This window comes from Carcharhinus amblyrhynchos, chromosome 7, assembly GCF_965287045.1.
Source record: "Carcharhinus amblyrhynchos chromosome 7, sCarAmb.v2.hapA, whole genome shotgun sequence".
Classification (NCBI taxonomy): Eukaryota; Metazoa; Chordata; class Chondrichthyes; order Carcharhiniformes; family Carcharhinidae; genus Carcharhinus; species Carcharhinus amblyrhynchos.
The window spans coordinates 74610132-74682220 of NC_137330.1; the positions used below are offsets into that span (position 1 = coordinate 74610132).

A 72089-nucleotide genomic window follows, 5' to 3' on the forward strand; every position below is an offset into this window, starting at 1 on the left:
TTGAACTGACCTGTAATGGCTTTTCCTTCCCAGGCTTGGAAATTGCCCCTCTGCGTATCTTGGGCCTGTTGAGCTAGCATGCCATTGATGACTGGAATATTCTAATGATGGGACTGTCACCAAAGCTGAGAGCCCATCACTTGATGGTCACCATTCTGTAAACCAACGTACTTTCCATTTCAAATAGAAATGGATTGGCCTTTTTTTGAAAATTAATACATTAATATAGGAGGAAGAAAAATCTTGAAAAATGATTTAAATTAAAGGGATCGTTCTAAATAAGGATCAAGAGCCTCAGGACATTCCTGGCAATCAATAGATTCCTATGGGCCGTCCAACATATTTTATGGCTCACTTGTCTCACGTTTGAGCTTCTGGGGATCTTCCGTGAATGTCTGTATAAGCTGTGTATGTTTATTGATGTCTTTTTTTTACATCCACGGGTGATTCAGTCTGCCTTGTTGTCCAACAAGGGGCATACATGCAGTGGATCGTGCGAGGGCTGATCTTGGATGTTGCTTCGAGAGTTGCCTAGTGCTTCACGTCGTTAGTGTACGCTTAAACTGGACCAGCTGATGGGCAACATGATGGCTCGGTGACTATCACTGTTTGCTGTGCATATACTTGGATTTGGGCCGGTGTCTGTGGGAGTTTGCACATTCTCCCCGTGCTTGCCGGTTTTCTCCGGGTGCTCTGGTTTCCTCCCACACCCCAAAAACCTGCTCTTTGGCTGATTGGTGTTAACAAAGTGTCCCTAAATTAAGCATCCCTCAATCTGTTTTTAGTTTCTCTAAATTTGCACACCTTTATTGTGGAGTCCAATAGGGGTAGACAAAGGTCATAGGTAGAAGAGGGATTGGAATGAGGCACTCACTGAATGATAAAATGGCAGCGCGGGCTTGTAGGGCCGAAGGGCCTGTTCCCTGTGCTGTGTTGTTCTTTGTTCTTTGACTCGGAAATGATCTGTCAAATGAAACAGAAAATATTAGGCAATTATCAATAACAGGAGACTTATATTGATATAGTTTATTGTTATATAGCACAGCTTAACAGTATATAATAAAATCCAACATTCCTGCAACTCCCAACATGCTTTGGCGAGGCATAGCTAGACTTTGTGAAGGAATTTATTTTAATTGGTTACAGATTGGTACCTTAAGGCTCTGATTCAGCGAGTCTCCTGGGATTCATCATCTGGTCCACATTCCACACACTGCTTCTTTGATGTTTAACACATCATTACCAGCATATAGAAAACAAGGATCTTTTTGCATATTATTCTATTTTTAAAAAAATGAATGAATTGGTTCAGACAGCCTAATAAAAAAACCTCAGCAAGAAAGCATCCTAACTCATAACTTCAAAAATTTTGATGTAGCTAATCAGATAGCCCTTTGAAAGTGTCAGCCAAGGCACAATGGGCTGAGCTGTACTGTCTGAGTCTATGACAATACTTTTTTTGTTAGCTTCAGTAATTAATTAAAGAACATGGTTTAGAACAATTAGTTACTTTCTGAAGTCAGCAATTATAGCTAACATAATGAGGTAATAGGTAAAGGCATTAGAGATTTTTGCATGGTTATTGTAAAACATCTAGTTTTCCAAATGCACCTCCTACAGCTGGATTTGTAGTTGGTGTCAATGAACATCAGACAATCACAGGTGCAATCTTGCTGATTTTCCATCCATTGCTTTTAATCCTTTGTTCTTGCTTTTAAAATTATTATCTTTGTTTTCCAATCCCTCCATAGGCTCACCTGTCTCTATCTTGTATTCACATAGCCCCACAACCCTCTGAGGTATCTGTACTTTTCTAATTCTGCCCTTTGTGTATCTCCAATGCTAATGGCTGTGCCAATGGCGCCCATATCTTCAATGGCCTAGGTGTCAAGCTCTTGCATTCCCTTCCAAAACCTCTCTGTCTCTCCACCTCACTTTCCTTCTTTAAGGCCCTCTTTAATTCCTCCCTCATCAACCAGGTTTTCTGCACTAACATTTTGTGGTATTGCTCAGTGCCAAATTTTACTTCAAAGTTCCCCTTTTAACCACCTCGGGATGTTGTATTGCATTTAAAGATATATAAAAATAAAAGTTGTTGTAATCACAGAGATTGCACCCAAAAAATAAGAGAAATAGGAGCAGGCGTGAGCCACATGCTCTTTGAATCTGTTTCACCATTCAATGTGATCATGGCTCATTGACCTCCATGCTTCTCGGCCTTTTGGCTAAGATCAAGCGTCAGATCAAGCCCAAGATGGGGGGAAATGCCACATCTTGTCATCTTGGATCTTGTCTGTCCGTTTTATGGTGACCTTGAATTGGATTTAATTGGATTATGTACTCAGTTTTTGGAGCAAGCAAGGAATGGATTTGAGTTTGCCCAGTCCATTCTGAGCATTGTAATTTTAAGAATGGAGTAAACCATTAAAAAAAATACTCCTTTATCCTGCCTGTTCCACTCATTGTTTCCTGGTAAAGGCCACCATTAGGTGTGAATATCATAAAATTTACCTTTGCTTTATCTTTTTAGCATTTTAGACTCTAGCAAAGCAGGTTTGACTGAAATAGCTATTGACGACCTTAGGGTGGGTGGAGCAACCAGTGATTCAGAAAACATGGGCTTACAAGGAAATTGAGTATAGCAATATAAACACGAATTCAAACTCATACCTGACGCTGCTTTTGGCAATGGTTCAATAAATCAAATCCTGTTTTCATTTACACACAATGCCTGAAGTTATTTTTGGAGATAACATTCCAGTATAAAAGCTTAGTCATTTATTAGTCACAAGTAGGCTTACATTAACACTGCAATGAAGTTACTGTGAAAATCCCCTAGTCTCCACACTCTGGCATCTGTTTGGGTACACTGAGGGAAAATTTAGCATGGCCAATGTACCTAATCAGCACGTCTTTTGGACTGTGGGAGGAAACTGAAGCACCTGGGGGAAACTCATGCAAACACAGGCAGAACGTGCAGACTCTGCACAGATAGTGACCTATGCTGGGAATTGAACCCGGGTCCTTGGCACTGCGAGGCAGCAGTGCTAACCACCGTGCCACCAATAGGGATTCTACGATTCTATGAAGTTCTGGTGTAAAAATATAAAAGGGAATTTTAACACCGGGGTGGGATGATTGGTGAGTATTCAAGGCTGGCCTGCCATCTTTGGGCCTGCACAGATGAGCCAGGAGTCAGGTAAGTCATGTGGAAAGGGGGAAGGTTGGTTGAACCTTGTGGGTTGGGAAGGTATGTGAAAGGACTCCAATTTGAACATATAGTTATGAGGTTGCCGTCTGAGTCAGGTGAGCATCTCAGTCACCCACATAAAGGGTAGCAGTGGAATAGCCACAAGACGGGAAATGAGCAGTAAGTGCATCATTTGGATTTTATTCCCATTCTGACCAATTTCTGGGAATCAAAATTCACCCTGTACAATATTCTGGAGTAATTTTCAAATAGAGTCCAAATTGTCAATTTTTTTTTTGTTAAGGTTTCAAAATCCTTTAAAATACCACCCACCTAAGTGACACAGAAATGTAATAAGAAACTTGATGGTAATTGCTGCAGTGAGCAGTGTCAATGAAACAGCCGTAACTAATAGAGAGGAGCTCTGCTGAAACCTAAATGAAGCAACCCAAGAAATGATTTAAAAAATGTGTGGGAGTGTATTCAACGTTGATCTGTGTGTGACAAACTCTGGTATCATACAAGATCCCCTTAAATTCAGGAGTGGCGCCAGAGAACTGGAAAACCTCAAATGTTGTGCCTCTGTCAGAAAGGAAAGAAGGATAAACCCAGCAACTCCAAGACTTAATTTCAGTGCTGGGGAAGCTATTAGAGACAATAATCTAGAATAAAATTAGCTGGCACTTAACTGGGAAATATGGGTTAATAACTGCAAGCCAGCATGAATTTGTTAAAGGAAATTGTGCTCGACTTGCTTTTGCAAATTTTCAAGGCTGGACACAACCGAGCATTTCTTGCCAAGTCTTCTGAGTCCAACATTGACAGAAACTCGCACTACATCATCCCTTGGAGAACTCCACTGGATCGTGGGAGAGTTGACGGAAGACAGGACACACGCACTTCTTATGACGCTAGCTGCTGTATGGTAGGTTTAAATGTGTAGTTTGGATGTTAGTGAACGGATGAGTGGATAGCTGAGTGGGTGAGTAAATGAATGCATAGGTGAATGAAAGGGGGAGGAGGGTAAGGGCGAGGTGGCCATGGTGGTTAGGTGGGTCAGAGGAGGTGGTGAGTATTTGGATGAAGTGGGTAAGTTGGGTGAGTTGGAAAAGTGGATAGGTGGGGGAGGAGGGTACTGGGTAGGGTGAGGTGGGTATGTGAGTAGGAGGCATTTGGATGAGGTAGGTAGGTGGATGAAGTGGGTGAGGTGGCGTGAAGGTAGGTGAACAGGAGAGGTCATTAGATGGGTAAGTGAATATGAGGGTAATAAAAACAGAAAACGCTGGATAAACTTAGCAGGTCTGGCAGCATCTGTGGAGAGAGAAGCAGAGTTAACATTTTGAGTCCATATGACTCTTCTTCAGAGCTGAAGAAGGATATAAATTTGATAAATTGTATTGTTTGAGAGGTGGTTGGAGAAGGTGGAGCAGAATAGAAGGCTGGGATTGTTTGGAGCTAAGGAGAGACTGACAAAGATGTCATGGGATACAAGATGAAGGGAAATGTTAATTGTAACATTTTGAGGGTAAAAGGGCATGATAGTGGCATCAGAGTAAGATAGCAGAATGTGTTAATAGGAGAACAAAGGTCAATGCTCGGGCCTTGTGTCAATGACATTTTTGTCAATCTCCCCTGAGCTCCGAACAATCCCTGGCCTCTACTCTGCTCCAGCTTCTCCACCCCCTCTCCAATTGTACAATCCATCACATTTCTATTCCTCTGGCTCTGAAGAAGAGTCATACAGACTGGGAACACTCTGTTTCTCTCTCCATGAATGCTGCCAATCCAACATTTTCTGTTCTTATTTCAGATTTCCACTATCTGCAGTATTATGCTTTTATTTTAGTGAGTGTGGGGTACTTGGGTGAGGTGGGTAGGTGGGTAATTGGCTAAGTGGCTGAGGTGAGAAATTGGTTAGTGGGTAAGGTGATTGGTGGGTGAGCTGAGTATGTGGGTAGGAGGGTGAGGTGGGTACTTGGTTTGATGGGTGGATGGGTGAGATGGGTAATTGGACAGGTGGTGAGGTGGGTAAGTGGGTGAAGAGGATAGGTGGATAAGTGAAGACTTTTGCTGCTCGAGCTGGTGGCAGGGGTGTCCGAGTGACACTGCTTGGACCAGATTGCTGCTGGCCATTTGATTGGCTGGCAGCTCTCAGAGACAGGATCACTCAAGTGGAGGCCAAAGGCTTAGCTCAAGCCAATTAGCAGCCTGATGGCTGTTCAATCCTATCTTCAGCATCAAATTTCAACCTATATTTCATTAAATATTGTGGCATGAATCACCTCACTTTGAAACTAATAAACAGAACTTCAGTGTAATAAGTTAGAGCAGGACAATTTAAAAGCAGAATAATATCATAGAATCCTACAGTGCAGAAGGAGGCCTTTTGGCCCCTTGAGTCTGCACCAACCACAATTCCACCCATGACCTGTAACTCCATGCATTTATCCTAGCTAGTCCTCCTGACAGTAATGGGCAATTTAGCATGGCCAGTACACCTAACCTGCACCTCTTCCAGACTGTGGGAGGAAAGCAGAGCACTCAGAGGAAATCCAAGCAGATATGGGGAGAACGTGCAAACTCCACACAGACAGTGACCCAAGCTGGGAATCGAACCTGGGTCCCTGGTGCTATAAGACAACAATGCTAACCACTGTGCCACTGTGCCACCCATAGTTGAATTTCAATTACTGAAAATTTATGCCCATAAAGATCCTTTTTTTTGGGAGTGGTCTCTTTTGCCACCGTTTACTGTCAATGACATGTAATTTTTTAAAAAAGCAACATATAGCACTGGATTTGCAACTCATCTCATTTTACTTCCTTTACAGTGACATTGCAGATTTTTTCATGTCAAAAGAATCGTACAAGGAAAGTTGTCCTAGGTCTGGAGAATTTGGTGGATTGGCACATCTGCCCATTTCCCTTCATTAATAGAAAAGCAGGAAAATCTGGCAAGTTCCTTTATCTGGGGACAGGAAACTACCTTAACTGATTTGAGAGGTGTTTTCAATATGAGATATAGTGAGCCACAGCCTCAGCTGTCCTACCCAAAATCAAATGGGGAGGTGGTGGAAGATAAAGGGAGGTTGGATAGGAAGGATTACTATTGCAATCCTGCCTTGTCCTCTGTTTCATCCCCCTAGTCCAAATCTGCCTCTTTGCTGCTTTATGAAGGTGACATTGGCAGACACTGGCTGATTTCCCTGTGAAGCACTTTAACATATGCAAATCCAGTCACTGTCAGAATAGCATTGGTAACAGTTTGTGGTGTATCAGTGGCTAGATGCAAGGTGAGGGACCACCTTGAGGTTATGACCTCCTCTCCCCACATGCCCAAACAATGACAGTTAGATTATTCTTAGGTCTAAAAAATTGATTCCTTAATTTTTGGGGCTGTTTGGTTGATTAAAATTGGTTCTACCTTTTTAATTATAGCAGCACTGCTAGAATTTTCCATCCTTGCAGTGTCAGATTGCTATGATGGCAAGGATCTGAATAGGAACCCCTGCTACACACTTGATGCCTGCTTCAGGAAAATATGACGGAGTTAGCCTAGTGGGAAAAGTCCCACCTGTAATACCAGCAACTGCATGAAAAATCGCTCCCAGATTCAATGCAGGAATTAATTTCAGTTGAATAATGAAAGATTTGTTAACTAACAATGGATATCAAACCCAGTATCCTGTCAAAATATCTTTAAAGTCGTAAGATAATTAAAAAAAAATACAAGGCACAGCCAAGTTTGGATAAGCAAACACTTTCTGACTGTGAGATTTGGAACCTTGTAGCCCTACTGAAACCCAAACTGAGCATCAGTGAGCAGGTGCAGGAGCTGGGGATGGATTGGGTGTGGGGGTGGGGGAGTTGGCATAATCTCCACTGTTTGGAGCCGCACCTAGCACAAAGAAAGATGGCTGTAGTTCACAAGGCAGCCCTAGGTCAAGTTATATGTACTCCACACAGATGCAGGACAATGACCATGTTGAAAAGGAGAGGCACTAATCATCTCTTCTTGAAATTCAATGGCATTACCATTACTGGATTCTGTGTTATTAACAGCCTGCCGATGAGAAAATTCACTGGCCTAGCCATAATTATACTGTGCTCTAAGTGCAGCTCAGGTCACAGTCTGTGCTGTCTTGACATTGAAATCATTGAAATGAACAAACAGGAAAAGATTGGCGTGCTGCACAATGATGGCATCTGTTAATTGTGCATTGGGATCCCACATTTACATTTTAAGGCCTATTGACCTTTGCCCCCAACATCTTTAAGAATTGGTTAGATTTTCTGTTTTCTACTTATTGAAACACAACAGAGAGGGCTCTTGCCATGTTTATTCATGACACCCAGTTCTGAAATTCTGAAATGTAAGCACAATACCACAAGGATGAATTGTTCAATTATTATTACTCTAAAGAGAGTCCCCACCCTGCCACAAAGTTTGTCATGGAGCCAATATATGATTGGGGAAAAAAAGGAGTGTCACGCAAATCATACAATTGATATTTGTGTTACTAGCTTGAAGCTGTTCAGATGCTGTGAAATATATCAATTAGTATGTTAAACAGCTTCTGACCAGCCAAAGTTCTGCAAGCCTGAAGCACAAAACAAGGCAAACTTAGATGATGAATTTACAGGAAACACTTTGTTTTTAAAGCTATATGATCAGGATCAGAGCTTTGCTGGCTAGGCCAGCATTTATTGTTTGCCCCTAACTGCCTTCCATTTCAGAGGGCATTTGACAGTCAACCGTATTGCTTTGGCTGTGGAGTCATGTGTAGGCTGGGTAGGATGACAAATTTCCTTCTCTATAGGATATTAGTGAACCAGATGAGTTTTTACAACAATTGACCTTGATTTCATGGTCATCATTAGATTTCTAATTACAGATTTTTATTGAGTTTAAATGTCACCATCTGCCGTGCTGGGATATGAACCCGAGTCCTGCTCTGGGTCTCTAGTCCAGTGACTTTCCCACTACGACACTGCCTCTCCCATAAGTGCAGGTGTTAACATGTAAATTAGGATTTATTCCAATGCATGCTAAATTTAACAGTGCAGCAAAATTCCAGTGTACAGCTTGGTTTCATCTTATTCATTTACAGGATGTTGAAATTGTGCGCTTGAGAAGGAGACAGCGAGACACCTTCTTGAATCACTGCAATCCATGTGCTGGAAATGCCTCCACAGTGCTGTTCGCAAGGGTGTCCCAGAATTCTGATCCAGTGATGACAAAGGAATGGTGATATCCAAGGTGTGTGACTTGGAGTGGAACTTACTTATGGTGGTTTTCCCATGTGTCTGATGCTCTTCTAGATATAAATCAGTCACAAGTAGGCTTACATTTGCAATACAGTGAAGTTACTGTGAAATTCCCCTAGTCACCACACTCAGGACCTGTTGGGGTACAATGAGGGAGAATTTAGCATGGCCAGTGCACTTACCCTGCACTTTGGGCTGTGGGAGGAAACTGGGGCACCCGGAGGAAACGCACACAGACACAGGGAGAACATGCAAACTCCACACAGACAGTGACCCAAGCCAGGAATTGAACCCAGATCCCTGGCGTTGTGAGGCAGCAGTGCTAACCATTGTGCGGCCATCCCAGTCTCAGTGGTAGACAGCAGCAAAGAGTTTCACGATATGATGGACTCAATGCCTTCTGAATGCAGAAAAAAACCCTCCATGTTCTCAATCCTGAGAATAAACAAAGAATGTATAGGATGACAGAGATATATAAATAGATGTGAATGAAGCAAGTGGCAGAGATGATAGAGGAAAAGAGAGAGTCAGAGATGAAGGAATGGAAATGTAGACATGGAGGAAGAAAAAATTAATGACTGTAGGAAATGTAAAATATATTGGAAGTTGCATGATTTCCTTGACACTAAAACAATTAAGTCACAAGTGGGATAATCATTAATAGTGATGCATAAGCCCTGTCAATCTTTCCAGTGTATTATACACCGTGTTCTAATTTATTTACTCTCGAGTTAAGTTGATATTGAGGTGGCTGCATTCAAAATCCACACAGGAGGCGATTTTCCCATCTCACTATGCTGACCTTTTAGTGCAGTGGGCTGGGGGACTTAAATGAGGCTGGGTTACCATGATCCGTACAGGGCATCTGGCCCCGAACGCATCTCATGGCACTGGATTACTGGCGCCATCAGCTCCATGCCAGAAATAGGTGCGGAGCTGCATTAAGTATGCACGTGTTAATTTACATATATTTTAAATGCTACTAGCAGGTCCAGAGTGAAGCCTCCAGCCAACTACCCTTCCCCGTCCGCCATGAGTATTTCACTCCAGTGGGGTTTAGTATAGCTCTTCTCTTGTGGGGAACTTGCGGCCTGACCCCACTGGAGTGAAGGGGTGCAATCAAAGCCCCCAAAGGGCTGGGCGCTGGGAGGTGGGATGTCCTCTGAACATTGTCACCTTTGCATTGTCAGCCTGGGCCCTTGGCACTGCCCAAGGGGCAAAGTGCCAATGTCCAGGAGGCATCTTGGCAATTCCCACCAGGTATGGGGCAGTGCCAATGGGTGGGGCCTAATGGGGTGGGACCCGATGAGGCGAGGCCTCTGGAAATGACCAGTGAGGATGGGGGATCCCGCTACCATTCTGCAGTCGGGATCAGTGAGGAAGGAAGAGAGGGAGGCCAGCGACTGGGGCCGGCCATCAGGGTGGGGTGGGATTGTTGATTGGGAGATTGGGGCTGCGGGGTGGGGGGGCGGGTAGTGATCGAGGTGGGTTGGGGGCCAGAGGTGTCAGGGCTGGGCCCGGCATGCTTGGGGATCCAGCGATTGGGCTGTGAGGGGACTGAGAGCCGGCATTGTGGGCCCGTGGGGCTGGCCAGCAACCGGGAGACAGGCAGTGAGGGGACACTGTGCATGCCCGATCTCAGCGCTGACAGATAGGCACACGTGCAATGGCCCACTCAGCAGTACGCTGCCGGCCTGTCCAGCCAAATGGCCTCTTTCTGCTCTGTAAGGATTCTTTGGTTCTACGTTATGGCTGATCTTCTATACCAACATCCTATTCCCGCTCTCTCATTATTTCCCTTGACACTTTCAGTGTCTTATGATCTATTTCCTTCTTAAATATATTGCATTACTTTGTCTCCACAGCCTTCTGTGGCAGAGAATTCCATAGCTTCACTGCAGTCTGAGTGAAGAAATTTCTCTTCATTTTAGTCCTAAATGGCCCTCCCGGTATCCTGAGACTATGACCACTTGTTCCAGAACCCACAGCCAGGGGGAACATACACCCAGTCTGTCCAGCACTGTCCTAATTTTATATGTTTCAATAAGATCCCCCTTATTCTTCTAAACTCCAATGGATATAGACCCAATTTCTCCTCATCTGACAATCCTGCCATCCCAGGAATCAATCTAGTGACATTTTGCTGCACTCCCTGCCCAAAAGGAGAGAACAGTAAAACTGGGAAATAAAATTATTTTTCCTTTTTGGTATTGCAAATTATTATTTCTTAGGCAAGGAGACAAGAACTGAACACATTATCCCAGGCCCAGCACAGCTCCTGTACTCAAGCCCCCTTGCAATGAAGATCAACATGTCATTTGGCTTCCCTGCTGCTTGCTTTCCATGACTGCCGTACACGGACATCCTGGTCCCTTTGTTCATCAATATTTCCCAATCTAACACCATTTAAATAATACTCTGCTTTTTTTTTCCTGCCAAAACTAATAACTTCACACTTAGCCACATTATGCTGCTTCTGCCATGTATTTGCCCATTCATTCAATTTGTCTAAATTGCTTTGAACAAGGCCTTATCCAGGCAGAGATTGAGTAATACCCAAATGTCTAAGACACAAAGAGACTTAGGCCGGAATTTTACTGGCATGCCCACCATGGGAATTGGAATGGGCAAGGGGTGGAGCATGAGAAAGGTCCATTGAACTTGGGGGGATAAGAACATAAGAACATAAGAAATAGGAGCAGGAGTAGGCCATCTGGCCCTTCGAGCCTGCCCCGCCATTCAATAAGATCATGGCTGATCTGTCGTGGCTCAGTTCCACTTTCCCGCCCTCTCCCCATAACCCTTAATCCCCTCTCTTATCAAAAACCCATCAACCCGCTTCTTAAAAATATTTAGCGAGGATGGAGGATGGAGGATGGAGAGGATTGTATGGTTTCGGGATGAGTGAGGCCATAAAATTCCACCCATATGCTCTCAAGAGCCACATGATCTCTCAGTGTGAGATGCTGTCAAGGGTGGTCATCCACAAAGGTCACTATAGCACTATTCTCTTTGCTGCTGAATTCTTTTAGACAGCCTGTGGTGGAGACTTCAGTGGATTAATGCACCCTGCAGTCTAGCAGTGCATTAAGGACTTTCCCGATGCAATGTTGCAAAAAGCAAGTCAGCACATTGCATTTTCCATGGACTTCCACAGTCAACTTGAGCAAATCAGAGATTCTATGGCATTGGCTGTTTTCCGCAGGGTTCAGAGAGTGATAGACTTTACATGTATTACCTCCAGAGAGCAGGAACTCTCTGTACATTTAACAGGAAGGGCTAATACTCCTTACATGTCCAGTCTGAATGTGACCACACTAGAATCATGCAGGTCGGTTCCAGGTACCCTGGCAGCAGCCATGACTCCCACATTCTCAGGAACTCTCAGGTGCCAAACATGTTGAATGTATCTGATGCCCTAGATGGTTGGTTGCTGAGTGACAACAAGTGGTGTTTGAAGAAGTAGTGTATGATGCCAGTGAAGGTCCTTAGAATTATCGCGGAAAGGTGCTACAATAACAATCATGCACAACCAGTGTCTTCTAAAGATGAGGTTCTGATAGTTGAAGAGATCAGAAGGAATACAGTACACTGCATTCAGAGAGTCGTTGATGGTCATTGCGTGCTGCGCTCTGCAGAGTTTTGTGCTTCAGGGAGGGCATGCCCTCATGGAAGAAGAGCCACAAGAAAGCAGTCATCCTCTGATAAAGATGCTGATGTAAGGGAACAGTCTGGTGGGGAAATGCAAGAACCTGTATGCTTGAACCAGACTGCACTGAAGAAAGAGAACCCTCACTCCCAGCTGCACTGAAGAAAGACTGCTGCTCTGTTTGCCCCCTTGCCCTGGATGACTTTGCATGCGTGTGGCTGAGACCTTATGGGCACAACAATGTTAGAAATCTCCTACAGAGTGGCAGCAGATCCTTCTGTCACCATGGCAATTGAGGTTGACTGGGACAGTGGCAGAGTGGGGGTGTGGGGAGGGGCTGGAGATTCTGCCCCTATCAGAATTGTCTTGTGAGATGCTTCCAGATGGTAGTAGCTGTTGCTCAGCCTCCACTAAGGGGATCAGTTGGACCTCCCTGACCTACTGAGAAGTGAAGAACCCTGCTTCAGCCACCATGAAACAGGCTTGCAATATATTGACAGCAAGTCTTTATTCACAGCTCATCATTATGTACATATTTACAGTAGAGGACTGAGTCTAAGTTGTGACTCATTTTGATCCATCTCCAGGCTAACCCTGACTCTGGGTCAGGTGCCTTCTTATAACATTGTGTGGGTGGTCAGGTACTCAGTCCCATATTAACCCTTTTTATCCTAAACCTTAGCATTACATCTCTCCCCAAGTCTTTATTCCATGATTAGAGAGTTACCTTAGTTTATTTCCAAGACTTACATTGTTATAAGTCTTACATATTAATCTTATTATAATCCTTAATGGTATTCTAACATTTTTGCTAGCACAATATTGACATTACCAACATTCTTACATTCACACTACCCCTTCAGCTCCCTCCAAGTCCTTGAAGTTAGAGGTTCAGGTGGTTTGGAGGCTGTATAAGCCATGGACCTCTCATTTACTATTCTGTCGGGAGAGTGGTAGGCTCTGGTGTTGCTTGTTCATGTTGTTGGTTTGGATGCCGGAATGGGCATCTTCAATAGTCCTCCATCATGCAATGGAGGGCCCTGTTCCAGGAGAGGGCAGACCCTCCACTGTCATATCTGATGGTGCTCTCTGGTGTGCCAATCTGGTAGGAGAAAGGTTGACCTCTTTCTGGCACAGAGTTGCCCCATGTGTCCAGAAGTCTGGAATCTAAACCCTGTCACTCTGTGCAGCTGTAGCAAGTCTCTAGTCAGTGGGCAGAAGTTTTGCTTCGGTCTGTAGAACCCTTTTTTGCTTGTACAGCCTGGTGGTCTTTGGTTTCCAACCCCAGTAGGTGTTTCATCAGCAGAATCGGGGGTTGTGTATATAGTTTCCTGGCCATGTGAAACCCCATTGGGAGAGAAAGTTTGTCAATTTAAACATGTTGTTACCTCATTACATCACACAAACCAGTCCCCATCCATTGACACTGTTTACACTTCCTGCTGCCGTGGAAAAGTAGCCAGCATAATCTTGGACCCCCACATACCACGGACATTCTTTCTTTCAGGATCTCATCACTGAAAACGAGACAATTGATTGGGCTGAAGTAATGACAGACAAAATCATCCCCAGAAGTACTGAGACTCACAACTACTTCCCTGTCTTAGTGAAAGGCTTTTGTTTGCAGTAAGCATTTATAACATGGTTCAACAGGCTAATAATCAGCACAGGGATATAAGCTTAAAAAAAAAGTACTTGAACTGCGAGTGTGATTTCACCACCTTGGAGATAATTTCTATTACTGTGAAGGTTATCTTCACCACTTCAGAGAATTTACGAAGCAAATCTCCACTTTCCATCACCAGCAGTAGGAGGATCAGCAGCAGAGAGAGCAGCAGGAGGGGGATCAGCAGCAGGGGGTCAGCAGCAGGGGGATCAGCAGCAGTGAGACCAGCAGTAGAGAGACCAGCAGCAAGGGGATCAGCAGCAGGGGGATCAGCAGCAGGGGGACCAGATACAGACCTCTCCAAACAAGGATTATGGCTTAGTGCCATTCTCCTGCCTTTTCCCTGTACCCCTGTTGTGGGGATAATGACATCAACATGGTCGCTGCTTGGTGGTAAATGAGCAATCAAATAACTGAGAAGTGGGGTTTTGTCCCACATTTGTTTTAAAGCTCCGAGACCAACCTACTGATTAAGTAAATATTACATTGTCAAAGCATCCTCTGTATGTCAATGATGGTGTAAATTGCACTTACCCTTTTATGTATTTCTAAAGCTCAGTTGGGGAACCTTTGACTTTTCACGAGCCATTCACACATAGACAGAATCAGTCATGGACCATGCCCACATAAAAAACAATCTAATTCAGTTATTTTAGAGAGAACACAGAAATGTTCAACTCACCTAGTATTTGAATACGATGGCTGAGTTTGTTTTTCCTTAATGAGTTGTGTTTTGCCTGCTGGTACAGGTGATGTTGGTATGTGTAACTGGTTTAACAAATTCACATCTTTTAATCTGGCATGCGGATCGCTCCTTGTGAGAGAAAGTTCTGAGAAAATCTCCTCATGCAAGTATGTCGCTCCAAACAGCTTTGCCATTCTCACCACGTGTCTCCTCAAATTTGGAAAGCCGTCAGTGTCTTATATATAGGATTCCAACAGATGCAGGTTATTGGCCAGAATTCTCCAGGCATTCATGTCAGTGGGATTCTCTGGTTCCACTGGCAGTGCACTACCCGCCTGCAAATTTCACAGTGGCATGGGGCAGCTTCAATGGGAAATCCCATTGACAGTGGCAGGACCAGAGAAGTTGCCAATAAATAGTATGCTACTGAGAAACACATGGTTGGGAGGCTGGAGAATACTGCCCATTGTATCGAACTATAAGTTCAATGTTGCTTTACAATTCTATAATTTAGTGTTCAAGGTTTTCGATTGCTTCAATATTGAATGATGAGACAAAAATGTTTGATTCCGCTTCCTTCACTTTGAGGTCTTGAAATCACTCACAAAATACCTGAAGGAAATTTGCATACTCACTGGCTGGCATACTCGACTGCTGCATTGGACTTTTCTCTCTGAAGGGTAGGAAGAGGCACTGTGTTGCCCTCTTCCAGTTGCAGTTGCCCCAGCTGTAATTTGGCTTCAAATTATTTCACATTTGAAAGAAAGTGGGTAAGAAGCTGGTTTGACTTTGAGCTCAGACAGATACAGCGTGATATCAACCATGAAAACCAAGTCACACAGCCACTTGTCATTCAGCTCCGCCACAAGTTTTTCCCTTCTCTCCATGAAGTTTCTCTTTGTTTCTCAGTTGATAAACCCACAGCAGCATATTCCCCTGGCTGAGCTCTCACACTTCACAATAGTAAAGTAAATCACCGGACACTGATTCGAGGCCTTTCAATAACTCTTTAAACTGACAGCCGTTTAACCATTTACTTTTAATAAAGTTAATACTCGATACTACTGTTGACACTACATTGCTGAGTTGCACGGACCGCGCGCATTGGCTGTCCTGATAAATGACACAGTAACATACAACCAACCTACTGGCAGTGGCGGATTAACCATTAGGCTGAGTTGGCTTAAGCCTAGGGGCCCGGAGGGGACAGGAGGCCTGAGAGCAAAAAATAATTGGTTTAACCCTTTTAAAGATGAATACATTTTCATAACTTTATCCCATGGGTGAATTAATATAACAAAAGGAAGCGAATATACAATAAACAATAGATAAGGGTCATGGGTGGAGGGGGGTACTGGTAATGTTAAAATGGCGGCGTGGGCTCGTTGGGCCGAAGGGCCTGTTTCCCAGGCTGTTTTTGTTCTTTGTTATCTTTGTTCTTTATATCCTCATACAAGTTTATCCGAACGACTTTGACTTGGCCTTTGTGAAAGAGCTTGTCCACTTTCGGAAGTACATTCAAGGATAATCCAATGATAATGTCACTGTCACTGGGATGTATTGAGCTCTGGCAAAAGATCGACTGCACGAGGTGTATCCAAATACATACATCTGCTTTAGAATTTATCTGACCATAATGATCACTAACTATTCAGATGAGTGTTCATTTTCGGCACTGAAGAGGATCAAAATCTATTTGCGCTCAACAATGAGCAATGAGAAACTTAGTCATCTGGCACTCATGCACACTGAATCAGACATGCTTCGATCTGTTTATTTACACGCTGTTATCGACACTTTTGTAAACTAAAAAACACAGTAGCTTTTTAAAGACAAATGTAAAGAAAATGAAAATTAAATGAATAAAAGGGCTGTAATTGATTCATATAACTTTATGATATTACACATACCATAATGTACATGTAGTACATCATACAAAGAACAATGACATAAGTTATCTAACTTCACTTAATGTCACTTTATTCTATTCAACGAAGGGTGGGGCAGGGGGCAGGTGGCAGGAGGCCTTACTAAAGCTCAGCCTAGGGGTTCGGATGGTAGTTAATTTGCCACTGCCTACTTGGATCAAGGTTGAGATGATTCATTTCTTTCTTGATTAAGCAGCTAATCACCTTTAAGACCCAGCCATAGCTGGAGTGCAGAGGAGGTTTACTAGGCTGATACCGGAGTTGAGGGGATTGAGCTATGAGGAGAGGCTGAATAAACTAGGCTTGTACTCGTTAGAGTTTAGAAGAATGAGGGGAGATCTCATTGAGACGTATAAGATGATGAATGGGATGGATAGGATAGAGGTGGAGAGACTCTTCCCGCTCAAAAAAGACAGTAGGACTAGGGGGCACAGCCTCAAGATAAAGGGGAGGCGGTTTAGAACGGAGTTGAGGAGGAACTTCTTCACTCAAAGGGTGGTGAATCTCTGGAATTCTCTGCCCGTTGAAGTGGTGGAGGCTGCCTCGCTAAATATTTTTAAGAAGCGGGTTGATGGGTTCTTGATAAGAGAGGGGATTAAGGGTTATGGGGAGAGGGCGGGAAAGTGGAACTGAGCCACAACAGATCAGCCATGATCTTATTGAATGGCGGGGCAGGCTCGAAGGGCTAGATGGCCTACTCCTGCTCCTATTTCTTATGTTCTTATGTTCTTATGTTCTTATGATTATAAGTCCGCTTAATTTTTCAAATGATAACTGAAGCCAATGCACTGCCATTGTAATTCTGTCCAACATATCCTCACTTCTGGTGGTGTCATGCATTGCTACTAAAATAAGAAGGTTCTCTGGAAGGAAAACTCAAAGTAGGACAAAATAAAGGCTTTATATCTGAATGCTTGTAGCATGTGGAATAAAATTGAGTTAACTGTGCAAATGGAAACAATGAGGTTTGATTTGGTGGTGATTACTGAGACATGGTTACAAGGAAACCAGGTCTGGGAGTTGAATATCCTAGGGAATTCAGTGTTTCAGAAAGATAGACAGGAAGGAAAAGGAGGTAGTGTAGCTTTGCTAATGAATGAAGGGATCAGGTCGATGGAATTTAACATGGCTAAGCGTGAGACTATCCATTTTAGTCAGAGGATTAAACAGACAACTTATTATCTAAATGGAGAGAAACATCAAAATGCTTCAGTGCATAGGGATCTCGTGCACAAATCACAGAATGTTAGTCTGTGGGCCTAACAGGTAATAAGGAAAGCACATGGAATGTTGGCATTCATTGCTAATTGAATAGAGTGGAAAAGTAGGAAAGTGCTGTTGCAGCTGTATAGGGCATTAGTGAGACTGTATCTGGAGTACTGTGCACAGCTTTGGTCCCCTTACTTGAGGAAGGATATAAATGAATTAGAGGCTGTTCAGAGAACATTCAACAGATTGTTTCCAGTGATGAATGATTTGTCTTCTGAAGAGAGATTAAGCAGTTTAAGCCTATACTTGATGGAGCTTAGAAGAATCAGAGGAGATCTAATCAAGGTATATAAGATGCTAAAAAGGATTAAAGAGTAGATGTAGAGCGGATGTTTCCCCTTGTTGGATGCTCTAGAATCAGAGGCTGTAGTTTTAGGCTAAAGGGTGGCAAATTTAAAACAGAAATGAGGACGAATTACTTCAATCAAACTGCTGTAAATCTGTGGAATTCCAGAGTGGATGCTGGAGCACTAAACAGATGTAAGGAGTGGATAGATAGGTTTTTAATTAGTGGCGGGATGAAGGGTTATGGGGAGCAGACAGATAGGTGGAGATGAGGCCAAGATCAACCATGTTCATATTGAATGGCGGAGCAGGCTCGAGGGGCTGAATTGTCTATTCCAGTTCCTAGTTCTTATATTCCTACTATGTTCTTCAAATGTGCTGCAGTTCCACGCAGAAAAATCAATAGTTGGCTTGTGCTTGTTACACCCATTATCTGATCAATAGCCAGAGAGTAAAACTCGAAATCAGCTGCAGAATCATTCAGAAAATTTTCAATGTCTTGAATCAGATCATTAATTAAATCTGACATGGTCCTGTGAGGTAAAGTTACATTCTCAAATAATTTAATTTTCTCTGGAGCCAGTAAAACTGCGGTTGCAACGATGCTCTCCTTTTGTGTTTTGCATTAGTGAGACCACATCTAGAGTACTGAGTACAGCATTTTTGTATTTTGTCACTCGGGGAGTGGTGAATCTTTGGGATTCTGTCTGCCAGAAGGTTGTGGAGGCTCAGGCATTAGGTATATTCAAGATAGGGATCAATAGATTTCTAATTATTAAAGATTTCAAGGGATATGGTGATAGTGAAGGAAAATGGCATTCAGGCAGAAAATCAGTGATGATTTATTAGAATGACGAGTCAGGCTTGTGGGGCTGAATGGCCTCCTGCTGTGTATGCTTGGAGAAATCTCATGCCCTGGATCTCATTCCCAAAATGGCCATCAATCTCCCACGTAAACCCAGCAGGATGCCAGAGCTGGCCAATGGACTGGAAGGTGATCTCAGGTAGCTATCAGAAACCCAAGGGAATTGCCTCAGTGTCCTAATTGTGTTATGGGACCTTTGCTTGGACATATTAATAAACACCCTGCCTTTAAGGCACCTTTCTTGGGTCTAAAAACTGCACAATTAAAATGGCTGCAGGGTAAATCCAAGGTGACCATATGCCACTTTAACCACTTGCTCACTTCATTCCTGCAAGCTTAAAATCATATGTCCCATTATTATCCTTTAGCAATGACACAGGAGGAAACAAGTAATGATGGATATGTAGGCAGTAAGGTATACCTTTGTATTCCATAATAATGCAGAGTACATGTCTTTATTTTTGTTAGAATGTGTTAGATTTGTTTCAGCTGTTACCAAGTACCTTGTAAATATGCTCAAGGCTGGAAGTCCACAAAATTCCAACAGTTTGTATGGCCAGGAAATTACACTGTGCAATCCGATCCTGCATATGTTATTACAATTTTTCTGTTTACAGGGTTGTTAAGTTGTTTAGTATGAAAGGTTTAATGCCGCTGCTCTAGAATGAGATTGAGTAACGAGATCCAATTGTGCTTGGGGTTCAATTTGTAATACTCTGCAGAATCATTTTCAGGTTTCTGATTTCATTGGCTTCAAGTTTCAGTAATATTTCAGATATCAAAAATTGACATTTTGGTGTCATTGTCGCTCAATGACCTACATTGGGTCGCAGTGAAGAAATGTCTGATTTTAAAATTCTCATCACTGTTTTTATACAGCTGCACCCCTCTCTGTAACCTCCTCTCTGTAACCGCCTCTCTGTTACCTCCTCTCTGTAACCTCCTCTCTGTAACCTCCCCTCTGTAACCGTCTCTCTGTAACCGCCTCTCTGTAACCTCCTCTCTGTAACCTCCCCTCTGTAACCTCCTCTCTGTAACCGTCTCTCTGTAACCGCCTCTCTGTAACCTCCTCTCTGTAACCTCCTCTCTGTAACCGTCTCTCTGTAACCGCCTCTCTGTAACCTCCTCTCTGTAACCTCCCCTCTGTAACCTCCTCTCTGTAACCGTCTCTCTGTAACTGCCTCTCTGTAACCTCCTCACTGTAACCGCCTCTCTGTAACCTCCTCTCTGTAACCGTCTCTCTGTAACCCCATCTCTGTAACCGCCTCTCTGTAACCCCCTCTCTGTAACCCCGTCTCTGAAAGCTCCAGTACCACAAATCTGCAGGATATCTGCACTCTTCTAATTATGGCCTGCTGAATATCTCTGACCTTAATCACTCCATTATTGGTTGCCTCACCTTCAACTACCTAAGTCCGGGTTTGCCTCAGCACAGCTCAGTCTCTCTACCTCACCTAGTCCTTAAAGTCACTACTTCAAACCGACCACCTTGACCAAACTTTTGGTCATCTGATGAGCCTCAGTATCTTATTTTGTACTGTAATGCTCCTATGACTTACCATGGGATGTTTGATTATATTAACAATGCGATCTAAATATTAGTTGTCCTTATAGTTATTCTTGTTCATACATTTACTAACATGTCTGTTCAGCTTCACTAGCTTTCTATTTTCTATTGTAGTTCTGTTGGGCGGAATTTTCTGTTTTTGAAAGGAAGGGTGGAACTTCCTGTGAAAATGACAAAGAGGGGTATTTAGTGTGTCCATTAGGCATGAGCACAGATCCTGACACAGCCACAGAATATCATGAGAGGCCAATACTGGAACCTATGCTGACGAGATACCCAATAATGATCTTCCCTCTCCCCTAGTACCTGGGTGTTCAAGGGGACAGAGACCGCTAACCAGCTCCATGCTCAAGGTATTAGAACATAGAACATTACAGCGCAGTACAGGCCCTTTGGCCCTCGATGTTGCGCCGACCAGTGGAACCAATCTAATGACCCTCTAACCTAAACTATTCCAATGTTATCCATATGCCTATCCACTGACCATTTGAACACCCTTAAAGTTGGCGAGTCCACAACTGCTGCAGGCAGGGCATTCCACGCCCTTACTACCCTCTGAGTAAAGAACCTACCTCTGACATCCGTCCTATAACTACCAACCCGTAATTTAGAGCTATGTCCCCTCCAGGGATATTCACCAGGACGTTGCCTGGTGTGAGCTATGAAGCAAGGCTGGATAGGCTTGGGTCATTTTCTCTTGAGATGGCTGAAGAGGCAAGTGATTGAACTGCATAAGAGTTGAATAAGAAGCAGCTGCTCCCCTTGGTTGAGGGGTCAATAATGAAGGGTCATAATTTTAAGGAGATGGTTTAGAGGAGACTTGATAAATAGTTTTTCATCCAGAGGCTGGTGGGAGCCTGGAATGCACAGCCTGGGAGGGCAATAGAGTTGGGAAACCTCATAACCTTTGAAAAGTACATGAACAAGCACATGAAATGTTATAACATTCAAGAGTATGGGCCAAGGCTGGAAAGTCGGATTAGTGTAGATTTAGTGTAGTTTTGTTGGTGCAGACTCAATGGCTCAAAGGGCCTCTTCATGGCTTACTGTATGAATCTATGGCTCTATCTTCTCAGATGAGTAGGAAGACCAGAAGGAAGTGGAGGAAGAGAACAGAGAGAAGCCAGAGAATGAAGGACAGACAGGGGCGAGGGTTGAATTGGATACAGGGACCAGAGCTGCTCTCTTCACTTCCTGCTTCACACAAAAGGAACAACATGTTGTCCGATAACTCAAGAAACAAGTCCCCCAGCCCCACCACCCCATCCCCAGTGTGTGCTAACCCCTCTAAGGCCACGGAAGGAGTGTCGCAGTAAACCTTAGTCATTGGGTACTGGGCCTGAGGAAACCTTTTTCTCGGCATAGAATAGTGATGACAACTCGTAGTGAGGGGAGCTTTGATGCTCCTAAGCTTTCGTTTATGTCTGACTCCTATCTGTGTGTTGCCACCACGCTGACTCCCTGGCTCATGTATGAGTGAGTCTTAGCCCTAGATCCCTTTGCCATATGGCACCAGACGTGGATTAGGGGTGAAGGTCTAGAGCTCACTGACTAAGAACATAAGAAATAGGAGCAGGAGTAGGCCAACTAGCCCCTTGAGCCTGCCCCGCCACCCAATAAGATCATGGCTGATCCATCATGGCTCAGTTCCACATTCCCGCCCTCTCCCCATAACCCTTAATCCCTTCTCTTATCAAAAACCCATCAACCCGCGTCTTAAAAATATTTAGCAAGGTAGCCTCCACCACTTCAACGGGCAGAGAATTCCAGAGATTCACCACCCTTTGAGTGAAGAAGTTCCTCCTCAACTCCGTTCTAAACCGCCCCCCCCTTTATCTTGAGGCTGTGCCCCCTAGTCCTACTATCCTTTCTGAGCGGGAAGAGTCTCTCCACCTCTATCCTATCCATCCCATTCATCATCTTATACGTCTCAATGAGATCTCCCCTCATTCTTCTAAACTCTAACGAGTACAAGCCTAATTTATTCAGCCTCTCCTCATAGCTCAACCCCCTCAACTCTGGCATCAGCCTAGTAAACCTCCTCTGCACTCCCTCCAAGGCCAAAATATCCTTGCGTAAGTACGGCGCCCAAAACTGCACACAGTACTCCAGCTGCGGCCTCACCAATGCCCTATACAGCTGCAGCAAGACCTCCCTACTTTTATATTCAATCCCCCTCGCGATGAAGGCCAGCATCCCATTCGCCTTCCTGACCACCTGCTGCACCTGCAAGCTGGGTTTTTGCGACTCATGCACAAGGACCCCGAGGTCCCTCTGCACCGTCGCCTGCTGCAGTTTTTCTCCACGTAAGTAATAATCCTTCCTACCATTATTCCTACCAAAGTGGACCACCTCGCACTTGCCAACATTAAATTCCATTTGCCATTTCCTGGCCCATTCGCCCAGCCTATCTAGATCCTTCTGTAGACTCTCACCACCCTCCCCACAATTTGCCTTTCCACCAATTTTGGTGTCATCAGCAAATTTCGACACCCTATACTCGGTGCCCTCCTCCAGATCATCTATATAAATGGTAAAAAGCTGAGGCCCCAGCACCGACCCCGGGGCACTCCACTAGTCACCATCCGCCAATCCGAATAGCACCCATTGACCCCCACTCTCTGCCTCCTATTTGACAACCAGTCCTCTATCCCAGCCCTCTAATGCCCAAATTCTTTTAGGAATAATGTTATTTTCAATTTAAGTGGGCCTGGCTGTTTGCCTGATTTTGAGGATCTGTAAGAAGACTTGTGTCCAGGTGGGGAGTAGTGCTATCACACTGGGAGGGTGGTTAATAACAGTGAGACCTTAATGTTGTAAATGTTATTGTAATGGCATGCGCACTTGTGACATTTGATAAAGACCCCCTCCCCGCCCCAGCTACCCCTACCTACTTTGACTCATGCCCACTCTGTGCCCCTACTACTTCTGACTCTTGCAGACCCCCTCAACTATATCTGGGTGTATTTCCAGGATGCACATCAGATGCCTTCCATGTCCTGTTGCCTGAGATGCCCTTGGCGTGCATCCTCTGGAGGACCTGGAGGGTCTTCAGCAGCCCACTGAGTACTCCTCAAACTTATCAGGATGAGGATCTCTGCCGTCCCTCCCCATGCCTGGGATCACTCATGTGTGTAAGTTAAGCCCATTTGGCAATAAAAGAAAGAAACGTGATCAGAGGAGATGGGGGCAGAGATTGGATGAAATGCATGTCCCCTGTGCATCCTATCCTGAAGATACAGAAAATGGAGTTCAAGCAAAAAGACATGGTTCTTGGTGTTTTGAAAGTCTTGTTGATAGTGTGAGTGTTCCTATGTGTTACCCGTGACTGAATGTGTGAGATTGTGACGGGAGTACATGATACCATGCTAAACATTTGCTAGTGGAAGAAGCTAAGAGAGGATTCATCCTGGTGGAGTGGATGAGTTTGTTCATCCATTTCCCGCTCTGGATAGCACTTCCCAGATGGGTGACAGCTATGATGATCTCTTAGGTAATGGCCTACCAGGCTGTAGCGGTGAGATTCATCAGCTTCTTTGAGCAATCCCTGGGCCTGCACTCTCCAAATAAGGGCCTCGAGGACCCTGACAATGAAAGCAGGTGCTGCCTTTTTCTTTAGGCTGCTAGACACTTTCTTCTAGGTTCCGGACATGTTGGAGGATCCATTGAAGACAGGAGGGCTGGGGGGAGTGGTATGAATGTGCGGTGTATAAGTATGGCATTGAGGGTAGATGGATAAATCAGCTGCTGGCCCTCAAGGGAGAGTTGGAGGGGAAGCTGTCTGTATAATTTATGAGGTTCCAAGTGCCGAATCTGATGCAGGATCCTGCCATTCTGGTCGGCCAGACAGGCACCACTGTACTTTAAGAAGGAATTTTCCCATCTCACCCACCACAGGAATGTAGACCTTCCAAAAGCCCATTGACCTCCGGCAGGATTTTCTGGTTTTGGGGTGAGTATGACCGGAAAGTCCCACAGAGAATTTGCCCATTAATTTTGATTTGATAGTTTCAAACTTTATTTTGAATTGCGTTTGTAGGGCATTTTCCGGTCTAAAGAAGTTAGTATGTGTTTTGCACTTTTCTTATGTCCCAATTTGTTTTAAGTGTTTTCTGTTCTTACACAAATTCCCAGCAGCAAGATTGGTATGGGAAATAGGTGAAATTTTCCATGTGGATGCAATCCAAGAAATCCCAAACCATATGCATTTTTATAGAATAATTCCACACTATAATCCAGCATAAGGATGTCGCAGACAATCAAAATATGTAATTCGATCTTTGGTTTCTTTAAATAAGTAACTTGTAATGCATTCAAAAAATAATGTTATATATTGCATATTTTTCTGACATATTTGTATATTCTCTGATATCTTTAGGAATTAAAATGTATAATAAAAACATAGCATAAAACACAGTGCTGTGGTATGTAATAATTTATCACTAAAAATTCATACATCTCTGAGAGAATACACATTGGGAGTATATTAATACGGAGAATAAAATTTATGCTGAATTAAAATGCTATGATTTGTAATTGCACAAACATAAATTTCAAAATCAAAATATTCAACATACATTATATACATTACCAAAAATGGAATTCATATTAATTTAAAGGTAGTTTTGATTGATGTCTGAACGGATGAGTAATTTGCCCCATCTCTTCCCTATTGTTAATTGACTGACCCACTTAGCCCAATGTGTTTTTGTCACATTATCATACATGAACCATTTTAAATGTTACATTGAGAGGATTCACTCCGTGTAGTGTAAACCATAAGTTTATACCCAAACCATAAGTTGTGAGTCAGTCTGGTGATACAGTTTGATGATGTACTTTGAGATCACCTGCAAGATTTCCTTACACGATCATTTTATCATCTGGCACTTGGTGAGAGAGTAGTCAACATGGAGAATCAGCAGCTGATTCACTCTCTGCTGCTCACCAGAAGCTCTTCAGAAATGGGCACAGTGCAGCACTGGGAGAGGTCTGACAGCAAACCATTGGCCAACTCCCAAGTCATGGAATAAGAGGATCTAAATGTGAGATAATACCTTACTCTTTATTCTTGACTTTTGGCAAATGGCAGCATATCCTGAAAGAGTCCTGGTGAGCCTTATTGTGTTGCTGCAGGTCGTTTGGTGATAATGTTTGTGCAATGGTGTAGGAAAGCGAAAATGAAGAATGTGAAAAATTAATATTAGAAAACTATATCTTCTATCATTTTCCTGACAGTTAATATCTTGGAAGTTATTGTTTGAAGTTGGGAAAAATATAAAATGAAGGTATCAGGAAATGTGCACTATCACATTGCGTGGAATCATAGAATGATAGAATCCTGCAGTGCAGAAGGAGGCCATTTGGCCCATCGAATCTACACTGACCCCAATCCCACCAGGCTCTATCTCCATAACCCCATGCATTTACCCTAGCTGGTATAATTTCTTTGCTATCCAGTGATGACTCAAAATTCAGGAATTTTGCCATTAAATAAGTTTGATAAACTTTTAATATGTTGGTGCAAAAAGATAGGAAAGATCAAATGGCATCATAGTCGCTCCATCTTCCACCTTGATCATTAATTCTATTAATTACCTTCTCATCAGGGTGGCACGGTGGCACAGTGGTTAGCACTGCTGCCTCACAGCGCCAAGGACCTGGGTTCAATTCTGGCCTTGGGTCACTGTTTGTGTGGAGTCTGCATGTTCTCCATGTGTCTGCATGGGTTTCCTTCCACAGCCCAAAGATATGCGAGTTGATTGACCCTAGTGTCAGGGGGCTTAGCAGCATAAATATGTGAGGTTATGGGAATAGGGTCTTGGTGGGATTGTGTTCGGTGCAGACCTGATGGGCCAAATGACCTCCTTCTGCACTGTGTGTGTAATCAATAACTTTGTGCTTCTGTCAATGAGCATGGCCTTTCAACTTGAACTGATGTCTTATATTTGAGGTGTGGAGAGATCAGTTGCTGACTTACCACAAAAGTGCAATCTTTTGTTACCCTGTGTCATCTCATTTGGCGACCAAGGGCAAAAAGAAATTACAAATGCATTCATGTTACACTGGATCATAATGTAGATTCAAACCTAAAATAGCTTCAATATGAAGTTACTATTCTGAATGCAAATCACTTTTATCAATTAAACATTTACCAACTAGAGCATCTCTTCCTTGAAGCATTGGTGATTATGCTGCTTTGTACAGGAGAATTAGGAGTGATGTTTAATGAGTTTTGACTGCTGTTATTTTTGATGGACTTGCATCTTACTGAACGGTTTAGAGAAAATTGACTGTTTGTTTTAATATTTGTGCTCTTCAGTGAATAGTCATACAGATTTTTCAAAAATGAGGTGGTAGTGTTACATTCTTTCTTAAACAGAATAATGTAACACTTTGGGAAAAACTGGCAGCACAATATCCCATAAGTTGAAGATAAAATTGTAACTACTTCCACTGCTGGGAGGTACTTGCCGTGGGTGGTTACATAGACAGGTACAAATGTAATCCATGAAATGAAGTAAATCAACATGCTAAATGTAATAAACTTAGCCTCATTGTAGTTTTCTGGCAGCTTCCTACCCTTAAAGGCAAATGTAAAACAAATCAGTGCAAGCGATGCTATATACCCCAACATGACAGCAAATGCTACATAAGAACCCTCATTACATTCCAACAAAATTTCCTTTTGCAATCTCTTGGCATCCTTGTGAACTTTTGGGCCATTAAAAACCAACCACATTGTGCAAATAACAACCTGAAGTCCAGTACAGAAACTTGTGATGAGCCCGTAATTGTACAAGTTCTTCAAATGATTTTGATTAGCTGGGTTGAAGTTGAATGCTAGTAGTATTTTAAGTGATTTTGCCAGAGCACCTGAAACAGCGAGAGTAAAGCTGATGCCAAATAAGCACTGCCTGATTTTGCAAGTGACATCATTTGGTTTTCCAATGAAAAAACCAACACTTAAAAAACTGAGTAACAAAGAACTGAGCATAATGAAGGACATGGTACCACCATTGGACTTAACAACTGGCGTGTTGACATTCCTAATAAAGATAATGGATATCACAATGATTAAAATGATTCCAAAGGCCGAAAAAGTTAACAGTACAATAGAAAATCCATTGCTCCAGTCAAGAAATACAATGCGTTTTTTGTGGCAACTTGCACTTCCACTTGGTGCCCACTCATCTGCTAAACAAGGATAGCATTGCAGTGCATCTGAAATGAAAAAGGTCAAAAATTATAAAAATGAACAGATCAAGTTATTCATTTAAACTTTCTTTCTGATCTTAGTGGGAAATGATTTGTTGTGGTCTTCACATGGGCCATTGCAATCCTAAACTTATTCCAGATTTGTGATTGCCCTGAAAGCTGAATGAATTTGTCTATTGAACAGTTGATCCTCGGTGCCATCCCTGATCCTTGCTGCCTTAGATAATTTGAGCTACAATGATGGTAAGAACTCTATAGTTGATCCTGCATCAGGAAAATGAATTAGGCTCAACTTTTACCCTAAACATGGCCTAGGGAGAAAAAAATGTGTCCTTGTGTGAATTACAAGCAAAAATTAGATAAGGTTGCTGGTGATTCCCTTCTTGGTTGAAAATCCTGCCCGCTGTTAGTGAAAACAAGGACAGAAGAAAGACAATGTGGCTGGTGGGGGCTGTTCTGCTATTCAATCCAATCTTGGTTGATTTAGGACCTCAATTAGCACCACTTTCCACTCCCACACCTCCATATCCCTCGATCCCTGAGAAATCAAAATCTGTATATCTTAACCTTGAATGTTTTCAATGTTGGAGCATCCACAGTCCTATAGTGTGTAGAATTCCAAAGATTCACACTTCTTTATGTGAAGTAATTTCTCAGTTCCATCCTAAGTTGCAGGCCCTAATCAGATTGTACCCGCTTGATTTAGGCTCCCTGACCAGCATAAACAATCTCTCCACATCCATCCAGTCAAGCTTCTTCTGAATAGAGTCATAGAATCATAGAGGTTTATAGCATGGAAACAGGCCCAACTCATCCATGCCGCCTTTTTTTTAAAACACCTAAGCTAGTGCCAATTGCCCACATTTGGCCCATACCCCTCTCTACCCATCATACCCATGTAACTATCTAAATGCTTTTTAAACAACAAAATTGTACGCGCCTCTACTACTCTCTCTTGTTCCAGACACTCACCACCCTCTGTGTGGAAAAATTGCCCCTCTGGTCACTTTTGTGTCTCTCCCCTCTCACCTTAAACCTATGCCCTCTAGTATTAGACTCCCCTATCTTTGAGAAAAGATATTGACTATCTAGCTGATCTGTGCCCCTCATTATTTTATATACCTCTGTAAGATTATCCCTCAGCCTCCTACGCTTCAGAGAAAAAAGTCTCAATCTATCCAGCCTCTCCTTAAAACACAAACAATCAAGTCCCAGTAGCATCCTAGTAAATCTTTTCTGCAACCTTGTATGTTTCAATGAGATCACTTCTCATTCTTCTAGACTCGAGTATGTACTTCCAAGTTTACTCAGCCTGAACTTGTACGACAACCTCCGCGTCCCAGGGACCATTTTAGTGAATCTTCATTGTACTACCTCCAGTGCAAGTTGATCCTTTCTTAAGTGCATAGATTTCTTGTTATATTTGCATACTAATTTTATACATTCTTTGTATAAGCACACAAAATCTCATTAAACATCTCTATTTACAAGTTTTGCAACTTTTAAAAAACATTCTATTTTTCTATTCTGATGACCGACGTGAATAACTTCACACTTCTGTACATTATACTCCTTCTGCCATCTTGGTACCCACTCACTTAACCTGTCCACATCTCTTTCCAACCTCTCTGTGTCCTTCCAATTTCTTACTTTCCTGCATAGCTTTGAACCCTCAGCGTACTGACATACATTGCTCTGTCTATTCATTTAAGTCATTTTATAGATTGCAAATAGCTGAAACTTTGACACCTATCATTGTGACGCTTCAATGTTCATTGCCTGCCAACATTGAAAATGCTCTTTTTATGCTCACTTTCTGCTTCCTGCCCATTAGCCAATCCTCTGTCCATGCTAACATATTATCCCCAACCCATTAGCCCTTAGCTTGCTTTGATGTGGCACCTTATTGAATGCCTTTTGGAAATCCAGGTATGCTACATTAACTGGCTCCCCTTTATCTACCCTATCAGTTACATTCTCAGAAACTCTAATAAATTTGTCAAACAGGACTTGTTCGAATCATACAATGTTTTTCTAAGTGCGTTGTTAAGACTCCTTGATAATTGATTCCAGCAATTTCCCAGCAAATAAGGTTAAACTAACTGGCCTGTAGCTCACTGTTTTCCACTTCCTTTCTTGAAAAGTGGTATAACATTTGCCAACTTTTAATCTGACGAGATTGTTCCCAAGTCAAAGGAATTTTGGAAAATCATAACTAATGCATCCACTACCTACCCAGCTATCTGTTTTAAAAACTGAGAGTGTAGGCCATCAGGTCCATCGTACTTGTCAGATTTTAGTCCCTTAATTTCCTCCAATACTTTTTTTCTCTACTTCCTTAATTTCCATACTCTATTTGGCCCCTAAGTTAATGATAATTTCTGGAATCAAATTTTGTGAGGACAGATACAAAAATACCTCTGCCATTTTTTAAGTAAGTTATTTATTAGTCACAAGTAAGGCTCACATTAACACTGCAATAAAATTACTTTGAAATTCCTCTAGTCACCACACTTTGGCACCTGTTTGGGTCAATGCACCTAACCAGCACATCTTTCAGACGGTGAGAGGAAACCAGAGCACCCGGAAGAAACCCATGCAGACGAGGGGAGAACATGCAAACTCCACACAGACAGTGACCCAAGCCAGGAATTGAACCCAGGTCCCTGGTGCTGTGAAGCAGCAGTGCTAACTACTGTGCTACCGTGCCACTTATTTCCTAATTCAACTGTAAATCAGTGAACTGAGGAGGGGAAAAGATTGGTCAAAACAATCTCAGAGTAAAATGTCCTCTGTTTGAGAAGCATGAAAAGAATGGTGAATATTTCAGTGCAGCTCAACTTCTGTAGCATGGATTGTATTAGGATTGTTTTCTTCAAGATTATATTGCAAAGTACAGTACCTCACAGTGGAAGAGGCTATTGTGACAATACTGTGCTATTAATATATTTTATGCATAAGCAGTATTGCTTTAAGATGCAATGCTCTGTTACGAGCAATTGGTTTGCCTGGGAAATCATACAGCTCAGATGCTGAGAAAGCAGGATAATAACTGATTTTAACTAGGGATGTGTTACTCTGTAGAGTTAAAGCACCTTTGTTTACTTAACTTTTCTTGAGATTTCAGACTAGATATATAGAATGATTTAAGTTTTTGATTAGGTTGATTAACAGGATTATATAATGATGTGGGTATTGGGAGGATCTAGCTTTACAGCAAGGATTCTGTGCTTTTTATAGTTTCAGTTTTAATGTGGAGTTCTGGCTGGGAATTGCTTGAAGTCAGAGGTCTTCTGCAAGCTGCTGAAATTCATTCCCTCACTCTCTCAACTCCCAAGGCTATTAACAAAGATTAAAGCAAGAATGCCTGGGTTTTGCTAACTGTGTTAAAAGTGTATTTAAAGTTTATAAGAGGAATATTGCCTAATTGAAATGGATGTAGTGTAAGTTAGAATTTAGAATTGTTTCCTTTCGTTTCAAGTTTTGTTCAACTGTTAAAGGTTAAGCTATTTTATTTGCTATAGTTAAACTGCGTTGTTAAATAAAGTTTGTTTTGATTTAAGTTGCTAATTTCTCAGTAGAATCATACCTGGAGCAAAACATCTTATCCTCACATTTATACCAAAACATAAAGATTATTGGGTCTAGTATGACTTCATAACATACCTGTGGTCCTGAACTGGCTCCCTAACACTATGGAGGTGGAGGACTTTGTCTGGGAATACCTTACTAATCCATTGCCCCCATTAGCAACCTAATGATGCAAAGATACCATCCACCCTCTTCTACCACTTGTACTTCACACGTGTGAAGTAATGTATGACTGTAGAAATAGATGACTCAGATAATAATTTACAGACAGACTTGTTTACTACCTACCAGTTGTTTCGGAGAATGTGTTGGAACTGCAGTTTGCACAATTGTAGCAACATGTGTGTTGGTTTTCAGAAGACAACTTTATTTGTCCTGGTTGGCAATGCTTTGAACAATTTGATGTCATACCCTTTTAAGAAAATGAAAATAAGATTTAGAAATTTAGAGACCTCGAAAGAATGGCAAAAACAAAATATAATATCTATTTATGCTACCAATTAAATTGTATAATATGCCAGTTAATTATAATTTTAGACGTTAATAGAGGCAGCTTTATGTGGTTGAAACAAGTTGAGTTTGGAGTAATGCTGGGGCCTTTTTGTGGTTACTCTAAACTAAATTAAACAAAATTTTCAAGCAGGATAATTGTCAAACAAATGGAAAATTTAAATGAAGGAGAAAAGAACGTTGTGTTCTGTTAAATTGAGTGCTTTAAATATTTGCTAGCGTACTGGAACCAGTTACTTATGAACCCACCTTCAGTCATACAGAACAAGACAAGGGTTTTCTGGTCCTGCACGCCGTGGGAATAAACATTACTGCCCAAAGTCAAGAACCTTTGGCTGGTCCCTCAAATTTTCTCTCCCACCCACAATGATTCCCACTATGGGCAGGACCAGAAAATCTTGGGACAAAATGATTGCTTATTGTACCTTTTCGATTAAAAATAGTGTAATTTTCAAATCTTTAGTTCATTAGCAGTAAATAATCCATTCGGCATTTACTTATTTTGGCCTTCAGCCAATGCTTGGACTAATCAATTGAAAAATACTTTAAAAATGTTATTGCAGTTAACCTTATGGCCATACATAATTATACGCTGGATATTTGTTGATTATCCACAAGATGAAAATTATGATCTAGAATTTCTGCTTGATTGCATCCGTTTTAGAAACAATTCAATCTACATCAACATAGCCAATACCAAAGATTGTAGAATTTTAAGCATAATCTGCCTTCAACACAGCTCAAGCACCTGTGACCTGTTGGGATTAAAGGGCAGAATTGAATACTTTACCATGTGGCAAGTTTGTGATGGGGGCATGTATTTAGGCTGGAAGATGGTGGATGGAGACCCTGCTGTCTTCTTGACTCCACTTCATTATATCTGTGGCAGGAAGTCACTGAACAGCCTTCCACACACTGCCAATTGAAGTGGGCAATTAATGCCCACATATGGCTCTCATCCTGCCAACATTGGTGCTAACCCACCAGTGGGAGGGCACGCAGAGTTTCTTGCTGGCTCCCAAAAGGAACCCTTCATTCAGAAGGACCTCAGTGCTTGATTGAAGGAGCTGGCATCAGTAATGTTGAGATTTTTTGGTTTTCCTTTAGATATCCAACATCTGCAGTATTTTGCTTTTTAGTGAAAGCATAAAACAAACTGGCATTCATGGACTTGCTATCTCCTATACACTTGCATCGTTTCCCTTTCCACTGGGGAGGATCCTCTGGGCCTGCTGACTGCTGGCAAGAACCATGATAGCCTGGAACTTTGGGCAAAAAACAGGTTTGGCACCGAGCACTAAACCTATCGTGACGTTCCCAGCCCACCTCGCCCTGCTGGCCCTAGTCTGCTTCCTGCCTGGAGTGGTGGCAACCTGATAATTATGCAAACCTATATTGTAATACAATTAATGGATCTGATGACTCATTCACTAGCCTGCAGCCATTCATCCGCCCACCTCTCCAATAGAAAATGCTTTTCTTTTTATAAAACCATGTTGACTCTGCATAATCATATTGCAATTGAGTTCATTTGAAGAAGTCAGTGAGTTCCTTGCATTATTGGAAGTAAGCTGGAAGCCGTGGTGTTTAAGGAGACAGTGGAAAAAATAAGATGGAGATTATCATTGCGCTTTAGGATGATCCTACAGCAGTGGATAGTTTTGTGGGGAAAGTGAGGCTCAGTGGTACATTTGTTTGGTGTAGTTAGAGCTGGTGATATAATTAAAACCAACATGCTCAAATCTGCATTCCTGGACATTAGGGAGCAAATTTGGAGCTACACTTTGGGAATGAAAATGATGGGAGAGATTAAAGGTTTTGCAGGTAGGAAAGACATCAAAGTTGTGTTGAACAAATGTGTCGAAGAATCACACAGAAAGAAGCCCTTTGGCCCATCTTGTCTGTGCCAGCCATCAAACATTTATCAATCCCACTCCCATTTTCCTTCATTGATTGAGGTGGAGCAAGCTGATGATTGCAATAATTTTGTGGCAATTAAATCCTAAACAGTAGAAAGCTTAAGTTACAGTTGTAAGAGTTGTAGAAAGCTTTTTTTTAATGGGGCTGGAAGGAGACAGAGAGTTGAGGGTGGTGTGTGAGATAAGGAAAATGCTCTTGTCTGTAATCTAGATTAAGAGGTTAAGGAAGATGACGCGGTCAAGACAATAACTATAAATTCTGTTAGGACAGTTTGTATAGATGGAGAAATTTAGGGAGAACAAGAGGATAATGAAGTCAATGGAAAAAGAACAAATGGAATGAGGATGGAGACATGACATTTACCTGTTCACTATGTTAACGTGCAATAAAGCTTCTGTTGTAATACAGGACAGAGGAAAGTCATCATTGTGTTACACTATTGATTGATAATTTACTAACTAGGATTTTTATGTGCTGTGCTTAACTCTAAAATGTAAAAGTTAATATTTATTTGTCTTACCTCTAATTTATTAAACCTTGAATTTTTAACTCTAATTTTATCCTCCTGTATATCATATTCCGCAACTATGTGATTAAACTCCATTTTGCCTTTGACAAATTTCCACATGACAATATCATATCCAGAAATAAAATCTCCTGAAGGATCAAATTGGATCTTTGTTCCTTCATCAGTCAGATTGACTTTCTTCAGCTCTTCCAACAACTGCAAGAAGAATTGAGAAGTAATTAAAATGCATTTTATTTAAGATAATAGTACTAAGTGTAATATCTAATTCTAGGTAGACTGGGAACAACTTCTTGTGGGAAAATCTACAGTGGGGGGTGTGCTCAGAAAGGAGATAGAGAGAGTACAGGCTCAACATTTTACTTTGAGGGTGAAATGTAGGAGCAACAAGCCCAGGGAACTTCGGAGGTCTAGGAATATTCAGGACTGGATAAGTAAAACAAAGGCTTTTAGCAGGTACAAAAGTAACAAATCAGAAGAGGTCTTAATGGAGTATAAAAGGTGGGAACTTAAGAATATAATTAGAAGAGCAAAGTGGGGGAATGATAAAGCACTGGTGGGTAAGATTAGGGAGCATCCCAAGATATTTTTTAAGTATAATAAGGAGAAGAGGATAGCCAGGGAAAGAGTAGGGCCCATTAGAAACCAAGGGGTCAATAAGTGCAAGGAGACAGAGAACATTAGTAAATGAGTACTTCACATCTATCTTCAAGCAGGAGAAGGAGGATATAGGTACAGAGTTTGGGGAGAGGGACTGTGATGTTCTTGTACAGGTTGACACAGGGAGTGAGGAGACGTTGGAGATTTTGGTGGACTTAAAAGTGGACAAATCTCCGAGTCCAAATGCATTGGATCCCAGGCTGCTGTGGGAGGCAAGGGAGGAAATTACAGGAGCTGTGACCCAAATGTTTAATTGCTCTCTGGACAGAGGGAAGGTCATAATGCTGGCGTTGGATTGGGGTGAGCACAGTAAGAAGTCTCACAACCCCAGATTAAAGTCTAACAGGTTTATTTGGTATCACAACCTTTGAGAGCGCTGCTCCTTCATCAGGTGAGTGGAGAGTTGGGTTCATAAACACAGCATATATAGTCAAAGACTCAATTGCAAGATAATAGTCAGAATAAGAGTTTTTACAGGTAATTAGCTACACCATACAACACTGCCATGGCAAACTCTGCAAAATGTGCCAGATCATTGACACAGATGCCATCATCACACGTGAGGATATCACCCACCAGGTACATGGTACATATTCGTATCACTCGGCTGAAGTTATCTACTTAATACATTATAGTGGTACATTGGCGAGACCATGCAGATGCCACAACAATGGATGAACATCGCGTGACAATTACCAAGCAGGAGTGTTCCCTTCCTGTCACGGAACTTCAGCAGCCAAGGGCATTCAGCCTCTGATCAAAGTTATGTTGAACAAATGTGTCAAAGAAACATTCTCTAAGGCAGCCTTCAAGACACATGATAATGCAGAATCACTGAGCAGAAACTTATAGCCAAGTTCCGAAGCATGGGAATGGCCTCAACATGATCTTGGGTTCACGTCACACTATCTATAACCACCACCATTTGGCCTGGGCTTGCAAAATCCTATTAACTGTCCTGGCTTGAGACAATTCACACCTCTTTAACCTGTGGTTATCCCTCTCTCCAATCGTATTGTCTGTACCTGTAAAGACTTGCATTCCAACCATTATCTTGCAATTGAGTCTCTGTCGATATTTGCTGTGTTTGTGAATGCAACTCTCCACTCACCTGATGAAGGAGCAGCATTCTGGAAGCTCGTGATACCAATTAAACCTGTCGGACTTTAACCTGGTGTGGTGACACTTCTTACTGTACACAGCAGGGGTGTCAGACAGCTAATGTGGTTTCATTTTTCAAGAAAAGTGGTAGTGATAAACCAGTGAATTACAGACCAGTGAGTCTCACATCAGTGGTAGGGAAACTAATGGAGAAAATTCTGAAGAAATTTAATCTCCACTTGGAGAAGTAAGTTTTAATCAGCAATCGTCAGCATGGCAGAAGGAGGACGTGCCTAATGAATTTGATTAAATTTTTTGTGAAGGTGCCTGGGTCTGAAGATAAGGGTAGTGCAGTTGATATAGTTTATGTGGATTTCAGCAAAGCCTCTGACAAAGTCCCACAAGGGAGACTGATAATGAAGACAAAAGCACATAGGATCAAGGATAACTTGGCAAAATAGATCTGGCTTAGTGGTAGAACACAGAAGGTGATGTTGGAGGGCGATCTGTGTGACTGGAGGCCAGTCTCCAGCGTACAGCAGGGATCAATGCTAGGTCCCTTATTATTTGTGATGTGTGTAAACAATATAGATGAGAATGTTGGGGGGGGGGGGGGGGTGCGGGGGGCGGGGGCAGGATGATAAGTAAATTTGCAGGTAAGATAAATAATTGGCAGGGTAATTAATAGTGAAGAAGAAGGTCTTAGGTTGCAGACAAAAAAACAGACAGGTTGGTCAGATGGAGAGATCAGTGGAAGATGGAATTTAACCCTGAAAATTGAGAAGTGATGCTATTTGGATGGAATAACAATAGAAGGGAGTACTGAATGAATGGCAGGACACCAGGAAGCTCATAGGAACAGGGGAATCTTGGGGTCTTGTCACAGATCCCTGAAGGTGACAAAACAGGTTGACAGGGTAGTTAAGAAGGCAAATGGAGCACTTGCCTTTATCAGCCATGGCATAGATTATAGGATGCAGGGAAATTATATTGGAGCTGTATAAAACATTGGTTAGGTCTCAGCTGGAGTAGTGTGCAGTTCTGGTTGCCTCACTCTAGGAAGGATGTGATTGCACTGGAGAGGAAGCAGAGGAGATTCACCTGGATGTAGCCAGAGTGGAATATTTGCACTATGAAGAGACGCTGGGTAGAAGCGGGTTGTTCTCCCTGGAGCAGAGAAAGCTGGGGGGTGGGGGGGTGGGAATCAAATTGAGTTGTATAAGATTACGAGGGGTATGGGCAGAGTGAGTAGAAAGCCAGCTGTACTCTTGTGAAGGATTAATAATGAGAGAGTATAATTTTAAGGTGAGTAGCAGGTGTTTTAGAGGGGATCTGTGGAAAACACTTTCTACCCAGAAGATGCTGGGAGTCAGGATTGCATTGCCTAGATGGATAAGCGCTTGAAATATCATAACATTCAAGGCTGCGGCCAAAGTGCTGCAAAGTGGGATTAATGTAGATTTAGTGTAGTTTTATTGGTGCAGACTTGATGGGCTGAAGAGCTCTTCTGTCCTCAATGACTGTATGAATTTATGGATTACAGGGTATTGTTGTTACAACCTTTAGCATAAATGCCAAACCTGTGAAATTTCATTCTGAATATTCTGAACAATTCCTTGAAGGCATTCAATCCTTAAATAGCCTTTTTTGTGCTCACCCATTTCTTTCCTAGGACATATGCTGGTAATAAGTGGACGTATTACTGAGAGGCGACATGGTTTTGTAAAGGGGAGATCTTGTCACATTAACTTGATCGAGTTTTTTGAGGAAGTGACAAAGATGATTGATGAGGGTAGGGCGGTGGATATTGTTTACATGGACTTCAGTGAAGCCTTTGACAAGGTCCCTCATAGCAGATTGGTGCAGAAGGTGAAGTTGCATGGGATCAGAGGTGAGCTGGCAAGGTGGATACAGAACTGGCTCAGTCAAAGAAGACAAAGGGTAGCAGCGGAAGGATGCACTTCTGAATGGAGGGCTTTGACTAAGTGGCGTTCCCGAGGGTTCAGTGCTGGGACCTTTGCTGGTTATACTATATATAAATGATTTGGAGGAAAATGTAACTCGTTTGATTAGTAAGTTTGCGGATGACACTAAGGTTGGTGGATTTGCAGATAGTGATGACGCCCATCAGAGAATACAGTAGGATATAGATCGGTTGGAGACTTGAGCAGAGAGACGGCAGATAGAGTTTAATCTGGACAAATGTGAGGTAATACATTTTGGAAGGTCTAATACAGATAGGAAGTATACAGTAAATGGCAGAACCCTTAACAGTATAGATAGACATAAAGATTTGGGTGTATAGGTACACAGGTCACTGAAAGTGGCAACACAGGTGGAAAAGATAGTCAAGAAGGCATATGGCTTGCTTGCCTTCATCAGCCGTGGCACAGAGTTTAAAAATTGGCAAGTCATGTTGCAGCTTTATAGAACCTTAGGTAGGTCACACTTCGAATATAGCATTAAATTCTGGTTGCCACATTACCAGAAGGATGTGGAGGCTTTGGAGAGGCTACAGAAAAGATCTACCAGGATGTTGCCCAGCATTGAAGGCATTAGCTATGAGGAAAGGTTGGAGAAACTTGGTTTGTTCTCACTGAAACAATGGAGGTTGAGGGGGCAATCTGATAGATTATAAGGGGCATGGACAGAGTGGATAGTCAGAAGTTTTTTCCAGGATGGAAGAGTCAATTACTAGTGGGCATAAGTTTAAAGTGTGAGGGGCAACGTTTAAAGAAGATGTACAAGGCAAGTTTTTACACAGAGGATGACGGCTGCCTGGAACTCACTGTCGGGGAATGTAGTGGAAGCAGATATGATAGTGACTTTTAAAGAGCATCTTGACAAATACATGAATAGGATGGGAACAGAGGGATATGGTCCCGGGAAAGGTAGAGGATTTTAGTTCAGTCAGGCAGCATGGTCTGTGCAGGCTTAGAGGGCCATAATGTTATAATTTTCTTTGTTCTTTGTCAGCTATGGATAACAGAGAAAGGAATTCAAGCCAAATGATATGCAGAACCTGATCTCACAAAGGGAAATCTGTAAACTGATAAGTTTCTTTGGTGAATATTTCCCTTTTACCAACAGCACGAAGGGTAACTGATACTTTGGAAAAAAGTAAGGAAGTAAGGTATATATTTAAAGATTCTCCCTTTTCACTAGCCCAGAGGATTAAACTTAATTGGATCCAGAGCATTTGGTTTAGGTATAAATTTTTAGCCTTGGAATCTTTCAGCAGACAATGGCAGCAACCACAGTATAGCTAAAGAATTTCCCGCTAACTATTTCAGTAGTATCACTCATAATTCATCAAACTGTCACACTATAGAATGCAACAACATGCATCCAGATATTAGCATCTAAGAGGGAATGTTAATTGAACCTGGCTTTAAAAGCCATTTCAAAGATGCACTGCTAATAATCTTCCTGTCTCAGATAGAAGAAGGCTGCAAAGCACCACACTATTTCAAGGCAGAGTCAAATATATTAAGGTTTTACATGGAAGCTACATGCATAGCTTGTGCCTGCAAGTAAGATGGTATCATTTACTGTCTCTGCTGCAGAATAATGATTTACCTTCCAAGGTGCAAAATCGAATGATTTCCGGCAAATTCCTTCATTACATTTTAATAGACTTCGAATCGCATGAGCAAGAGCAATCACCGACCATTGTATGTTGGAAATAACACCTGGTTCAATATTGTTCACTAGAAAATCGTCTTCCTGATATTGTCTTTCCATGTTGTCAAGATGATATCCATTGGCATCAATATGATGTGTATGGTTGGAAATACACATCTCTAGCTCATCATTTTGAACGTTTACACAAAGGATGCGAAGCCTGTAATACTCTCTTAAAAATGTGTTAATGTTTTTGGCGTTAATTGGTAATTTCTTCACATAGTTTTGAAACTTGGAAAGATTTCCACTCTTAAATGTAAATCCAACAATATCTCCGATGTTTTGAATGTACTTCAAGCGAGTAATGTTACTGTTGGTTGACCAGCTGTCACTGGCAATCCAGACTTTGCTTATGTTGTGTGTGCCCAGTATCTTAAACAGTTCAATGACATGAGAGCTTTTTCCAAAAATAACAATGACATTCACTTTTGTTCGGTTGATGATAATGTTTGCTATTTCTTTTATTCTGGTATTAGTGATTTGAATGTGTGAATAAAATGGAATAACTTCTTGAAAAGCGATGCATATACCCAGGCTCTCTGCTTGTGTAATGAAGTTATCGATCCCAGACCGGCTGTATTCATCGTCACTTGCAATAGTTCCCACCCAGTTCCATTGGAATCTTTGAACCAGATTGACCATAGCTTTGGTCTGATAGTCATCACTTGGAATAGTTCTTAAAAAAGCAGGAAATCGAGCCTTGTCACTGAGGATTTTAGCAGAAGCTGAGTAGCTGATCTGTAAGAAGATTTGAATGTTCAGAAGGAAAGTATCACTTTTGCAGTCAGCATTTATAGTGCGTTCCATAAAATAGTGCTATTATTCAATCATTTTATTAGAATTTTGCAGAGATATAAAGCCACATGAACATGGGACATAGGAGCAGGTTGAGGCCATTTGGCCCTAACAGCCTGCTCCGCCATTCAATAAGATCGTGGCTGATCTGTCTCAGCTTTACTTTCCTGTCTGCTCCCCCCCTGACTTCTTCCCCCACTCCTTCAATCCCACTTCCCTATAACCATTGACTCCCTTGTTAATCAAAAATCTATCTAACTCAGACTTGAATAAACAGAAAGAGCCAGTTAACACTATTTTCTGGGGAAGAGAACTTCAGAGACCAATGATGATCCGAGAAAAGCAATTTCTCCTCATCTCTGCCTTAAAAGGTAGATGGCTTATTCTTAAACTATGTCCCCTAGTTATCACTCCCCCCCCACACGAAGAAACATCCCACTGATATCCACTCTTTGTTTTCATTCATTCATAGAACATGGTCATCACTGGTGGCCAGCATTTTTTGCCCATCTCAAGCTGCCCAAGGGCAGTTGATAGTCAATCACATTGCTGTGGCTTTGGAGTCACAAGTAGGCCAGATCGAGTAAGGTTGACAGATTTCCTTCATAAAGGACATTATCACACATCTCCTATGGAAAGATCCAGCGTTCAGTGTAAGTCCCTTTCTTCAACAAACTTTATTGTTTTCTTTCTCAGTAGCTAGGAATAGGATGGTTTTATAAATTTCTAATGCTGAATGCTACAAGATATCATTTGAAGTATATAGAAATAGAATGTATTTCAGAAAAAAAAATGTTAAATGAGCTTGATGAAAAGAAAAAAATGTTTTTTATTTATTTGGTAATTCCATACAGGGCCTTGTTTTCCAAAAAGAGATTTCTGCATGATCTCATTACTGTTGATTTAACAATTACGTACCACATAAAAGAACAGGATGGTGCCTACAAATTGAAAAGAAGCTACCATAAAAAAATAGTCAAGCCAAATAGTTTTTACAGGGGAAAAGGATGGAATTTTCTAGTTATGCTCACCCCAAGACCAGAAATTCCCATTCAAGGTCAACAGGCCTTTGAATAGTCTGCCAAATTTTCCATCCTGCCCATGATGATTCCCACAGTGGGCAGAATGGCAAAAGGATCATACAAATGCACGTTGGATTTCAATTCTGCAGGTCATACAGGGATGTGATCAAATCAGCATGTTATACATAATACATAGCACACAAAGATGCTGCTTCCTGTAGTAGCACTCAATGAAATAGAAGTCGATCTCACAGAATTATGACCCAAAATACAATATTGAAGTTTGAGTAAAAATAGTTGGTTTCTGTACATTTTCATAAAACTGAAAGCAGCCCTGTGGACCTGGAATTTGTGAAATATTTGATGGTGAGTTATTGGTGTTTGCAGTCATTAAATCTTTGAACCTGCCCTCAACTTCAAGATTAAGCGTGAGTGCAAATTAACATGGAAATCCTGAAGTTGTGTTCTGTCATCCACTACTCCCCCACCTGCCAGGTATAACCAACTTTCTATTTATGTATTTATTTTTAATTATTTTATTCGGGTCACAATTAGGCTTATGTTAGCATTGCAATGAAGTTACTGTGAAAATACCCTAGTCAACACACTCTGTTTGGGTACACTGTGAGAGGAAAGCAGAGCACCTGGAGGAAGCCCATGCAGACATGAGGGAGAATGAGCAGACTTCACACAGACAGCGAGCCATGCCAGGAATTGAACTGCTTCCCTGGCGCTGTGAGGCAGCAGTGCTAACCACTGTGCCACCATTCTAACTATAATCTGAGCAACCAATCCGGTCCTGAAAAATAATTTTATATTTGTGGAACTGTGCGTGATGATCAATTAGATTGTTGAAATGACTTTTTTAAAATGAGAGTTTTCATGGTGTTTCAGTTTCAACCTTAATCCCATATGTAAACCCCATCTTTATTCTAATGCTGTGAAATTTGTTCTTCGTGCTTTTTATTTCCTGATTGGCTCTCTGTGAAAGTTCTTTGAATGTTTGCTTGGATAGCGTGATAACTGTTTGGCACTGCAAACCCCTATTACAGTTTGCTGCAATCAATCATATGTTGAAAAAATAAAATTTCTCAATACAGAGACCACAAGATCTTTCACTACATTTTTCTTCAAGTTCAGTGGCAAGTGCCCATCTTGTAGAATAATACTTGCAAGAGTGAGGACCAGGCAGAGGCACACTGCAGAACTTCTTTGTCAGTACTAACAATATTTAGCACATTTAAGATGGGAAAAACCAAGAGAAAAATGGCTTTGGAATAATTTACCACAGAATATAACAGTGTAGATGTGCTTATGAAAAGAGAAGGTATACTGAGGGTTATAGAAATTTTGCAGGATTGTGATCAGCCATCAAAGGACAGGTTTATTGTCCTTGTGGCATTTCCTTTTTCTAAATGTTTATTTTCTTCTGTCATGTGAATTCATGATTGTGTTGCCACATTGTTAAACAGCTCTAGCTTTGCATTACCCAATGTAGGAATCATGTTATGAGCTACGATAAACAGAATAAATACTAAAATAATTTTATATCAAAATAAATATCCCCAGGTTCAGTGAAGAAAACATAGTTACCTGAGGCATAAGTTGAATGTTTAACAACCTTGCAACGGCAATGCTAACTTCTGAGGTAGCAGTTCCGATAACTGCCTTCACTGCTGGCTGGTAATCTGTATAATTGCACTGAACTTTGACACAGTTGTCTGTCGAGTTGAATTTGGACATGAACCTCAAGGTTGCTTTCAGAGCCTTTGTAGGATCCATGCAAGTGTCGTAAATTTCATATCCCAGTTTGACTCCAGGTAACAGTGTTGAATTATTTATCATCTCAATGGAATGGATGAAGGCAATGGTTTTTACCAAGCCTCGCACATCGTACCTGAACATTAGAGAGTAACAGAAACAGAATTAGGAATGATAGATTATCAGTTAAATGTATTGGCTACGTGTTTTTATTCCAGTAATATGATCACTATCTATTGCTATTATGATAATGACTATTATGGCCATTATCAATATGACCATTATCATTGAGATATTTAATATGAATACTGTTATTATTATTCTATCATAGTTACCAGTAGAAGAAAAGAACATTCATCTACACAGCGCCTTTCACAGCCTGAGATAATTCTAAAACGTTTTTCTGTCAATTAATTGTTTTTGATGTGTAGGCATTGTCGTATTGTACAAAATATGGCAAAGAACTTTGCACACATCAAGTTTCCATTTCAGAAATGAAAGAAATGACCAGATTTTTTGCTTCTGGATGTTGTTTGAGGGATAAACAAGAATCCCCCTATTCTTCATCAAATGGTGTCATTTGATCTATTTGCGATTCTTTTTCTGCACTGCATTGCAGATGACATGTTGGAGCTCCTGGAATGTGATTTGAACTCAGGAACATAAAAATTCAGATTACTGGCTCCCAATGTGACAAGCAGGAAGTATGTACACAGTTATGGCCAAAAATGCTTCCATAATTGCCAAACCTGCCCGAGCGGATATTAGGAATAAATCTGGGATAAATTACATTTTTGCACATTTTGCAAGATCCATTTTTGATTTTTGAACGCCTCAGCATTTCAATTTTCGGCCCCTCCCACATAACAATATAGTTATAATATTTCAGAAAGGCAGTTGATGAAGGATGGTACTGGAGCCATTCTTCATACAATTTTTTAAGCATTCATTTACACATTGTAAGCATAAACCTCCTGATCTCAAGCATCATTTTAGTTTGTGGCTATGTAAGTGAAAGCCCACTTAATGCCCACTGTTCAATTCATGTGCAATCAACACATGGTACTGAACGGTAGGAATATCACTTGAATGAACAGAAGAACACAAGAATTAGGAGCTGTCCTATGAGGCTACTCCATCATTCAATAAGATCATGGCAGGTCTGATGGTGGTCTCAGCTCCAATTTCCTGCATCCCATAACCCTTCACTCCCTTGTTGATTGAAAATCTATCTAATAACATGAATGTAAGGCAGGGAGAAGCTGAGTGTTTCATCAGTAGATCACTGCAGTTCCAACTAGTTACTAATCAAGTCTTCAAGTAAAAGATTTAATGAAGAGGTAAAAGACACAGAACAAAATCCAGTTGGGTTTAACATTCTCGTCCTTGTTTTCAAATCCTTTCATGGTCTTGTGAAGCAGTTGAGGTGACCTCATTGAATATTTTTAAGGCAAGAATAGATAAATTTTTGAACAGTAAAGAAATTAAGGGTTATGGTGAGCGGGCGGGTAAGTGGAACTAAATCCACAAAAAGCCATGATCTTATTGAATGGCAGAGCAGGCTCAAGGGGCCAAATGGCCTACTCCTGCTCCTAGTTATTTTGTTTCTATTTTTCTTGTCCCTTCCTATTTCAGCTGTCACCTGCAGCTGCATGACCCTCCAGGTGAGATCTTCTCATTTGCTGCACCTTTATCACAACTTCAGCTGCCTGCTCCCTAAGACCTGGAATCATCTTACTACACCCCTCCTTTTCCTTTGTTAAGACAAATGAAACTTTAAAATTTGTTATGAGCAAGTAAGCCAGGACATCTCTGTGGCAGAGGACTCCATGCATTGTTGTTTAAAAACCTTAGCAACCCATTCATCTGAAAATTCAATTTTCTTTCTTTTACATTTATTGGGTGGGATTTCCACGCACACCACCACACCACACGCCCCCTCCCCCCCATCCTCCACCCCCATGCCGGGTGGTTTGTGGCAGCAGAGGCAGCCCACAATTGGCTGGTAGCGGGATCTTCCAATCCTGTCACTGTTAATGGGTTTTCCTGTTGTTTGCAACCTCTGCCGCTGTGAAACCACAGCAGGGGGTTACCATTAGCGGGATGAAGATAACACCAGCATAAAATTTTGATTGTTATTTGACATGGATACTTATGATAAATTTGAGGCAAATAGAAAGTGATACCAATTATTATTAAAACTTAGGAAGCCTGCGAAAGTTTGGTACATGACTTGTCGATCTTTCCTTTATCCCAATATTTTAGCCCCAGTTTAGCACAAGATACCAATTAAGCAAAAGGGAGGCAAGGTGGGAAACTAACCACCTTACTTTTGACCTTACATTAAGTTAATTAGAAGACTCTATTCTCCAGATTGTAACTTGCAAATGTCCAACTTCTAAACCCCATTTTATCAATTGTCCCTTTTCTCTTTCTTTCAGGTCCTTCTTGGTACAGGATGTTTCTGTAGAAGGAGATATCTCAGAGGAGGACAATTCTCCTGAGAATGCGCTGTTATGCATAACAGCAGGAACTGATCACTGGAATAGCCCAGGAAAGAAAGCTTCAGAGCTTGGCACCCTCTCCTAAGAAAATTGCTGTCCTCATACAAGCAGTTATTTGATGAAATATTTGAATATCAAAGAATTAAGAAACTACGGCTGAAAGCGTGGAGGAGTCTACTTCTAACCCAGGTATTCATCTCCCATGGCTTCAAAGTCTGTAGTCTACTTGGGAGCATGTCCTCCTCCAGGGACGCTGCAGCCAAGGTATCACTGTAGAATTCTATTCTGTCATGCTTTATAGCTTAGTTGGAAGTTCAAAGGGTTGCACCATGGAGAAATTGATCAATTGATTAGCAGCCACTCATCTTCTGTAACTTGGTCCACAGTTCATTATAAACACTGAGCCCCAAGATCATGGGAATAGCTGCCGTGCCATGGAAGCAGTACATGTTGGTCTCTCTCACAATGTCAACATCTTTATTCATAGAACAGAATCCCGACAGTGCAGAAAGAGGCCATTCAGCCCATTAAATCTTTATCAACAACAATCTGGTTCCGTAACCCCACATATTTACCTGGTTAATCTCCCTGACACTAAGGATCAGTTTTGCATGGCCACTCCACCTAACCTGCACATCTTTGCACTGTGGAAGGAAACTGGAGCACCCAGAGGAAACACATGCAGATAGGAGGAGAACGCACAAACTCCACATAGACAGTTACCCAAGGCTGGAATTGAACCCGGGTCCCTGGCACTGTGGGGCACAGAGCTAACCACTGTGTCACCGTGCCACCCCATGTCAACCAAATCTGCCATTGTGCTAGCAAATCAGCTGAGCCAAACTACCCTAGCAATAGCTCTAAAGCCCTCGGCTCTTACATCTGTGAGCATGTCATGGATCCTATCATGTGAACTTTAGTCTTTCACCAGCTTTGATGAGGCCACTCAGAAAGCACTGCTTTGAAATTGTTTAATCGTCTTTTAAGAACAGTATTCTGGGTGATCATTTGGATGAAAAATGAATAGAAAGCAGGTTATTGTATTTTCCATTAAATTGATTTCATTTATCAGGAATCACACTTTGGGTGGCAGTAATATTTAATAGTAGCTGCTGAGATTGCATTATATATAGAGATTGTCTGGATAGTTTGAATGTTATTTAATGAAGCATGTATGCTTCATTAAATAAGCAAAAGAGGTTCTCTCTGTGTTCATAGGGCAGAGATATGATTATTGAGCAACAAACAACAGATCGCAGCTCTTGTTCCAATAAATTTATTTGGCCTGCCTTCTTCTGCCATTCTTTGACTTCCCCCAGCTTTCCTTGTGTAACAAAGACTGCTGCCTCTTCCATATACAGCACTCACCATAATGCATTTTGTATCACATTTCAGTGGTGAAGGAAACGCTCATAATTAAATCTCATCCTTGTGTTCAAATCCCTCTATGGTCTCCACCTTTTGTTTCTTTCTCCAATCGTACAACTCTCTGAGATGTCTGCATTCCCCCAATTTCTTTTACATAGAAACATAAAAACTAGAAGCAGGAGTAGGCAATTTGGCCCTTTCAGCCTGCTCCACCATTCATTTTGATCATGGCTGATCATCAAATTCAACATTCTGATCCCCCCTTCTTCTCATATCTCTTGATCCCTTTTGCCCCAAGTGTTATGTCTAATTTCCTCTTGAAATCAGACAATGTTTTGGCCTCAATTACATTTAGTGGTAGTGAATTCCACATGTTCACTTCCCCTAGGTGAAGGAATTTCACTTTGCCTCAGTTCTAAAAGGTTTACCCCTTATCCTCAATTGCTTCACCATTAACAGGTGTATTTTCTGCTGCCGAGGCTCTAAGTTTTAGAACTCTTTCCATGAAACTCTTCTCTATTCCACCTTAATTTTCTAAGTCTACTTTTTTCAAGCTTTTGGTTGTTTGTTCCAATACTACCTTATGTGGTTTCATGTCAAATGTTATCCTCTAGTACTCCTATAAATTGTCTTGAGATAAGTCAAGGATATACCAGCACAACAACAACTTGTATCAGTATCACACATTTAAGATCATAAATCACGAGTCTTCCTGCCACCAGCCGCTGCACATTGATTAAATGGTGTCCTTTTCTATTTCTCTGATGACCACATGTGTGCAGCTAATAATTCTGTGCATGTAACAGAGGCCAACCATAGCTGCTCACTTGTATTGACTCATTCATGTGCCAGAATTCTACCGCCATGGAATCAGAATAGGCGAGGGGTGGACAACAGAAATTTTCATTGATCAGAGGGCGGGAATTTCCAAGTCTCGCTTGAGTGAGGCTGTAAAATCCGACCCATGGTGCTTGCTCCACTTAATACAGCTGTGTACTTTAGACAACAATGTACAATTGATATTCACTATAGCTGACTGTAGTAGTTACAATAAATTGGAAGTGTAGTAGAAGGGTCCAGGACATATAGGGTTAATATGGAACTAAGTACAGAATCACCCACACAATGATGTAGGACAGCACATGACTCGCTCTCAGTTAAGCCTAGTGTTGGACAGAGCCATCTGAACTGGCTGGCATGGAGACAGCTCCTGGCTTATACTCTACTGTATATTTGTAAATCGCTCTAAGTGTCAACAAAGACTTGCAATTAACCTATGTATGGCTACAAAGATCCTTCAGATCTACTAAACTGTAACCAACACTCTACAGCAGAAAGTTAACAGTAAATTGTGACTCCATGGGTCAGGAGGTAACAGGGCATATTCAAAGAGTCTGCAGGTGTCTTTACCAGCCAGTCCAGAGAAACCTCCTCCAGCATTGCTCCTTAGATCAGTCTTGGCTGATACTCTGTGCACTGGGCATGATCTCTTATCAGCAGCATCAAGCTGACACAGCACCCCTCCCCCACCCCCAACTGCCTGCCCCCCCCTCAATCCACCGTCTCCTTATAGTCATTGGGGCTGGCTGCCAAAGTTTTTGATGATGCTTTTCCTCTTCCTTTTTCCTGCCATCCAGAATAACTTCCGTTATAGAACACTTTTAGCATAGTAAAACTTCTCAAGATGCTTCACAGGAATGGTTATCGAGCAAAATTTAACACAGGTAATGTTAATGAGATGAAAGGACAGGAGACCAAAATGTTTGATCAAGGCAGTATGTTTTAAGGAGCATCTGACTGGAGCTGAGAGATAGAAAGACGTTTAGGAAGAGAATTCCAGAATTCATTATCCGGGTAGTTGAAAGCATGGTCGTCAATGGTGTAGCAAAGACAACCAAGGATATGCAAAAAGAGATTTAGAGGAATACAGATATCTTAGAAACTTAGGGGGCTGAAGGGGGTTACAGAGGTAGGGAAAGGTAAAGCTATGAAGGGATTAGAAGACAAAGTTGAGAATTTTTAAAGTGCTAATGCAATAACTGTATTCAAAAAAAGACAGAAAGCTTTCAAAGTATGAAAAGACCTAAAAGTCCCACTTTGAATTGGCTTCACAAGTCATTTAGTTGTGGCAAACCACAACATCGAATAAAATGTCCAAAAGCAAGCAAAAGTTGGTGTTCTACAGTTCTATGGAAAAAAGCCTGGGTGATCTTGCATATTATGGCAATATAATCAGGGTCTAGTTTTAAGACTGATTAAATTGGATATCCTAAATTAAAGAATTGGGCATATTAAAATCAAACACAGTCAAATCTCGGGCAGGCCAGACTTAACCAAGGTCAAATACACAAATGCACAGAATCATGTCTGGGCCTGGCCCATCAATCACCCAATAAAGTTCATTGCATTCTACTGAGACCCAGTAAGAGATCATGGCACCCCATTGAAATCCACCGGGCTATTGTTAGAAGCCCGGATCGGGCCAGAATTTCTGTCACCCAGAGTTCCTGCAGTTATCTTACAGGGCAACAGGTTACATGTAAGCAACAGCATAGAGATGGACACCTGGGGGCGGACCCCCCTGTCCTATCAGACAGACATCAAGAAACCCACTGAGTATTGGGACCCCTTCCCAGGACGTCATTGGCCAGAAGCCAGAGAAGTTTCTGGAAAGGCAGGCTGGCAGGGGGAATAAAGGTATGGCATCTCAGACACATCAGGAGCAAAGACTCAATGAGGGAGGTGACCTTGACATCCAGAAGACTGACCAGCGAAGGAAGGGAGGAAGAAGCTGCCATCGAGACTCACCTTCGTGATGACGGACTAGAGGGACTCAGAGAATCGGGCCTCCAGTTTAACTAAACCATCTTTGGGGGTAGTATACTTGAACCTGGGGTATCCTCTTGTTTTATGTGGGTAATTTAAGGGTTAATAGTATTACTATTAATAAACTTATTGAACATTTACTTGTGTTTGTCCATCTTGTAAATAAGGGCACTGGGGTGAAAAAATTGAGTACATAAATTGATCAAAAGTATCTGAGAATTACAGGTATAACTATTATTTAACCATGCGTTAATTGAATGCTCTTATGTCATAAATGTTTTAGGATCAGATGGATCACAAAAATGAATGGCATGAAAATACGTTACCCAGTATAACTTTGTGTTGCCAAGGGCACCTAAGCCAATAATTACCTACACTGACCAATGCCTTTCAGTGGGCTGATTTGATGACATTTTTGAAAGTATGATATACCTTCATTTCTATTGTAAATCAAACTTTTTTTAATAATTTGAAACAATGCATCAGGATTCTTGTTACTATTTAAATTTATTATTTTATTATGAACATCTAAGCAAAAAAGGGTGGCATGGACAAGTTGGCCCATGCTGTAAACTCCTATGACTATGACACTTTCAGAAAAACAACTACAGCATCTTAAATGGTACAAAATATCTGCTTGTGTTGCAGAGTGCATTATAACGTGTAAAGGTTATTCCCTTCTGATTCTGCACTTTTAACAAATGCTTTTACATCATTGTGCTAACTTTAAGCCAATGAATTAATCTGTGAAAAATACTTTTAATTTAGAACAATAACTTTTTACATCATTTACATTAACTTATCATGAAATATGTATCAGTCCCTTTGCTATATTTAAATCAGTCACTTACCCTGCACAATGTTGACTCTCTGGTTTTTTGAGAGTCAAGATCTTTTCATGGACTGGGATGAGACCACCAATGATGATATCTCCTGGGGCCCTGGTATTGTCAAAATCATCAAGAATTTCACAAGCAAACAATGGATTGATCAATAAGGCACACAACATGAGAAACACATTGTACAGAATCATGCTTTGGAACATTTCAAGATTGTTTCCTAATCATAGACAGGATCAGCAAGCAAGTTCCTGGTATCTGTGGGTTACATGAGAAACAGACTCTGAAATACTCAGCCACACCTTGTTTAAAGAGTTCCTGCTTCTCCCATTGGTTAAATGTAGGCTTCTGGATTGTTGAAATACAATAGGCACCAATCAAAAATGCAGTGGCATTCATCACTGCCCAGGCGTTTGATTCCAGTTTTGTTAATTTGCATCATGTTATGGCACGTTTTAATTTTAATTGCTTTGGCAAATGATCAGGCTTTCAATTAGATTATATCAACGAATGATCATATTTATGGTTAGCAACAGGGCTTTTTTTAAAACTGCCATCAATTTGCATGAGGAAACTGATATTTTTTCATTAGTTCATTGCCCCCCCTCCAGCCCACCCCATCGCAGTATACCCCATTGCAGTATATATTTAACTGCTGGGGCCCCCGAATATACTAGTCAGTTTGCACCAGGCAAAGGGTTGGAAGTGGAGAGAAATCAGCAGTTGGTCTTTGGGGCATTGGGTGGGTAAACCTTGTCCATCTGCAAGCACTCAACTAAATATGAAAAGAGATTCCAGAGTGCTCTTAAGAGAGAAACTAATAGATTCAAGGTAGATAAGTCTTCAGGGCCTGCTGGCCTGCACCCAAGTGTACAAAAGGAAGTGGCAGCAGAGATTGTGGGTGCATTGATTGTGATATTTCAAAATTTCCTGGATTCTGGAAAGGTCCCAGTAGACTGGAAACACACTAATGTGTTGCCCCTATTCAAAAAGGGAGAGGGGCAAAAAGTAGGAAACTACAGGCCAGTTAGCTTGACTTCTGTGGTGGAAAAGTTGTTGGAATCAATTATTAAGAAGGAGATGACTGAATATTTGGAAAGACTAAGCTCCATCCACCATTGTCAGCATGATTTTATGAAGGGTAAGTCATGCTTGACAAACTTGTTTCAGTTCTTTGACGACATAACCAGCAAGGTGGATAATGGAGAACCCGTGGATGTGACATATCTAGACTTCCAGAATGCATTTGACAAAGTGCCACATAAAAGACTGATCCAGAGGGTGAGATTGCAGGGGATTGGGAGTAGAGTACAAGATTGGATTGAAGATTGGCTGACTGACAGAAAGTAGAGAGTCGGGATAAATGGGTCCTTCTTTGGACGGTTAACGGGTGCCACATGGGTCAGTCCCCAGACCTCCACTGTTTATAATCTATATAAATGACCTCCAAGCAGGGATAGAGTGTAACACAACAAAACATAGCAAAGTTGTCCTTGTTTCAGCCTGAGTAGAATCCAACTGCCATCATTGACTGCTTATCAACATTGATTTTGGACATTAGCTCAGCCTATGAATGTTTGAATAAAAATTGCAGACAGCGGAATCCAGGCAGCTCGGGGCTGCTAATTAATTTGAGTAATTTTAACTGCCTTCTTCTCTCAGTTTTAGAATAACTTAAATAACTGCCACAATAACTTCCTCCAAATATAAACAAACTGACCATGTTTTTATCAGCAGTAATGAAGAAGCATGAAGTGATTCCGGATTAGATTTTTACTCTGAGGCTTCCAGCATGAGGACTAAATGGGCTCACTGGCTAATCCTACTGGTGGTAGGCCGAGTTTATTTTGACAGCTAGGTTGATATGTTACGTAACTCAGGCATGGGAGGCCCAATAGAAGTTGACCCAGCTAGCAGGAAAGTCATTCCAAGATGCCAGCCCTGCTCATCTCAGTCACACAAAAATAATTTTATGCTCACTTTTTTTAGGGCCCTCTTCCTCTTCACCTCTTCCCCTCTTCACAAGTGAGTTATGTGAGCTTAGTGCATGCTTTGTCTCGTTGTCCCACAAAGTTGTGTCGATGTTCTGTGTGAGTCAAACAGCGTCACAGTAATTGGCACTGCTGCCTCATAGCACCAGGGACCCAGGTTCAGTTCTGGCCTCAGGTGACTGTCTGTGTGGAGTTTGCATGTTCTCCACATGTCTGTGCAGGTTTCCTCCAGGTATTCCAGTTTCCTCCCACTTGCAAAATATGTGTAGATTAGGTTGATTGGCCATGTTAAATTGCTTCTTCAGGGGGAATAACAGGGTAAGTACGTGAGATTATGGGGATAGGGCCTGGATGGGATTGTTGTTAGTGCAGGCTTGATGGGCCGACTGGCATTCTTCCACTCTGGGGAATTATCTGATTTTCTTCTACGACTCCAGATTCAAGTGGAACTCCCATGGAGGGACCTGAACAAATGGTGGTGGTGTGGGAGCCTAACAGTAAATACACCACAACCATTTTAACTCTACCGTCTAGCTGCCACCCACTGTGCCAGCTTAAAAGCCATCTGGAATCCAAACGGAATAAAAATTAAAAACCAAATATTATTTCAATTCGCAAATGTAGACAGATATTCTCAAGTTTTCTTTGTGTATTACTTCCCCATTATATTCTGTACCTATTCACACATGGACAAGAGCAGCAATGTACATTCGAAACAATGCCATGTAATGTTCAAAATGGACACAATCATTTAAAATAGCAATGCTGATGACGCATAAAATTATATTTGTTTTATTTTACATTGAAACAGAGACCAAATATTTTTCATTTTTATTTCTGTTAAATTTCTACTGGAAATTGGAGCAAAAGGAACAATTTTCTGTCGACATTAAGTAATCCTATAATATTTGCATTTGTTATTGCTTAATCACATTTTCAAATTCCAACCCTCGAATTTCCCCGAGGCATTCCACTGAATCCATTCTTTTTATTAATATAGGCTGTCATCTGTTCTTAATAAACTTTAATCTGCCAATCTAGATGTCAGTTATTGTTTCGGTAAGGGATACCAAGGTATCAAATGATTCTTTAGTTACAGGGAATATTTGCATCAAGGAATGGTAGAACAAAGGGGGAGATTTAGACTGATCTGAAAGACATTTCTTATGTTGATCCAAATTAATGATTTATATTGTTATATTTACATTGTTTATATTGTTTCTCGAATTACTTTCTGATACCAGGTACAAAAGATGTACAGTCTAAAATTGATTGCCAACTCTTTGGGATCTTTGTTCATTAAGTAAGAGCTTCCATTATCACAGCACTTTTAAATCTTTTTCTTAATATACATCCTTGAATGTTGCAGGCAAGGCCAGCATTTATTGCCCAGTCCAAATTGCCTTCGAGCACATGGAAGTGAAATGCCTTCATGAACTGCTGCAGTCTATCCGGTATAGATGCCATTCAGGAGGGGATTCCAAGATTTTGACGTCGCAACAGCGAAGGAACAGTGATTATAGTTCCAAGGCAGCTTGGTTTATGACACCAATGAATGGCCAATTAGTTGCAGTTGATCTACTACAGTGTCAATGAAGAGAGCAGCATTTTTGGATTGCAACATGGTTCCTATTTTTTACACTCGATGAGCGGAATTTTACTGGCACATCTGACCGAGGTTTGTCTGATCTCACCTGAGGCCAATGGAGAATGCAGGTAAAATTCCAGCCAATATGTCAAATTCTTCCATAAGTCCATAAAACGTGGAAGCAGAAGTAGGCCATTTGGTCCATCAAATCTGCACTGGCATTCAATGAGATAATGACTGATCTGAAATGATAATCCTCAACTCCACTTTCCTGCCTTTCCCCATAACCATTGATTCCTTTACTGATTAAAAATTGATCTATACTTGAACATACTTAATGACCCAATCTCTCCAGCCCTAGTTGGTAAAGAATTCCACAGATTCACTACCCTCTGAGAGAAGAAATTTCTCCTTACCTTTGTCTTAAATGGGCAACCTCTTATTCTGAGATTATGCCCTTTGGTGCTAAGCTCATCCACAAGGGGAAGCATCCTCTCAGCATCTACACTGTCAAGTCTACTAAGAATCCTATTCATCTCAATAGGGTCACATCTCATTCTTCTAAACTTCAATGAGTACAGTCCCAACCTACTAGACCTCCTTATGCGAAAATGCCTCTATACCCAGGATCAACCTAATGCACTTTCTCTTGAGTACCTCCAATGCCAATATACATTTCCTTACATAAGAGAACCAAAATTGTTCACCTATTCCAAATGTGGGCTAACTGGTGCCTGGTGTAGTTTTAGCAACAGTTCTCTTGCCCTGCGCATCGATGGGTGGAATGAGCCATTAAAATCATGTAAGAGCTGAGAAACGAGGATCCCACCTGATTTTGAGAGCCGAATTTCAGGTGAGGTCACCGGAAATGGGTGAGAGGCTCATTAAATTATGGGAATATATTTCAATGTTTATTTACATGTGTCTAGTAAGCCTGGTGCTCAATTGTCATTTGCCTTTATGGCCTTACAGGGAGAGGTTCTACAGTGGGTGGGGGGGGGGGATGGTGGTGGAGGGGGGGCCTGCTGCCACTTTGCATCGCAATTAGATTGGAGTGGGAAGGAGGTATGATCGGTCTGGGCAGTGGAGGATGTGGCGTGGTCTAGATATCCATGTGATGTGGGACTTGTGATCAGCTGTGGGTCCGTGATTGCAGAAGGGCATTGGTTCAGGCTGGTTCCAGCAGCAGGGGTCTGACAGCTCACCCGAGGAAGGAGCAGCACTCTGAAAGCTTGTGATTGCAAATAAACCTGTTGGGCTTTAACCTGGTTTTGTGAGACTTCTTACTGTCCAACGTTGACTTCTTCACATCGTAAATAATTGTGGTCTCAACACTGGTGCATATGGCACTCCACTAGTTACAGATTGCCATCCTAAAAATCCTAACTCTCTGTCTTCTATCAGTTAAAAGTCTGACAACACCAGGTTTTAGTCCAACCTATTTATTTGATAATATACTCACAAGCTTTCGGGGTTAGCCCCTTCTTCAGGTGAATGGAGAGTTCTGGCCTCAGACAGAGCATATAAAGCACAGACAGTTTAGAGATAGTAATCTGTAAACTGTCTGTGCTTTATATGCTCTGTCTGAGGCCAGAACTCTCCATTCACCTGACGAAGGGGCTAACCCTGAAAGCTTGTGAGTATATTATCAAATAAATAGGTTGGACTAAAACCTGGTGTTGTCAGACTTTTTACTGTGTTTACGCCAGTCCAACGCCGGCATACCCACATCATAACTTCTATCAGTTAGCCAATCCTCTAGCCATGCACTATCCCCAATGTCATGGGCTCTTATCCTGTTAAGTGGGTTTTTATGCAGTACTTTAACAAATGCTTTCAGGGAATCCAAATATATGACATCTGCTGGTTCCCCTTTATCTATTCTGCTCATTGCCACCTCAAATAATTCTAAACAAATTGTCAGCCATGATTTCCCCTTCATGAAGCCATGCTAACTTTGCTTGATTATACAATGCTTTTCTAAATGTTCTGCTATTATATCCTTTATAATGGATTCTAACATTTTCAGTGTGAGAGAAGTTGAGCTAACGAGCATATTGTTACCTATTTTTGTCTCACTCCCTTTTTGAATAAAAGTGTTACATTGGCTGTTTTCCAATCCTCTGGGACTTTCCAGAATTTACAGGTCATTGGAAGATTACTACCTGTGAATTTTTTATCTCCGTATATCTCTCCCGCTCTCTTGCCCCTGCAGGGAAGAGTAATTTGTGGCTGCTAGTATACCAGTGATGGTGTATCCCCTTTACAGGCCCAGTTTGGTCCTTCTCCAGTGTCTCCTCTTGGAGTCGTCCCTGATCTTGTTGCCGGTTTTCATTCAGATCCATGTGGAATCGACCAGTTCTGCTTCACCTTCTTAGCGAGGAATCGCTTGACCCTGAAGGTTTGGTGGGATGGCACGGCCGCATGTCCACTCCGGGAGGAGGGATTCGTTCCTCTGCTGGGGAGGAGGGATCACCCTCAGAATGGCAGCGGACCCCTCCCCCCTCCCCCACACCCCAACCAGAGATCTATCTGAGCCCCCTCCTCCTCCGGCGGATGCCAGCGAAACAGTGTGAAACCCGGTCACTTTAGCCATAGCTCCGAGTCTGTGGCCAGGAAGGAGCTGCAGGCTCTCAAAGGACTGAAGATGGTTGAGAAGGATGGTGGAGGGAGACCAATGATCGAGGTAGGTTGGGGGTGTGCTCTGCCGATGGGGGCTTGCCTCCCAGGGGGGTCTGATCCGGGGGTCAGGGGAGTGGTCTGCTTGGGGGGTGCTTGCCTCCCAGGGGGACCCAACCCCAGGGGAGGGTCTGCTGAGAGGGCCTGCCTCCTCGGGGGGTCCAATCCCGGGAGGGGATCTGCCGGGGTGGTTAGCAGAGGGTCTGTGAAGGATGGTTGAGGAGGATGGGCTTCGGAGGTTCCTCTGCAGAATAAAAATCAGCTTTGGATTTTTATTTTGCAGGTTGCTTACAGTGCGGATCTGGAACGGACCCAAGGACGGTAAAGTGGGGTTTGGTGGTAGAGCTGGGCACGCGGTTCATTAGATCGATTTAAATGCATGCGAATGCACTTAAATCATCAGGCCACCCGATTTGGGCGCAGACCAGATCCATGCCCAAATCAGGTGTCGGTAAAGTTGCGAAAACAGGCGTGAATCTTTGGTAAAATTGGGCTCTACTTGTTTTTTCTTTCAGTTTATACTATGCTTAACTTCCTTAATTAACCATGGTTGATTCATCCCCTTCCTAGAATCCCTCTTCCTCACTGGGATAGATCTTAGTTGTGAGTCGTAAATTATTTTCATAAAAGTCTGCCAACTTTCCTGCTAAACACCTTTGCTAGTCCACTCCAGCCAACTCTGCCCTCATTCCATTGTAACTGCGTTATTTCTAACCTAAATTTCTCAGTCTCATCCTGAGTGCTAAATCCTCAAATGTTTTGATCATTGTTTCCCAAGAGATCTTTTAGTCTGTGATTGTTCATTAAACTTGCCTCGTTACAAATTATCAGATCCAAAATAGCCTGATCCCTGGTTGAACCCACAACATATTGTTCCAGGAAACTGTCCCAAATGCACTCTATGAATTCTTCCTCTTGGCTACCTTTGCCAATTTGATTATCCCAATCCACATGAGGATTAAAGTTCCCCATGATTAATGAACTGTATTTTTTAGATACCCCCATTATCTCCTGGTTTTTGCTCTGTCCCTAAGTGAACAGATTAGATAAATTATGAGTGACAACTGCAACAACTTGCATTAATGTTGTTCTTTATCATGTGCTGGATACTTCACATAAGCATTATCAAGCAAAATTTGACACTCAGCCAAGTAAGGAGATATTAGGTGTCATGATCAAAGTTTTGATCAATGAGATACGTTTTAAGGAGTATTAAAAAGGGGGAAAGAGAGATAGGGAAGAGGGAAACTTAGGGAGGGTGTTCCGGAGCTTAGGGCCTTCGCGGTTAAAGGCATGGCCACCATTGTTGGAACAATTGCAAATGGAGGTGCACAAAAGGCCAGAATTGGAAGAACACAGCTACCTGACTCAGTTGTAAGGCTGGAAGTGATTACAGCGATAGAGAAGGTGGAGTCCATTAGAAAACTAAATGATAATTTTAAAATCACAGTGTCGCTTAACTGAAGCCAATGTAAGTCATTGAACACAGGGATGATGGGAGATTGGGACTTTATGTGAGAAGGACATATATAACAGGTGCATGAATGACCTTACGTTTGCATTGGATTATGAGAGTAAACTAACTCAGAATATAAAAACAGACAGCAAAAGTTTCTACAAATATATAAAATGAAAAAGAGTGGCTAAAGTAAACATTGGTCTTTTAGAGGATGAGAACTCAAACAGGGAGTTAGAAGGGCAAAAAGGGATTACGAAATGTCCTTGGCAGACAGGATTAAGGAGAATCCCAAGGCATTTTATACATGTTAGGAACAATAGGGTTGTCAGAGAAAAAGTCCGATTTCTCAAGAACAAAGAAGGGGAATTTGCTCAGAACCCAACAAAGTACGTGAGATCCTAAATGAATACTTTGCATCAGTATTCACAAAGGAGAGGGATACGTTGATTGGTAGTGTCTCAGAGGGATGTGTAGACCCATTAGAACAAATCACAATTACAAGGGAGGAAGTGTTGGGTATTTTTATGAAGCATTTAGGTAGAAAAATCCCCAGGACCAGATGACATCTGCCCTAGATTACTGAGGGAGACAAGAGATGAAATTGCTGGGCCTCTGACAGAAATCTTTGTTTCTTCAATGGACACAGGTGAGGTCCCAGAGGAATGGAAGATAGCAAATATGGTCCTGTTATTTAAAAAGGGTAGCAAGGATAGCCCGGGTAATTATAGGCCAGTGAAGTTGACATCCATGGTGGGGAAACTGGTGGAGAAGATTCTTAGAGATAGGATCTATACGCATTTAGAATAGAATAATATCATTAGCAATAGACAACATGGTATTGTACGAGGGAGGTCATGCCTCACAAATTTGGTTGAGTTTTTTGAGGAGGTGACAAAAATGATTGACAAGGGAAGGGCTGTGGATGTCATCTACATGGATTTTAGTAAAGCACTTGATAAGGTCCCTCATGGCAGGCTGATACAAAAGGTTAAGTCATGCGGGATCAAGGGTGAACTAACGAATGGATTCAGAACTGGCTTGGCCATAGAAAGAGGGTATCAGAGGAGGGGTCTTTTTCTGATTGGAGGTCTGTGACTAGTGGTGTTCCGCAGGGCGTTGTACTGGGATCTCTGCTTAGATGATCTGATTAGCACGTTTGTGGATGACAAAAGATTGCTGGAGTTGCGGTTGGTGATGAACATTGCTAGAGAATACAACAGGATATAGATAGGCTGGAAAATTGGGCAGAAAAATGGCAGATGGAATTTAATCCAGATAAATGCGATGTGATGCATTTTGGTAGATCTAATGCAGAGGGGAGCTATACAATAAATGGCAGAACCATCAATATAGACATATAGAGGCATGTGGGTGTGCAACTCCACAGATCCTTAAAGGTGGCAACACAGGTGGAAAAGGTGGTGAAGAAGGCATATGGCATGCTTGCCTCTATTGGACGGGACATAGAGTATAAAAGTTGACATGTGATGTTGCAGTTACTCAGAATGTTGGTTAGGCCACATTTGGAATACTGCATCCAGTTCTGGTTGCCGCAATACCAGGGCGTTGCCTGATATGGAGGGTATTAACTATAAGGTGAGCTTGAGTAAACTAGGGTTGTTCTCCTTGGAAAGACAGATGTTGAGGGGCGACCTAATAGAAGTTTATAAGATTATGAAGGGCATAGATAGGGTGAACAGTTGGAAGCTTTTTCCCAGGTCGGAAATGACAAACACAAGGGGTCACAAGTTCAAGGTAAGGGGGGCAAGATTCAATACAGATAGGCAGGACATGTATTTTACACAGAGGGTGGTGGGGATCTGGAACGCACTACCAAGCAAGGTGGTTGAGGCAGACATGCTATGATCATTTAAGACTTATCTAGATAGCCACATGAACAGACTGGAATAGAGGGATACAAATGGATGGTCTAGTTAGGAACACATGATCGGTATGGGCTTGGAGTGACGAAGGGCCTGTTCCTGTGCTATATAGTTCTTTGTTCTTTGAGAATAAGGATGTAATAACTGGAAATGAGAAAATGGCTGAGGCATTGAACAGGTAATTTGTGTCGGTCTTTGCAGTTGAAGTCACAAATAACATGCCAAAAATTGATGACAAGAAGGTTGTGGCAGGTGAGGACCTAGAAAGGTGATGTTGGGAAGCAAATGGGGCTAAAGGTAGACAAGTCTCCTGGTCCTGATGCATCCCAGGGTACTGAAAGAGATGACGGGGGAAATAACAAATGCACTAGTGGTAATTTACCAAAATTTGCTGGACTCTGGGGCGATTCCAGCTGATTGGAAAACATGTGTGCAGTTTTGTTCTCCTCACTTGAGAAAAGATATACTGGCACTGAAGGGAGTGCAGAGGAGATTCACTATGTTGATTCTGGAGTTCAAAGGATTGGCTTATGAGGACAGACTGACTAGACTGATCTACTCATTGGAATTCAGAAGAATGAGGGGAGATCTTATTGGAACATGTAAGATTATGAAGGGAAGAGATAAGCTTGAAGCAGGGAAGTTATTCCCACTGGTGGGAGAAATTAGAACAGCAGATTTAGGACTGAGTTGAGCAGGAACTTTTTCACATAAAGGGCTGTGAATCTGTGGAATTCCCTGCTCAGTGAAGCAGTTTAGGCTACCTCATTGAATGTTTTTAAGGCCAGGATAGATGCATTTTTGAACAGTAAAACAATTAAAGGTATGTGGCGGGTACATAGAGCTGAGTTCACAAAAACTTCAGCCATGATCTTATTGAATGGCAGAGCAGGCTTGAGGGGCCAGATGGCCTACACCTGCTCCTAGTTCTTCTGTTCTTATGTTCGTATTTACAGAAGGCAGTATGGGAAGCCATCCAGGAACACATTGTAATAATCAAGTCTAAAGGTATGGATGGGGGTTTCAGTTGCAAATGAGCTGAGGAGCAGGAATATTGACCAAAGTTGCAGAAATAGGCAGCCATGATGATGCCAAAAGCACACGGCTGAAATTCACCTTGGGAAGACTTTGGCTATGAACTGTCTGGTTCAGCTGGGTGTTGTCAGTATGCATGTTTGATGTGATTTATTATTGTTACATGTATTAGTATACAGTGAGAAGTGTTGTCTCTCACATGCTTCACAGACAAAGCATACTGTACATAGAAGGAAAGGAGTGAATGCAGTGAGTGTATTATTCAAGTCATCGCTATAGCGTAAAGAAAGATCAATTTAATGTGAGGTAGGTACGTTCAAAAGTCTGATGGTGACAGGGAAGAAGCCATTTATCTGTCAGTCAGTACACGTCCTCAGATCTTTGTGTCTTTTTCCCAATGGGAGAGGCTGGAAGAGTGTGTGTCTTGGATGCGTGGGGTCCTTAATTATGCTGGCTGCTTTTCCAAGGCAGTGGGGAGTATAGACAGTGTCAATAGATGGGAGGCTGGTTTGAGCGATGGACTGGGCTTTCTTCATGACCCTTTGCAGTTTCTTGTGGTCTTGGACAGAGCTGGAGCTATACCAAGCTGTGGTAAAACCAGAAAGAATGTTTTCTATGCTGCATCTATAAAAGTTGGTAAGAGTTGTAGTGGATGCTAAATTTCCTTAGTCTTCTGAGAAAGTAGAGGTGGTGGTGGACTTTCTTAATTATAGATTTGGAATGAAGGGACCAGGGCAGATTGTTGGCGATCTGGACACCTACAAACTTGAAGCTCTCGATCATTTCTATTTCGTCCTCATTGATATAGACAGAGGCATTTTCTCCACAATGCCTCCCAAAGTTGATGACTATCTCCTTCATTTTGTTGACATTGAAGGAAAGATTACTGTCATCACAGGAGTTCACCAGATTCCCTATCTCGTTCCTGTACTCTGTCTCGTCATTGTTTGAGATCCAACCCTCCAAGGAAGTGTCATCAGCAAACTTGAAAATTGCATTGGAGGGGAATCTGGCCACACAGTCATAGGTGTACAAGGAATATAGTAAAGGGTTGAGGACACAGCCTTGCAGAACACTGGTGTTGAGGATGATCATGGAGGAGATGTTGTTGAGGAGGTGTTGTTGCCTATCCTTACTGATGGTGGTCTGTAGGTTAGGAAGTAGATCCAGTAGCTCTTGGTGACCTCTTGCTCAAAATGACGCAGAATGCATTGAGCTCATCGGGGAGGGGTGCATTGGTGCTGACGGTTTTACATGCTTTCATCTTGTAGCCTACCACATCTTGCAGACCTTGTCATGGTCAATGGGGGTCCGTGTGGCTAGCCGAGATTTCTAGCTTGATCCAGTAATGTCTTTTGGCATCTTTGACGCATCTTCTTAGACTATATCTGGCTTTCTTGCATAGGTGAGGGTCACCTGACTTGAATGTCTCAGACCTGGACTTCAGTAAGCAGTGGATATCCCTGTTCGTCCATGGTTTCCAATTGGGAAACACATGGATTTGCTTCTTTGGCATTGACAGTTTTGTGAAAACTGACATTGCTAAGGGCACACTAAGAAGGCTGCTGGGGGAGTGGGGATGTTGGGGGATAAGGGTATAGATTTAGGGGACCAAAGGTAATGGTGTGGGAACAGAAAGAGAAGTCATTGCACCTAATATTCTGGCTTTGACTGGTTAGATGAAAATGGGACAGGGTAACTGCAGTGCCACCCAGAGAAGGATGATGTGTTCAATGAAAAGCTGCAGGCAGGTTGCAAAGGACAAAGAAGAAAGTTTATCTTTTTCACTGTCACATGGAATGTCATTTGCAATTTTGTAAGAACAGCTTTGGTATAATGGTAAGAATGGAAACCTGATTGGAGGGACTCAGATATGGGGTTCAGAGAAAGCCAGCATCAATTTGTTATTTCAAGGACTTCAGGGGCAAAAGGAAAGTTGAAATGGCTAGTGGTTTCCATAGATGGAGAGGCCAAGGGTTAATTTTTGACAAGAGTGGTGATTGTGGCAGGTTTAAAGGTAATAGGGGGAAACGTACCTCAGGAGAAAATACTGTTGGCAACATCTTTTAATATGGAGGCCAGGAAGGGAAGCTTGGTGATCTGCAGTTAATAGGAATAGAGCTGGGGCTGCAGGTTGCAGACCTCATGGACAAGTTGAGATTGCTGAGGGTGCAAGGAGGATAGTAGAGAAACTAGAAGGAGAAGAAAATTCAGGGCTAAGGCAAGGGTAATCTTCAGAGGACCTCTGGTCTGGTGGGCTGGGTGAGGAGGCTATAAAATGTTCTCAGTCTTGGTGAAAAACTAATTTCATGAACTCTTCATACTTATTGCTGAAGTTGAGGGCAGAGGAATTGAAAAAGCTTGTTTTCTGGATAGAGAACAGAATTCTGGGAGAATTATTTTGGCAGAATAGTGCAGGCTTAAGATAGATCTGGTAGTGAATAACCAAGCCAGTTGTTCATCATATACATTTAAGTGTGCAAACTTTGGAGACCTGGGAGTGGAAATGAAGGCTGTAATGGTGGGGGGAGAGCAGCCTACTTATCTAAACCTGTCATAATCTTGTATACCCTTATCAATCTCCCTTGTCCTTTGGTTTTGTGAAGGGTAGGTCATGCCTCACAAACCTTATCGAGTTCTTTGAGAAGGTGACCAAAGAGGTGGATAAGGGTAAGGAGTTGACGTGGTGTATATGGATTTTAGCAAAGCATTTGATAAGGTTCCCCATGGTAGGCTACTGCAGAAAATGCAGATGCATGGGATTGAGGGTGATTTCGCAGTTTGGATCAGGAATTGGCTAGCTGATAGAAGACAGAGCGCGGTGGTTGATGGGAAATATTCAACCTGAAGTTCAGTTACTAGTGGTGTGCCACAGGGATCTGTTTTAGGGCCATTGCTGTTTGTCATTTTTATAAATGACCTGGATGAGGGTATAGAAGGATGAGTTAGTAAATTTGCTGACAACACCAAAGTCAGAGGAGTTGTAGACAGTGAGGATGCATGTTACAGTTTGCAGAGGGACATAGATAAGCTGCAGAGCTGGGCTGAGAGGTGGCAAATGGCGTTTAATGCAGAAAAGTATGAGGTGATTCACTTTGGTAAGAGTAACAGGAGCACAGAAAATAGGGCTAATGGAAGGACTCTTGGTAGTGTCGACAAGCAGAGAGATCTTGATGTACACGTGCATAGATCCCTGAAAGTTGGCACCCAGGTTGATAAGGTTGTTAAGAAGGCGTACGGTGTATTAGCTTTTATTGGTAGAGGGATTGAATTTCAGAGCTGTGAGATCATGTTGCAACTGTACAAAACTCTGGTGTGGCCGCACTTGGAGTATTGCGTACAGTTCTGGTCGCCACATTATAAGAAAGATGTAGAAGCATTGGGAGGGGTGCAGGGGAGGTTTACCAGGATGTTGCCTGGTATGGTGGGAAGGTCTTATGAGGAAAGGCTGAGGGACTTGAGGTTATTTTCGTTAGAGAGAAGAAGGTTAAGAGGTGACCTAATTGAGGCGTACAAGATGATCAGAGGGTTAGATAGGGTGGACAGTGAGAGCCTTTTTCCTCGGATGGTGATGGCTAACACGAGGGAACATAGCTTTAAATTGAGGGATGGTAATTATAGGACGGATATCAGAGATAGGTTCTTTACTCAGAGGGTATTAAGGGTGTGGAATGCCCTGCCTGCAGCAGTTGTGGACTCGCCAACTATAAGGGCGTTCAAATGATCAGTGGATAGGCATATGGATAACATTGGAATAGTTTAGGTTAGAGAGTCATTAGATTCGTTCCACTGGTCGGCGCAACATCGAGGGCCGAAGAGCCTGTACTGCGCTGTAATGTTCTACGTTCAATTTCCTTTGTTTCTAGCAGAACTTCATCTGCTCTGGTCTTTTTGTAGCTAAGATCCCTCTTTGCTGGAACAATTCTACTAAACCTCCTCTGCATTATGTTAAAGAACCCTCACATCTTTCCTGGTAACTAGGACTGGACAAAATGCTTCCATTGCGACCTAACCAAAGCCATATAAAGGTTCAGCATAGCCACTCTGCTTTTGAAGTCTACCTCTATTTATAAAGGCCAAGATCCCATTTGCTTCTGTAATAACTCTCTCATCATAGTGGTTAGCACTGCTGCCTCACAGCACCACGGACCAGGGTTCAATTCCATCCTTGGGTCGCTTGTCTCTGTGGAATTTGCATGTTCTCCTCATGTCTACGTGGGTTTCCTCTGAGTGCTCATGTTTCCTCCCACAGTCCAGAGATGTGCAAGTTAGGTGGATTGGCCATGCTAAATTGTCCCTTTGTGTCCCAAGGTATTTAGATTAGGGGCATTAGTGGGGTGAATATGTGGGGTTACAAGATAAAATCTGTGCAGACTCAATGGCCCAAATGGCCTCCTTCTGCATTTTAGGGATTCTGTGATAACCCTCTGATCCTGCACATTGTTTACAATAATGTAATTCAGTCTATATTGCCTGTCTCTATTTCTTCTTCAAAAATATGTCACTTCACACAGGAGAAGTTTCTTGTTGCAGAGGCTGAATGAGGAGAGCAGTTGAAGCTCACTCGATAAGAAAATAAATCTGAGGTGCTTGTATGGATATAGACATTAGGAATCAAAGACAAATTGGATGAAATGATCAATGTGTGATAAGGTAATCAGAGCTACAATGCCAAGAGACTTCATTAAGGGAACGTTGTCATCAGCTAGGGCCATCAAGGACATGACGTTCCATGTGAGCATTCACAGTATACTCATGAATTACAAGGTCTTTGGTGAAGGGGCATTTAGAAGGAGATCCAGAGAGGGTCATTGCTGATTAATTGACAGATAACACAGGATCAACACTGGATGAGATGAGATTAATATGATTGGTGTATAGATATCGTGTTGGGTAGAAAGGCCTGCGAGAGAGTAGGTTGGGGCATTTGAGGTTTCCATTTACAAGGAGACAGCGATGAGTGCTTCAATGGACTCTTTGGAGAATGCCAAAGAGAGTCACAGAGATAAGATTTTGACTTACTTCAGAGGGAGTCACACCTGGGACTACAGCAGGAGGATAGTAAGGTTGACGACTGGCGAAGAATTTGAAAAAGGGGATAAATTAATGTACATAAGAGGATTACAGGAAAGAGAAGCAGAGATAAAAAAGAGAAATAATGAAATGTTAGTGCAGAGGTCATCTCTGGGGCAGCATTCAAAATGTGAATACAAATAAACGTAGGAAAAGTTCAAGATAATACATGGAAATAGAAGACAGGATCAGCCTCAACTGGAGCATGTGTCCTGTTGTGAGTACCAGGCCTTACGAAAAATGTGTCAACATTAGAGAGAGTGCAGAAAATATTCACAAAATTGTGTTCAGGGATGAGCAACTTCAGTTATGCAGATAAATTGGAGAAGCTGGGTCTGTTACCTTGGAGAAACAATTGAAAGGGGATTTGATTGAGATATACAACATCATGAGGGGCTTGGACAGAGTAGATAGGGAAAACTGTTCCCACTGGTGAAAGGATCAAGAACTAGAGGGAACCGATTTAAGGTAACTGGCAAAGAAGCAATGGAGACACGATTTAAAAAATCACTGTGGTGGGATCCGAAATGAACTCTCTAAGACTGTAATAGAGGCAGGTTTGTTTGACGCATTTAAGAGAGAGTTGTTTATTATCTGAAACAGAATAATATGCAGTGTTACAGGGAGAAACCAGTGTGTGCTACGAGGCAACTTGCTCATTCAGAGAGCCAGTGCAGTCAAAATGGGCTGAAAGGCCTCCTTCTGCACTGGTGCTATTCTATGAAGTTACATGGCTGGTTACATAGCAATTGTTAGGATTCAGATATTCTGGCAGTAAATGGTGAATAGGGAGAAGATAATAGGAGGAAATCCAGAATTAAAATCGGAGATGCGGTGGTAGGATAATGTTGATGTAAAGAGGGTAAAGAGAGCATGCAGCATCAGTGAATGTTGTCTGAGTTTGGAGATATGTCAGGCAGGAAGTCTAGACGTGAAATGAAATGTGCAATATTAGAGAATGCAGTGCTGGAGGTATTTCTATAGGAATTAAATCAATTGCAGAGCAGAAACGAAACAGCGGAGAAGTTGGAAGTCATCGTACAATTCACCACCAGCAGAGAAACGTATTTCGACCCAAGAATGTGAAACCTTAGCTAGGATTCAGATTGTAGCAATGCTGAAAAGCCAGTGGAACCTGTTGGACAGGTGAAGGTTCGAGGGAACAGCAGCAGTGGGGAAATGATTGTTAGCTAATAAAAATTACTTTAAATATAATCAAGTTATGTTGACAGAGACATAGCAGATGAGTATTCAATTCCCCGAAAAGAAAACAATCTGGACCAGTACTCTTATTTCCCCATTTTACTGGCATTCCATTTTAAAGTATATAAGACCAATATTCTTATTCCCCATTTTATTGTTTTCTTCCTTCTGGGAATGCAGAAGCATAGGGGAGAATTTTAACTTTCTTTATTTGGGATTGGAGAGGGTGAGCAGGTACATTTTAATCCCATGCAGGCTTTAACATCACAGGTTTTCTGCCTGGATGCCATTTGACTGACAGATCTGGTACTCATAAACAGTTTGAAAGGGGCTGCTGGTTCAGATAGGTCCATGGTCCGAGCCAGTGAGGAGTCCAATTAAGACAGGTCCAAACTGCAGGCGGGTCAGTGGCAATTCTGCATTTCTGGGATTCCAGGATCCAGGAATCCCAGACAGATGGGTTGCCTGATTCCAAGGCCCTGATGCTGGAACTGCTGAGGGAGGGGACAGGTTATAGGACACTGATGAAGGAGATGGAGGATGGATATGGTGATCATGTGGGGGAAAGGAGTGCAATTAGTAGTTAGGGTTAACATGCTCTTTATTAGAGCCAGGGGATCTTACCCATGAATGTGATTGGGGAGGAAGAACAAAGGATTGCAGTGAATGGCCAGGGAGGAAGAGAACATGCCCTGTCTACATCAATGGCGACAAAGTAGAAAGGGTAGAGCTTCAAGTTTTTAGATGTCCAGATCACTGACAACCTGTGCTGGTCCCCCCTTGCTGACACTGTAGTTAAGAAAACCCACCAATGCCTCTTCATTCTCAGAAGACTAAAGAAATTTGGCATGCGCGCTACAACTCTCTCTAACTTTTACAGATGCACCATAAAAAGTACTCTTACTGGCTGTATCACAGTTTGGTATGGCTCCTGCTCTGCCCAAGACCGCAAGGAGATACAAAAGGTCATAAATATAGCCCAATCCATCATGCAAACCAGCCTCCCATCCATTGACTCTGTCTACACTTCCCGCTGCCTTGGCAAAGCAGCCAGCATAATTACAGATCCCACGCACCCTGGACATTCTCTCTTTCGCCACCTTCAGTCGGGAAAAAGATACAAAAGTCTGAGGTCACGTACCAACCGACTCAAGAATAGCTGCTTCCCAGCTGCTGTCAGACTTCTGAACGAACTTACATTAAGTTGATTTTTCCCTACATCCTAGCTATGACAGTAACACTACATTCTGCACTCTCTTGTTTCCTTCATTATGAATGGTATGCTTTATCTGTATAGCGCACAAGAAATACTTTTCAATGTATATTAATACATATGTCAATAGTAAATCAAATCAAATAACCCCCTAAAGAGTTGTCTGCCCAAGGGCCATCTTGCAAACAGCAGTCTAAGGTATATATTTTCATGTGAAAAAAATTTGCAGAATTATTTGAATTGGTTTTCTTAATTGACTTTGGGAACATTGAGATAGATATTTGCTTGGTTGATAATTCTATTCAGGAATAACCATTGGATGTCTAAGTGACTTTATCCTAGGATTTCGGGAATTTTTCAGGGGATTGAATGGTGTAATCATCACTTAAATCCCATGTGAGACAGAAATCGTGCAAAATTTAAAACATCTCTCCTTTCCTCTCTCATTATCCAACATGCATCCACTTTGAGGAACAGCTAGAAATTAGCACGTATACCTTCTTTTGCAGGCACATTTGGGTTGGAGAATTCTAATACTCTTTTGGATGGCAGGGGTGGTACTGTGGCACAGTGATTAGCATTGCTGCCTCACAGCGCCAGACACCCAGGTTTGATTCCTGGCTGTGTGCAGTTTGCATGTTCTCCCCGTGTCAATGTGGGTTTCCTCTGGATGCTCCAGTTTCCTCCCACAGTCCGAAAGACTTGCTGGTTATGTACATTGGCATGCTAAATTCTCCCTCAGTGTACCCAAACAGGTGCTGGAGTGCGGCGGCTTGGGGATTTTCACAGTAACTTCATTGCAATGTTAATTGAAACCTGCTTGTGATTCTAACAAATAAACTTTAAAAAAGTCTTGCAATAGCAGTTGGATTCCCATCCCCATTTCTGGGGTATATAAGGCTGAGCAGGAATTATTTATCACCATGAATGGGTTCTGATAAGGCAATCAAATGGTGTGTCAGGGCAGTTCTCAACGTGAGGGGGAAAGTGGAAGGGTAGAAAGTTTGACCTTCACACTTTTAAACTGATTCTGGAGTTGTTTTCTTAGTATTTCTATAAGCTGCTTTAGTGTAATTGCCTTTCTTTAAATGAGTGTATTTATTTTAGCCTTTATGAAAGAGTATGATACTGCCTTTAAGAGTATATGTGTAGAAGCACATACTGTAATCACAATAAGGGGATAATTGTTATTCTATTGACATACAATCTCACTCACAGTGTGTGCTATTTTAAGTGTCATGTTTGTCAACTAACTGACAGAGATTGATTGCTATGTAATTAGTCAGTGGCTCAATTATCATTGTGTCATGTGGCCACCAGGTCAGTAGAAAATAAACTAATTCTTTTTTCACCTATCAATTCTGATGTTTGCTTTAATCCTTTTTTTCACCTATCAATTATGATGTTTGTTGCAAACAGGCATCAGAGAAAATTGGAAACCTGTTGTTCCCTTCCTTTGATGTCCATAATCAGTGTGTTTTTCTGAAAGGAAGATGTGTGCGGTTAATTTGAATAACCAATAGCAAGCTCTTGTGGTTTAAATAAAGAGGATTATTTAATCACATGTTCACTTGGAAAGTCTAACTACTCATCACTCTCTCCGACACAAACACACTCAAGGAAAAATAGTTAAAGAGAAATTGTGCAACATTGCAAGTTAAAAACGAAAGAATAGTTTGTAAATCATCTGTATGGCTCAATTAGGAGGAAAGAACGCATTGTGGGCCTAATGAAGAAGACATTTTCATTCTTAAAGGGTACTCTAGATGGATTCAATAGCTGGAGTCTTATATCAGAACATTTTCAGGATTCATTTTGAGATGCATTTTCAGTAAGTCACAGTGTTAGTTGGTTGTGGTGTTATTACTAAGAAGTCAGTTTCTGATATGGTAGGCTTGAAAAGGAACAGGCTGGGGGACCTTAAGATATTGTAGTCCCCAGTTTTTTTAAAGATGGAACTGTTGCTGTCCTTTCTGATGCTATCTCTGCAGTTGTCGTTCACAGATTGACTGGTTTCCACCTATTTCTCGGAGTGATAAAGTTTGTTGTCTGTTGTCAGTTTTGATCATATGACTAATATCTTTATTGTGCCCCAGGATAATTTGAAGTTAGAAGCCACTGCTGCACGATGAAGAATGGATGAGAGCTATTCATCCTTACTTATGATGAATTTGCATTTCTAAAGTTCCCTTTGTTAAATTTGGAATTTAGAGACAGATAATTTGGAAGTTGATTGACTTTGACTTTGGCTTTGACTTTGAGTTTTGGATATGTCCACAAACAACAGAAGGTGTGAATTCTACAGATGGTTTTCAACTTGGTATGTCCATTCAATGGCCACTCAACCCATGGTCAATAAACAAAAAACATTCAGGAGACTTGAGGAAGTCTGCACAGAAATGATAAAAGTCACTCACCCCTGGCAGTTATATTATCAGTCTTTTAATGTCTATTTTTAGAAGAGATGACAGTTCCAGAAAATTCTATACTGCTCACAGTCTAAGTTTAAAGTTATGAATATGATATTCCTTTACTGGGCATTCCATGTGAAATAACATTCCTTACCATCTTTCATTGTTTGGTCTTTCATTGTGCCATAAATACTGCTCAACAGGAGGAACAAATATCCTTGGGGATATTTTCCAACAATTTTTGTATCCTTGAAGGGAACATATTAAGTAATATATGTCTGCTGGTGTTTTTGATTTGGATTCCTGCTTGCAATTTGGAAGGTTGTTCTTTTACCAGTTTACATCAGTGAAGGCTGCATGGTAACACAGTGGTTAGCACTGCTGTTTCACAACTCCAGGGACCTGGGTTCGATTCCCAGCTCGGGTCACTGTCTGTGTGGAGTTTGCACATTCTCCTTGTGTGTGTGCATGGGTTTCCTCTGGGTGCTCCGGTTTCTTCCTACAGTCCAAAGCTGTGCGGGTTAGGTTGATTGGGCATGCTAAAATTTCCCCTTAGTGTCCTGGGATGTGTAGGTTAGAGGGATTAGCAGATAAAATATTAAGGATGTGGATTGAGGATTGGCTATCTAACAGGAAGCAGAGAGTTGGAATAAATGGGTGCTTTTCTGGTTGGCAGTTGGTGATTAGTGGCATGCCACAGGGATCGATGCTGGGGCCTCAACTGTTTACCATATACGTTGACGATCTGGAGGAGCGACCATCAGTAACAAAGTTTGCTGATGACACAAAGCTAAGTGGGAAAGCAAATTGCGTGGAGGACTTGGAAAGTCTGCAGTGAGATTTGGAAAGGCTAAGTG

General features: G+C 41.9%; 1 protein-coding gene across 1 annotated transcript; it reads right to left on the reverse strand.

The window, feature by feature from the left end:
- Positions 1–24792: 24792 nt before the first annotated feature.
- Positions 24793–50960, reverse strand: gprc6a (G protein-coupled receptor, class C, group 6, member A). The gene is made up of 6 exons (XM_080192613.1): positions 50710–50960; positions 42993–43296; positions 39478–40320; positions 34132–34335; positions 31470–31593; positions 24793–27596 (listed from the first exon to the last, which is right to left on the reverse strand). Exons 1-6 carry the CDS (start codon positions 50901–50903, stop codon positions 26524–26526), a joined length of 2742 nt encoding a protein of 913 aa, XP_080048739.1. The 5' UTR covers positions 50904–50960; the 3' UTR covers positions 24793–26523.
- Positions 50961–72089: the final 21129 nt, after the last annotated feature.

Bases quoted from the DNA above. Each gene is read 5' to 3' on its own strand.
- gprc6a (XM_080192613.1), bottom strand. From the start codon at position 50,903: ATGTTCCAAAGCATGATTCTGTACAATGTGTTTCTCATGTTGTGTGCC. The intron at 43,297-50,709 runs GTAAGTGACTGA...TCTAATGTTCAG, and splicing joins GAGAGTCAACATTGTGCAGG to GTACGATGTGCGAGGCTTGG. The intron at 27,597-31,469 runs GTAGGTAGTAAA...TTTTCATTTCAG, and splicing joins CACATTCTCCGAAACAACTG to ATGCACTGCAATGCTATCCT.